The sequence below is a fragment of the Nanorana parkeri genome, unplaced genomic scaffold (genome assembly GCF_000935625.1).
Source record: "Nanorana parkeri isolate BGI_ZX_2015 unplaced genomic scaffold, ASM93562v1 scaffold144, whole genome shotgun sequence".
NCBI classification, from domain to species: domain Eukaryota; kingdom Metazoa; phylum Chordata; class Amphibia; order Anura; family Dicroglossidae; genus Nanorana; species Nanorana parkeri.
In genome coordinates, this window is record NW_017306412.1 from 2,526,404 (window position 1) to 2,598,492 (window position 72,089).

The 72,089-nt window shown below is 40.1% G+C and overlaps 1 protein-coding gene across 1 annotated transcript; it reads right to left on the reverse strand.

Annotated features, from left to right (window-relative positions):
• Positions 1–15,748: 15,748 nt before the first annotated feature.
• Positions 15,749–58,822, reverse strand: LOC108785134 (desmocollin-3-like). The gene is made up of 17 exons (XM_018554150.1): positions 58,661–58,822; positions 48,585–48,680; positions 41,429–41,513; positions 40,155–40,366; positions 36,539–36,655; positions 34,084–34,239; positions 32,115–32,259; positions 31,142–31,314; positions 29,232–29,366; positions 28,825–29,010; positions 27,925–28,184; positions 27,303–27,439; positions 25,057–25,284; positions 23,116–23,349; positions 18,437–18,558; positions 17,213–17,494; positions 15,749–15,972 (listed from the first exon to the last, which is right to left on the reverse strand). The coding sequence occupies exons 1-17, from the start codon at positions 58,820–58,822 to the stop codon at positions 15,772–15,774; spliced, it is 2,931 nt and encodes a 976-aa protein (XP_018409652.1). The 3' UTR covers positions 15,749–15,771.
• Positions 58,823–72,089: the final 13,267 nt, after the last annotated feature.

Consider the following 72,089-nt stretch of genomic DNA (forward strand, 5'->3'; position numbering starts at 1 on the left):
TCCAAGAGGGGTAGTCAATGTCCAATCCGGGTCGAGGCAGGCAGCGAAGGTTCAAAATAAGCCAGAGCTCAGGCCAGGTTTTTATAGCCAGGGGAGGTAGGACCACCCCCTGGTCACCGAGGCAACCATTAGGCCTCCCTCCCCGGGAACCAATGGCAGGCGAGGAAGATGGAAGGTGTGTACTAGGAACCTCCCCCAGCAAGGCTCACACCTGATAGCTAGATATGCTCCCGGGGATGCACGTGCAGCCTGCGTACTGCGCATGCGCACACGCCGCTTGACTCGCGCATGCGCACCTGCACCTCGGGTACCAGGTGTTCTACCGAGCTGAAGGGGAACCCGTGCCCTGCGCCGTGCCCGTGGTCCCCGAGTAGAGGTAACACCCCCTGCTTCCTGACAATATGAACCACAAAAATCTGACCCTATATATTGTCTACTATTTATCTTCACTTGTAGTGTAGATTATCTTGGGAAGGAAAGGTTTGCCTTTCTGAATTGTCACATGCTGATTATACAGCAAATGATTGGTCATAGGTTTCATAATTTCAAAGATTCTTTTGTTCAAAAATAAGTAATTACCTTAAGCTGAATCATAAGATTAAATCTTCCAACAGGAGCAATCATTCATTTCACTCAAATCATTTTTTAATCAAACCACCAACTTGTTATAACTTATTAATATCAGATATTCTTTCATCAAAATTATCATTATGTAAAACAATGTTATTATTGCCTTTATGGTCAGCATAATGCTGGCTATATCTGCAGCAATTAACAGTCAATTGATCATATATATCTGTCACTATAAAATGCTTGTTTAGTGCAGCAAACAAAAATATCACTTTGATCAAATTCAAATCAATTTTCAGCCAGGGATATCTGTTCATTTTATATTGATAGAATCACTTATTGATTGAATTAAGTTCTAAAAATTATCAGAATTTAAAATAACATATCAATAAAGAGGCCACACACATAACTTTTGTATTTTTCCATTAAAAGGTAACTTTTTGAAACCAAAATATGAAATAATTAGCTCTCTTCACGTGTAAATGAATAACCAAAATCCCAGTAAATTGCTGAAATCACAAGATTTTGCAATTATGTTCGCGAGAGCAGTAATGTGGCTTTCCCAGACAGAAGCAGGGAGGTACTGGTTACGTCACCTGTGCTTATGCAGATTAGCTGGTAGATGGACACAGATAGATCCATCTATTTTTAACTAAATGCAGGGCTATAGATTAGGTTTTTATGGGGTGGGTAGGGTAAATATTAGGGGCAGATGTATTATAAAGGGTGAAAGGTTCACTTTAAGTGTATGAGTAGTATGAAAAAAACTTTAAAGAGTCTGCATGATTAAGATACAGATTTATATGTTTTACTGGCCAAAAGTGACATAGAAAACCAAATAAAATTTAACTAAAATTTTTCTAAAAACAATTGGTGTAATATATGCCATTCTGAAGAGACATTAAGGGCTTTATCTATTACAAAGTAGTACATTTTTTTTTTTACAGAGAAATCATGTCTTGTGTGTAGACTATTGTGAATTAATGCTAAAAATCAGCTGCTAGACATTTTGATTAAGTTATAGCACCATCTTGTGGTAAATATTGACAATTGCTGTATTTTTTTCACCAATATTGCATACTGGATGAAATGTTGCTGTTCTCATTCCATGAAAGTACAGGATAAAAAAGTAAGAAATGGAAGGGGAGAATAAAAGCAAAGAAAAAAAAAGAAACTCTGGGTTTTTTGGCATTTGTCCTTAAATTTTACAACACATGTTAACATTCAACAACAAGCCAGAACGAATCATTATAATGCAAAGATGATATATCCAGTGTGAGTCTGTCTATAAAATATAGGGGTCTATTCATTCTGCTGCCGAGGGCAGCAGAGTGAATGACCGATCAGAAGTGAAGTGAGCCGAACACTGTTCGGCTATTCACTTCAGGCTGGTACGGCTGATTTCAGCCGTACATCGGCTGAAATCCGCCGTACATCGGCCTGCTTCGTGTGGCTTCGGTTTGGCCGAATATGCTCAGCATGTTCGGCCGACCCAAAGTGCAGAAGGAGTTTGACTCAGCCGATCCAACATCAATCACGGCTGGCTCTGCCCAGCTGTCAGAAGCAGGCTGTCGGCCAGCTTCGGCTTTCTGCACAGCTCAGCCGAGCTGATGCATATGCGATCGACTCGACTGAGCCGCTCGGCCATGATCGGGAGCTGTACGGGCTATTGTGAATAGCCCGTACAGCACCCCCTCGGTTCTTCTGAACCGAAGGGGTCCTGGGGCCGAAGCTAGCCGAAGGATCGGCCGAAGCTACGGCCAGATCCCTCGGCAGCTTCGTGAATAGACCCCATAGTCAGAGAGGTGATTACCACATTTATCTTCCCCATGTTAGGGGAATTATGTTTTATCTAAAGGTAAGGACATGTCTGATGCAGTAATTTCCCCAATGCATTACAATGCATATGTTAACGTTTCAATGCATTCTTAACATGCAGTAAAAGAGGTTTATAATAGGCTTTTTTTGATCAAGCTGTATGTATTGTGAAATAATTTATCCTCAAAAATCACTATATATAAAGACTCTTCAATTTGGGTTTGAATTGGTTTCTTACAGTTTACAGAGCCAGGTGTTTGTTTTCATTAGAAGGCTGGCAGCTGCTAAGATTCTGCTCTCCATAGGATTTAAAGGGGGAAGGAGTTATGATTTCAGTTCCCCTGTTGTGAACAAAGATGCATTTGCCAGCAATGCCTGTAGCTACAGAAGTTAATGAAGGCTTGTTTTAAAGTGTATTTATTGCATGTTCATAATATGCAGATACTTAAATGTGCAAAGTCTGGGCACGGGTATCTGCCTTGATACCTTGGTCTATCATATAAAAAGACCATTTACTGCACATTTTTGTAAATGTATTTAATGAAGTAACACAAGAAGCACCAGTGACTGGCAGTTTGCAGTAACCCATAGTATTAATTATATCTCTTTTGCTGGAATCAAACCAGGTAAAACCCAACTAATTACATAGAAATAGATATTCCATCAGATAGGCACCATAATAGCAACCTACAATTCATAGTTTTACTTCAACGTATCTGCTATTGTAGTTACACGCTTTGTCTTAATATGACTGTGCAGTCCAGTGGTCAATGGAGTATGACCACACTGCCCAGTGCAGGGAATCATTTAACAGACATGGTCTGAAACTCCCTCTTTCTTCCTCCGCATTACAAGCCTGTGTGAGAATACTTGTAAGAAAGAATGTGGTCATTACTCATCTATGGCAGTTAGGGATGAGAGAAACTGCCTGGGTTCAATTCACTGAGGGTTCAGTAAATCCTGGTTGAAATTAAGTGAATCCAAACTTAGCAGCCAATCACAATGAAATCAATGAAGTGTGACTTCTGTAAATTCTGACCCTTTGAGGGCTAACAGACAAACTATTGTAAAATGAGGCATGGGAAGCTGAGCACTGACATGGGGGCACATGTACCAATGCCAATAATTTAAAAGAATATATACCATACATCAGGGAGAGGGTATTTTCATGTGGCTTCAAGGGAGACATTAAAGTAAGACAAATACTTTAATTTATAGAGATCGCATTAAGAATTAAGGTTTCCATTGACAATCCAGCCATGTAAAATTGCAGCAGCAGGACATGTTTAATGAGGGAAAATGTATTGGAGATGCAAAGTACAGGCAGACATTTTATATTACAATATTTCAGATACTGTAGGTGATACAAAAGTGAAAAACTGTCCAGCAGCAAGCCAGTTTTAAAAAGCAAGATTGGGTCCAATTCTACTAGAGACAAAGAGCACAAGAAGGGCTTTTACAAAAATTAGGTTACTGCACAGAATTTGGCAGTGTAAAATTGGACAGTTCTAATCATGGATAATGTGATCACATTTTAGGTGATTTAGGTGCACACTGTTCTTGCACATATTTTTTTTTCTCTTTCAAACCAGAAAGCAGTTTAAAAAACAGATGGTCAGTAACAAGTGAATTCTGTGCTGTGAGCACAAACGTAAAAAGGGACCAATATATCCCCATAATAATTTAAAGCCCCAAAATACAACCCCTAAAACAAAACCTGACTTGTTGGGGGTTTCTTAACTTATTTTTAAATAATCCTTGCAGCAGAACCCCCTTTATTGGTTTTCTAAACCTGTTAGTCATGGTTCCCAGGTCATGCAGTACATTATTGTTTTTAAAAAAAATCACATGGGTGAATTTGTACATACATTTGCTAGGACTATGAATTTCAAACTGCAGGATTCATAGCCAACAAATGGTAGCGATGAATCCAACCCTTATTCCTAATGGCAGTACAGAGCGCTTGGGAGTGGGAGGGCAGGAAGCACATTTCACAAAGAGAAAATGCTCTTTTAAGGCATTTCTAAGTGAAAATCATTTAAAAATTCTAACCCTAAATACAGTGGTACAAGTCTATAAAAAGATAAAAGGTGTGACACTTCCATTGGGCTTTAACGATAATGTGTAACTGATTGCTATGGGTTACTAAACTTTGTATATCATCATTGTACTTCTAAAACCTAATCAAGTCCAGAAGAAATTTCACCAATTTCACATGGATTAAAATATTATTTTGACACAAGATGATGCTATGTCCTGCTGCACTTTACAGTTAGGGTTCATGCACACGGGTGCAAATACAAGTATATAGGCATACAGTGTAAGATACACATGTATTTGTGGTGCCCAGGAGCCCCAGTTGCTAAATTTTTCTGTCCATAGGACTGTTTTAACGGAAAAGGTTGTAGGTGGGTATTCCTGTGTAAATGCTGGTACTGGTGGGTATGTGCATGTAAAAACCAGTACTGCCATTTATGCGTGTGCAAATTCCCGAACTTGGAGGTTTCGCGTTTGGAACTTATGCTCGTGAACATGTAAATGGTGGTACCGACTTTTACATGCAATACCTGTGTAAATTTTCTGTAAATTTTCTGGACAGAAAAACACAGCAGCTGGGTCCCCGGGAACCGCAAACACAGGCATATTTTGTGCTGTATGCCTAGATGTCTGTATTTGCACCCATCTGCATAAGCCCTTAAAATGTATGTAAATACCAAACTATTTTTTATGTTTAGTAGGAGTGTGGAAGAGGTAGGCCCTCTGCTAAGGTTTTATTTCTGTCTGTGTTTCTACTGGGGAGATTTACCCCTCTATTTGTCATGTTGACCATAATCAGAAAGAAAGTCAGAAGAAAGTTAAGGTGACATTTTTCAGCGGGGACAATGTTCTGTCTAAGATGGGAATTCCTCTCATTTTGTGAAGATTTCTTTTCACTCCCTGTTAAGTCTCCAAGTTAGGAAGGAAAGGAAAATCTATCCAATGCAACACAGACAGCAAAAAAAAAAAAACTGATAGAGGTTTAACCCTTCTCTACCTTGCAAGTGACTTTTCATATAGTGCAAGGGAATTTCCCTAGTGAATAAGGTGGAGCTCTGCTGACTTCCATCATTGAATAATGCACAAGCAAAATACTGTTTTATTTTTATTTTGCTTGCACATGATTGGGTATTCTTTGCAAAGTGAATTTTCATCAAATTCATTAAGCTAAGGGAAATCCCCCTGTAAAGTGAAATATACGTTTCAATAGCCTTTGTCTTTAGTAAATCAATCTAATAGAGTTTAAGTCTTGTCAGTGCCCTGAAATAGATGACTCCACATCACAACATTTTACTACAGGTGGATGTGAGCATTAATTTCAGTGATTTAATTTGCTAAAATTGTTTAAATGTGCTGCCATCTGTCATATTTGTTGAAGAGGTGTATAATGTATGTTAGTATATTGACAGTGATAGCAGGTAATTAACACACACCAGTTTACAACACCAATTCCAAATAAAAGTTGAGACACTGTGTAAAATCTACATAAAAACAGAATGCAATAATTTGCAAATCTCATAAACCTATATTTCATTCAGAATAGAAATTAGAAAACATAGCAAATGTTTAAACCCTTGACAACCCATGATGGGATAATTCCGGCATGGGTCCTCAAGGGGATAAACAGACTCTGTTCACAGTTGTAGAGCCGGCGGCAAGCTTTACATTAGAAGCAAATCTGGCGACTGGCCGGTAAAGTGGCCTCCCCGCTTCCCCCCCATGCCCGACATCTCCGATGTATTTCCCAGGCTCCACTGCCCCTCCTGCGGGCCCACGACTGGCATGTCGGGTGTCGGTGGGAAGCTGGGGAGGAGATCAGCAATCTTCCATTCACTGATCTCCTCTCTGCACTATGGCACTGAGAACGACACTGATTACATCACTTTCAGTCCCATAGCTGTCATTGCTCGGCTCCTGGAGCCGAGCAATAAGCTATAAGATCTGCACTTCAGTAGCTTATTTAAAGGTGAAAGGTGATACTTTTTCTTTTGGACCCCCAGAATCACCTGAAAGAGGACCTGTCACTGCCAATATGCTATCACACGAGGTGCTTGTAAACCCCCCTATGTGATAGCAATTAAAGTTAAAAAAAAAACTCAGTCACTTTCAGTGTCTGATGACGAATTTCCCAACGAATCGCTCAATTCTGCAAGTGATTCTAATTGACTATCGCTGTTTTCTACCTGGTTTATTTTTTAATTGCGTGTTTCAAACTTTATCATACCTGGGATGTCTACTGGACTCTTGTGTGGACAGATTTAGGTGAGTTATTCCTAGGATTAACTAAGAATTACAAGCCTACAATATAAAACAACAAATTTCCATGGAAAACAATGTACCGCTTTGGGATGCTAAAATCCTGAATAATCATACCGCCATGGAGGTTAAAAATAATATTAAATAAAATGAATGTAAAAATGATGTAAAATTTTTTTTTTACAGTCCCTCGCCCCCGTGAGCATGCACATCTTTACGTAAACAAGCGTCAGGTGCGCCTGTGTATGAAAATGACGATCGAGTTACACATGTTGGGTATCAAAGCACACGCCAGAGTGAGAGCAATAATTCTAGGGCCGATATTCACATGTATCTCTAAACTGATGACCTGTAGGGGCTTTTAAAGTGTTAACTATGGACTTTTTGGGGTACTGAATTTTGTTGCAGTTTCATAGATGCACACAATTTTTTATTTAATGTTGGGTATCTATTTACTCGTTGTAACCTCATCTTATATTTTATAATAAAAGGGGGTTTATATTGCATTATAGGGCACTAAATTTAACTTAAAGGGATTCTAAACCCTCCGTTTTTTTGCCTATATCTACTGCTAGGAAGCAGTAGATATAGGCAAAAAGTTTTTTAAAGTTTTTTTAAAAAACAGCGGTTTAAACTTACCTTGTTTTTGCTGCGCGCTCCTGTCCGCGAAAACGAAACTGCTCGGGCGACCGCAAAGCATCTTGGGGTGGGCGCATGCGCAGTTCGGATTCTCAGCTGGGAGACGGGCAGAGACGCAAGGTAAGTCTATGGACGCGTGCACCCGCATGCAGACACCGCTGGATCGGTGCCTGCAAGCAGAGAGGAGTCAGCACTGGATCAGAGAGCCGCCGCACCGCTAGAGGGACAGATGAAAACATCAGGAAAGAAGAGGAAGATCGGATTAGGAGACATCATTTACGGTAAGAGTTGACATTGGGGGGAGGGAAAACAATATACTTTAATATCACTTTTAAGTGCATTTTTCACAAAAGTTTGGAGTTTGATAATAAGTTGCACTAATGTTGTGAAAAATAAAAATTTGCAACTGCCATCATTTTATTCTACAGGTCCTTGGCTTTCAGAAAATATATTTCGTTTGGGGGTTTGAAATAATTTTCTGGCCTAAAATGGGGATTATAACACGCAAGCAAAAAACGAAAAAAAGGTCTTGGTCCTTAAGGGGTTAAACTGAGAAAATATACAATTTTAAGAAGAAAATAAGGTCATTTTGAAATTGATGGCAGCAACACTTCTCATAAAAGTGGGGACAGTGCCATGTTTACCACGCTGTAGCACCCCCTCTTCTTTTAACAACACTCTGTAAATGTCTGGAAACTGAGGAGACCAGTTGCTTGAATTTTGGGAGAGCAATGTTGTCCCATTCTTGCCTGTCATAGGATTCTAACTGCTCGACAGTCCTGGGTCTTCTTTGCTGTATTTTTTGTTTTAAGATGTGCCAAATATTTTCAATTGGTGAAAGGTCTGGTCTGCAGGCAGTCCAGTCAAGCACCCGGACTCTTCTACTATGAAGCCATGCTGTTGTCATAGATGCAGTATGCGGTTTAGCATTGTCCTGCTGAAATATAAAAGGCCTTCCCTGAAAAAGACATCATCTGGATGGGAGCATATGATGCTCTAAAACCTGGATATATCTTTCAGCATTCATGTTGCTTTTCCATTTGTGCAAGCCCATCCCATACACAATAATGCACCTCCATACCATCAGAGATGCAGGCTTTTTTAGTAAGCACTAATAACAAGCCTGAAGGTCCCTCTCCTCTTTAGTCCACAGAATGAGGCGCCCATGGTTGCCAAATAGAATGTTAGATTTCGATTCGTCTGATCACAGAACAGTTTTCCACTTTGTCCATTTTAAATGAGCTTTGGCCCAAAGAAGATGGCAGCGTTTCTGGATTATGTTCAGATATGGCTTATTCTTTGCATGATCTAGCTTTAACTTGCATTTTTGAATGGCACAGCAAGCTGTGTCCACAGGCAGTGAATCATGACTGTTTTTAATGCAGTGCCGTCTGAGGACTCAAAGATCACAGGCATCCAATATTGCGTTTCGGCCTTGTCCCTAGCCCTCAGAGATTTCTCCAGATTCTCTGAATTTTTTGATGATAACATGTATTATGGATAGTGATATATTTAAAGTCTTTGCAATTTTACATTACATTATTCTGAAATTGTTCAACAATTTTTAAATCTTTTACCAGTTTGTAAGTGTTATGTAGAATGTTTGTATGCACAGAAGCATAGCATAGCATAGCATGTGCGTGTTGGGCTTCGTAAATCAGCCCCTCTGACTCTCTAAGATGCTTTTTTTATACTCAATCATGTTACTCACCTGTTGCCAATTAATCTAATCAGTTGCAAAATGTTCTTCCAGCTCTTTCTTGTCAGTACCACTTATTTTACCAACTTTTTTGAGAGGTGTTGCTGCCATCAATTTCAAAATGACTTAATTTTTTTTATAAATGGTAAATGTTCTCAGTTTAAACTTTTTATATGTTTTCTATTCTATATTGTGAATAAAATATGGGTTTAAGAGATTTACAGCCAATTGCATTCTGTTGTTATGTAGACTTTACAAAGCGTCCCAACTTTTTGGGAATTGGGGTTGTATTTAGGAGCGGTCGAGCTGAACCCAGCCTGTTCACGGTTTACTGAATGGCCAAACAAAATGGCAATTTCTGTCAGTACATCTGCACCAATCTTTAGCTGCTTTTTGTAACACAAACCATTCGAGAATCATGGGCAATGTCACTTTACAAATACAGGTGAAACTCGAATAATTAGAATATCGTGCAAAAGTAATGGCAGTAATTGCTGCAAAAGGGGCCCAAACCAAGTACTGAGTACATATGCATGCTTGTACTTTTCAGAGGTCCGATATTGTTCTATGTACAATCCTTGTTTTATTGATTGCATGTAATATTATAATTTTCTGAGATTGTGGATTTGTGGTTTTTGGGGTTTTCATGAGCTGTAAGCCATAATCATCACAATTATGACAAATCACGGCTTGAACTATCTTGCTTTGCATGTAATGAGTCTATCTCATATATTAGTTTCACCTTTTAAGTTGCATTAGTGAAATAAATGAACTTTGCATGATATTCTAATTAATCGAGTTTCACCTGTATATGGCCATGACCATATTTTTGTAATGTTTGCTCCTCTACAAATGGTCAAAAAATATAGCTGGCTAATGTCCACATATACCAGCCCGTGTTCCCCTAATGAAAGCAGGTCTACCAGTACCTAATTCCCCCCATGGTTTACAAAATTCTATACTCTCTGGCCAGGTAGCACAAGAGGATGACCAAGGGTAGAAAAAAAGTGTGTGTGGTAGAAAAATACAGATGACTGCAGAGAATGGCAAGACAGGTGCCTTGGCTGGAGAGTAACCAGAGGTATGTGGATCCTGGAGCAGGGCCAATGAGGTTTTAATCAGGCGCCAGTAGACACAGGGCCAGTAAAAGGCAAGGAGGGAGGAGAATTCTGCAGGTTTTGCTAAGCATCAGAAAGCCAAGAGTTAGCATCAGAGACACAACAGGGTTGCCAGGCAACAGAGCACCAAGACTGTTGAAACCAAATGGGAGTCAGGAGCCCAAGGTACGACCACATTGCCGATACATCAGGGTGCTAAGCTGCACAGTTGTTTGGGTCAGAAGATGTGCCAAAAGGTGGGCCAATTAGCACAGGACCGAACAAGGTAAATTTGTTTTTGCATTGGTATATATCCCCTATATCCAGCTACCCATAAGCAATTTTTAAGAATAGCTTGCCTTATAGCATTACAAAAGGAAATGGAAAAAAAAAACAACACAATTTATTTATAGATTTACATAAGGTTCCACTCTATGTTCAGGGTTTGTGGACTTCCCAATGGGTTCGCTGAACCTCCAGCAAATCAAACTTTGCTTGGTACGTTCATCTGTACATATGAATAATTTTTCTGGCAAACTTGTAATATCAGTACAAATATATTGTATTAGATAACCAATAGTTCCCAGTGAAGATGGTGTTCGTTTTATACTTATTTGTATTATTTTAAAATAAAACATATTTGTAGCAGGATGCTTTGACTTCATTTGTAATGTCGGAAATCTATCATCAAACAGTTGAATTCCAGCAGTATTGACTAGAGTAAATACATTTGAAGAGCATTATAAATTATTTTGTAGTTTTTTGAAGAATGGCATGATTTTGCTGTGGTGTTAGTAGTGGCCATTATAATAGCCAACAATTCCATGGATTTACACTGTTACATTAAAGCAAAAATCTAGTAAAACAGCTAAATACATAATAACAACATGTGAGTTACACATATTTTCCACTGCACAGCCAGATAGGTGACATATATAGTTCCTGATTAAGCAATTCAGCTTTCTAAACATGGGGCCACACTTGTGATTACATCTATTTACTACTGAGAGATCTAGCAACTTGTTGCCTTTGATTTCATAAGCAACACACTGATTTTAGTGTGTTGAAAGAGAGGTTACCTCCAACAATCGGATACATCACTGTGTAACAAAGAGATTTAATCACCAAAGTAAAGAACAGTTAGCAGGGAGCTAATCCGGCAAAAAGTAATGATCTTATTGACTGGCAGGAGTGTGTGTGTGCATCACAAGAATAAATGGACAAAATTACAAGGCTGCTTTTGTTCTCCATTGTCCTTGTGTGTGTTGTAAAGTAGCCATCGCTCCAAGCTCCTGATTATATTATCACTGTTATCCAGTAAAGATACATGTTTTACACCCTGATTTGTGTAAATGCCTATACTTTGAAGATTGCTATGCAATCCAGGACAAATATTTTAGATAAAGCACGACGCAGTTATTCATTATGGAGAAAAGGTGCTTCAAGGGGATATAATCACAATGTACAAATATATCATGATCATATAAACTGTAAGAATGTTTTATTCTAAGGTTCCTGAAGTTGCATGGACACAATTTAAAACTGGATGAAAAGAAGTTTAAACTTAAACTGTGAAAGGGTTTCTTAAGGCTGGGTTCACACCTAGGCGTATCGAATATGCGCGTTTGTCGTGCGTTTCGTGCCGCGCGTTTTTACTGCGATTCGCGGTAAAAAACGCACGCCAAACGCGCGTTTCTGAGGGCTACCTGGCTGCTGGGCAACTGTCATTGTCCTTAGTGGTGAGACAAGTTGTTTTACATGCTAGTTTGTGAGTGTGCCATGATGCCTTTCTACTGTTTTACAGAGCGTAAGAGCGCGCTGTAAAACGCCCCACAGCCAGTTAGCCCTCGGAAACGCGCATTTGGCGCGCGTTTTTTTACCGTGAATCGCAGTAAAAACGTGCGGCACGAAAAGGCACGACAAACGCGCATATTTGCTGTAAAACGCCCAGGTGTGAACCAGGCCTTACGGTTAGAGCAGTAAAAATGTGAAACTCTTCCCCAGGAAGTGGTATGAGCGGAAAGTGTTGATAAATTTATAAGACTTTAGATGTTCTCCTCAGTCAGCATTATATACAGGCTTTGGGAATTCGTAATTATTAGAAGAGTGTACTAGATAGGCCTTTGTTCATCTCAGTTTTCAACCTTATCAACTGTTACTATGTAACAATGAAAGATAGTAATGTCTTCTTGTCAACCTTTGCTCCATAGCCCGTAAGCAACCAGATAACTTTTAAAAGGGAGAAGGTAATGGTGTTAGTTACACAATTTTTGAGGGTCATTTTTGTACATTTTGATATTTTTAAGACCCTTCTCACCTCTGTGGCTCTACCAAAGCCTATATTACTCCTTATCTGACTCACTTTTATTTATTTTTTTAATTTAGATTAATTGTATAATTTGTATGGCCATTTTATTAAACCTCTGTGTATCAGCACTGTTTGGACTAGAGGAAGGGAATGTCCCAACTGCTTGGCCTGAAAAATAAAAATCACAGTTGATGGACTAATGTCTTTATTCAACCTCAAATACTATGTAACATATAATACTGCAGTGCTTGTTCAGATTGGTATAGTGATATTTGGTGAGCTCACACACAGTATGGTGGGCATAATTCATTACACATAGATTGCAAGCTCTTCTTCACAGCAGTAAGTCTTCAGGATGATACACTGTATGGCCAAAGTTTTGTGGACACCCTTCTGAATTATTGAATGCAGATGATTCCAGTGCAGTTTACAGTTTCTGAAACATCACACAACTACCTTTTAGACAATTGTGCACTACCAAATTTATGGCAACAGTTTGGGGTAGGCTCTTTTCTGTTCAGGTATGGCTGCCTTTCTACACATAACCAGGTCCATAAAGACATGTTTGATGAGTTCAGTGATAAGAAACTAGAGTGGCCTCCACAGTGCCCCGACCTCAACCCTACTGAATAACTTTGGAATAACTTTGAATGCTGATTGAAAGCCATTTCATCTATCAGTACCTGACCTCACAAATGCTTATTTTGCTAAATGGACAGAAGTTTCCACAGACACACTCCAAAATTTTGTGGAAAGCCTTTCCAGATGAGTGAAGACTGTTATAGCCTCAAGGAAGTGGATGGGGCAACTCTTAATGAATGCCCAACTCTATTTTAGAGTCCAACAAAATCATATAGGATGTGAAAGGTAGGTGTCCACAAACATTTAGCTACATAGTGTACAAATAGAACAGATGGAAAGTTGGCATAGAGACAAAGAGATGCTAAACCTTCCCTGTAAACATATTCTAAAACAGAAATGTGTAAATATGCTTCCCTAAGTAACCAATTTTCACTTCCACTGGTTTGGAAAATTACCACACATAATGCTTTAACAGATATAATATGACAGGATAAGGACAGGGACATTCCTTAGTTGTATATTGAAATGTGCCCTTGCCCCAAAAAGTGTGTCAAAGTCTCTGATTTCAAAAGGTATCTAGAGCTAATATGAACTGTGCACTCACCAATGTCTTCAATCTTATTTCTACACAAATAATGACAACCGCAGCTTTAAATATTTTACATTTTATTTAAAAATACTATAGAGCTGTACCCACTGAAGCACAGAAATTTGCCATTTCCAGATAATTGTTAACTCTATGTGATCATACAAAAATGTAATTGCTACAGTATTAAAGGAAACCTGTTAGCTTTGCTAACTGATCAGCATACTTGCTCCTAGTTAAAGATTCTCCAGAAATTGGAGCAAGGATAAGGGAGGTCAGTCCAGGAACTTGCACCTTTAAAAAACAAGTTCTCGGCTTCCACAGGACTTTAAGATAACTGAAATCAGATCACAGATATATGCTATCATGCAAAGAAACTACAGCTTTCAATTCAAGTATTCTTTGTAACCTACTGTTGCTAGAGCTTCAATATTTTCAGAACAACTGATGGCTTTTTAATTTAGTCTACAGAAATCCCTACATGTATCACGAGGCATAAGGAAGCACTAAAAAGGATCTGAAAATAGTTCATACATATTATACAGTATTATATTTGGCAGACAGATCTATGAAAAAAAGTTGTAATGCAAAAGCATAGTCTTACAAAAAAAATAAAAAAAATCTGTACATTTTATTTTAAGTGGTGTTTTATGTGCATCTACAAAAAGGTATCTTACACATGAACAGACTATTGTACACTTTCTGGCTTTAGATAATACAAGACATAACACAAATTGAGTACCTAACTATTTAGAACAAAGAACACACCACTTTTGGAATTCTATAAAAGGTACATATTTAAATAACATCAGTGCAATTTGCCATGGCATAGAAAAAACACAACATATTAATCAATCAATTATATATCTGTGTATGTCACTGGGAATGGACTAAATTAGTTCTTAAATAAATAGTATAAGTTACTTTAGAGTGGCATTGTCACAATGGGCTATATATGGCAATTCCTCATACTACCTTACCAATTAACTTTTGTAAGTTAGTGTTTGACCACATAGTTTCATTCAAATGGCGAATACACACCATACAAAGCCCTTCCCCAAAGAGTTATGGTTTGGACATGTGAATGCTGTACAGAAATAGGTTAAAACATAGCGATCTTAAACTAGATAGTCAAATTGTAGCCTAGCATGTGACAAAAAGAGTATTTTTGCAATAATTATTTTGTGAAAGTCATATTAATATTTTGCTTTTGTGTTGCAGCTGTATGTTGTAAGCATTTATGCTTGGGGGATGCCCAATGAAAAAAGTGCAGCATATCTCAATGTAAAAATGTAGAGTACTAACGTGTGAAGGCATAAAGAAACACAAAAAGTTGTATTTTTACCATGTGCTCTAAACAATGCAGCTTACTACAAAACACATAACCTTAAGTTTCTATTACAAGCTTTGCAGGGAAAAAAAAGAAGAAAAAAAAAGTATGGTACATATAAACTTCTATACTAAAGTAATACAGGACACTTCTTTACACCAACTGGACTTTGCACTATATCCATTACTGTATATAAATAATGATATTGCAAGAGCAATGTTTGAAAAATGTCAATTGAAATAAGTGCTAAAAACAGGTCACATTCCCCGCTTTTTATTGATGGCCAGATTCATAGAATGTTCAACTGGAATTTGATTTTTCCTACATTTAAATGTTTTTGATAAACCCAATATTTGATCCCGTGCCAAGATCACAAACATTTTTTACAAAAAATATACACAAAATGATATTAACATCTAGAAAATAATCCAACCCAAATAGTTATCTTTAAAACAAATGTGGGCATATTTATAGTTAATGATCTTAGAGTGGTCCTAAAATCCATTTCTCCATATTATTGTCCGATATTTTCTTCTATGGCACCAAAGCTTTTTGGTTCCATGAATATTGGCAAACTGACAACAACTGACAGGTTTGCATAAAACACTGACATTTGAGATTTTATAAGCAGCTGTTTGGAACACAGACTTGTTAGGTCTTAACGTAACAATTACGACTGGAGTTACCTTTCAAGTAAACCAATGTTAATATAAAAACCACTTTTTCTGGGATGCCTTTATGTGCTGTAGGCAATAATCAATTTTAAAAGTAACACATGAAACCCTGTTTATAATGAGATACTAAAGGAGACTGAGTACATATTGTTAAGACGGGCTGCTGAGGAACCACTCATTTCTTTGAACAAACTTCTGCTAATCTCTTGAATTTTGGTTCTAGATGATTCAAAAAGTCCATCCTATCTTCATCTCCTCGAAATTCACTGCAACAACCTACAGAACCAGCTGCTGATCCTCTTCCTTCATAATTGTATGGGACAACATAATCCTCACCATGTTTAATTTCCTCATTTTGTCCGCACAGGTATAGTTTCTGCAAGAAGGATAAATAAGGAAGGTTAAATAAACTCTTAAAATATTCCTATTGACATAGAACACCAGCAAAGGTAATCATGAGATCGCATCACTTCTACATACACAACTGATGCTATAAGATAAAAAACAGTGTTGTGATCACGTAGGAACAAGGCATGAACTATTAACATAGATTTTGGAGCAGTGAAAGTTTACATAATGAAATGCAGAAAACGGATCACTAATATTACTCTCAATAGAGGGGAAAAAACGTAGGCAATTATAGGTCAAATCACACAAAAAATTATACTTTCACCGCACAAGCATTAAACTGTCATCACCTGCTGGCTTTTTCTGGGATTTTACCATCATAGTTACCAGGTCTACTCTGTTCATCTCTGAAGTGTCATTCCTACAGTTGCATTCATCGTTATATAAAATAAATGAGAAATTCAACAGTGTATGCAACAGGTAGGATGTGAGCTTAGTGCAACCACACACTGTTAGCTTTTATTAGAATACTGTTAGAAACCATTAATTTCTTTAGAATCCTGTTAGAAACTATTAATTTCTTTCATCCACGCTAAGCAGCTTGGATAAAGGAGTCCCTATTGGTTGCTATTGTATTCCGCAGCCCCTACTTCCACAGCTGCTGAATAGATGAACAGTGTCTGCATCTGATTTGAATGCAGGCACTGTTCAGCCAATAATTTCCCATACAAATTGTTCAACAATCGAATTTTGTCGAAGCAGGTGGTGCCAAGAGGGTCACCCACAACTCAAATTTTGGGTGATTCTGCAGAAATCAGCTGAAAATTGAGTTGTGGGTGGTAAGCTTAAGGTACAGAGATAGCACTAAAGAAGAATTTAGGAACAAGTGTATGCAGTAAGCTTAGGGTACAGAGATATCACGAAGGAAGAATTTAGGAACAACAAGTGCATGTCAAGTCCTGCAGATAAGAAAAGATAGTGGGTTGTTTAGCCTGCCAGCAGCTATCCAAAATAAAACATCAGTTTTGAATGGATTGCCTTCAATGTCAATGCAATATTTTTGGAAAATGGACAGTTAAAGGCAATGTTTTTTATGCAAACAAAACATTTTTGTAATAGTCTATGTTTAGTTCCTTAAAAATACTTTGTTGGCCCTTCAGACAGAATATAATGATGTAAATTCATACCCTGCAATTAAAAATGCAATTCTTAAATTATTATTTAATGGAGATCGAGAATCAAGATCATCAATACAGAAGTGTGCTTACATCTCCAAGGTGACCGTTCATAAAAGTCTGCCATTCTGCGTAGGTTTGTCTGCTGGAGTCAAACCTTTGATGTCCTACTCCTCCTCCTCCTACTCCTCCTCCTCTTCCCAAAGTTCCCATTCCATCACCTGCATTTAGGTGGTGGTCTATCGTTTTTGAAGTATTGATCTGCTGATGTTTGATTTGAGTCATTTCCTGACCATTCTGATCATATGAACCAGAAAAAGTATTTCCACTTTTATTGCTGTTTATTATAGAAATCGGGACTTTAAAATTTGGATCCTAAGAGAGAAGAGAAAAAAAAATAGATAGGCAACCATTCTTTAGTTCATTTGCTTTTACCAGTTTATGGACAGGTATTAAATCTACAGAGAAGTAGCTGCACATCTACTTAATTACATTAATTACAGATGATTTTACAAGACAGTAGCACCAATTATTATTTCTGATAGTCAACAATTACTATTTCTGAAACCAGACCACACCAGAACCCTTAGTGAACATGTGTTGGGGTTCTGATGCATATTTTTTTTCTATTTATAACACCTTCCTGCCAGTGTAACACCTATACGTGCCACCTCGTTGGGTGGGTCCCAACGCCAGCTTTACGCAAATATGCATCAGCCAGCCTGCTGTTTTATGCTGATAGTGTGCACAGAAGAATGGTCCTCAGTACTTCCAGTCACTGTTTACGATTGTTAGCCAAGCTCTCGATTGTGTGACCAATGTTACAGCTAATAGCAGCAATTGCATGATCAATAAACCAATCTCAGCCTCCCAGTGTGGCTGGGACAGCTTGCTCTGGCTCTAGAGAAGAGGCAGAGCTAGCTATCAATCAGGCATTCAGGTGGATCCCAACAACATTGTCAGGATTCTACCTGGCTGTAGCATGGCTCTATGCTGTCAGCATATAGCAGGCAGTAGCCAGCCATATACTGACTTTGGGTCTATTAGTAAATGTACTCCTGTAACCCAAAAGAAAAGTAAAGCCAAAAAAGGTTCGTCTTTACTTCTCTTTTAAACTGGCTGCTGCAACTAATCTTTCTCCACTATCCCAAAAAAAAAAAGGGAGGATATATTTTGTAGCCAATGCATTAATAATTATAAAATTTGTGTTCATTAAATGCAATATTCATTCTGTTTAAAATCTAATTCTGCCAACCTGGCCTTCAGAAATAGAAGCTAAATGGCAAGTATGATAAACAGTGTAAGAGATGGGATTACCATGACATCTGCTCCAGGTGCTTCTGTATTTGCAACAATCAAGTTTTGCTGTGCTGCATCATCAACAAAACCCAGATTGCCCTTGCCCGCCGCAGCTCCACACAGGCATGCCAACAAAAGACCTGTCGACAAAGAAAGAAGAAAAATTAGTTTTGCACATCTTATCACCAGCACCTGCTATATTTTGTCTAAGTTTGAAGGCTGGCCGAAGGCTAGCCTGGATTTGTGGGAGGAGCCTGTGCCTTTAAAGACGGCACGGCTCACAGGGGATTTACGTCGGCGGGTCACGAACGTCCCCACCCGCCCATTCCCCTTGCTTTCATTCATTCCATTTACATTCAGAGTATGCCCTCTTTTTGGCATACTGACCTGAGAAGGCCAAGGCACACCACAGGCCATGGGGGGGAGGGGGGGGGGTGTCACTTACTTGATAAGGCTCGAACCACAAAATAAATTTAATGGGTTTAAAGGAAACCTACCATGTGAGAAACACCTAGGGACCAGCTGTCATTACAATGAGAGCTTAGCGAAGCCGGCGGTGATATCAAAGCCGGCTCCACTAAGCTCTCATAGTAATGACAGATCAGCATCCCCTGTTTACCTAGTAACCAGGGGACGCTGTTCTGTCATTACAATGAGAGCTTAGCAGAGCTGGGTTTGATATCACCGTCGGTTTCGCTAAGCTCTCATGACAGTTCAGCATCCTCTGGTTACTAGATAACCAGAGAAAGCTGAACTATTATTACACACTGATATCACAGCGGCTCTGCCGAGTTCTCATTGTAATGACAGATCTGGCGTCCCCTGGTTACCTGGTAAACAGAGAATGCTGATCTGTCATTGCAAGTGCCCGGAGCCAGCCGTGAGATGACGGGTGGCTCAGCCCAGCTGTCAGTAGCAGGCTTTCAGGCGGCCAATGACCGGCCGTTTGGCCAGCTTCAGATTTCACCTCGACCCAGAAGATGCCGAAGCATATGCCTTCGGCTCGACTGAGCCGCTCGGCCAACTTCGGGAGCTGTACGGGCTATAGTACAGTTCCCGAAGTTGAGGCCGAGGCTAGCCGAAGGATCAGCCGAAGCTACGGCTAGATCCTTCGGCAGCTTTGTGAATGACCATCCTAGTCTGCCATTGCTGACATTATTCTAAAAATGCTAGCTGTCCAAATGCGTAATGCTGAGCCTCTAACTTCAGTACTTTAACCTGGGACAAGTATGCAGGTCAAAAGTCCTGACTTCACTAGCTTCATAGTTTTTTTAGGTCAATAACACAAACGGGGATCTGCTTGACAGCAAGCAACGTAGATTGGTCCCGAAAATAACTTTAACCCCTTCATGACTGAGGCCCTTTTTTCAATTTTTGCACCCATGTTATATTCCACATTTTAGGCCTGAAAATGACGTAAAACCCCCCAACATTATATATTTTCTGAATGCCAAGACCCTATAGAATAAAATGGTGGTAGTTGAAAATTTTTATGTTGCGCAATATTAGCGCAACTCCTTATTAAACCCCAAAATTTAGTGACAAATTTAATTAAATGCCCCAAAACACAACAAATTACCCATTTTTTAAATGAAATATAAAAGATGAGGTTACAACGAGTAAAACGATACCCAACATGCCCAGGTTACAAATTGCGTGCATCCGTAAAACGGCGAAAAACCCCAGTACCCCAAAAAGTCCATAGAAGACGCTTTAAAAGCCCCCACAGGTCATCAATTTAGAGATACCCCAAAATACTGGCCCTAGAATTATTGCTCTCACTCCGGCGTGCGCGGCGATACCCAACATGTGTAGCGCGTTCGTCGTTTTCATACGTAGGCGCGTGTTTACGTGGCGACGCACGTGCTCGCGGGGGACTTTTACATTTTTTTATTATTATTATTAGATTTATTTGATTTGAATTTTAAAAACTGTTTTTTTTTTACTTTACCTTGACTGCTATCACATGGGGGGGCTTACAAGCCCCCCCATGTGATAGCACATGGTGGTGACAGGTACTCTTTAAGGTGATGCTGGGGGTCCAAAAGACCCCCAGTGTCACCTTTACACTGGAAATAAGCTATTGAAGTGCAGATAGCACATCAATAGCTTATAGCTGGGCTGCAGGAGCCCAGAACTGACAGCCCAGGGACCGGAAGTGATGCAATCTGCATCGCTCCCGGTCCCATAGAACGGGGAGGGAATCGATGAACGGAAGTTTGTCGACCTCCTCCCCACGGACACCAAGGACGCCGATCCCGGGCCCGTAGGAGGGGCAACGGAGCCCAGGAAGCACGGTGGCGGTGTCTGGCGGGGGGGCGGCCCCTCCTTCGGGACACAGAAGCAAACTGGCGACAGGTAAGTCACCAGAATCGATTCTGTTGTAAAGCCGACAGTCGGCTCTACAAGTTTAAACAGAGTCCCAGCGGCAAAAGTCGCTGGGAGTCTGTTTAAACAGCCCCGATGCTGGCAACGTACACTGTATGTTGTCAGTCACGAAGGGGTTAAGATTTGTTAATTTTCTTGATACACTTGCAGAATACCCTGATACTTGTAACAAATAAAAATGCTTGAGATAATTTCCCCAGTCAGTCATTCTTAATGGAAGCCATGAAGACTTGGGAAGCAGATGCCAACTCTTGCCTCTCCAACATCAACAAGATATCATATTAACATGCAAACAGATGTCACAATATCAGCTATATTAGCTATATGTTAAGTCTTTTATAACTGTCCATAACTTAGTGCCTTAAGTAATTCAATTAAATATTTTTGTGTTTTGTTCACCATCACTTCCTGTGCTACTGACAATAGTTTCAGCAGACAGGAAGTTGGGGAAGATCTGCAACAGTTAAAGATATTTAAAAAAATCTGACAGGGGTTCTAACCTTCCCCTACTTGGCTACCTGTGCTACTCTTGGAGAAACGTGTACAAACCAAAGGTCATAGGCAGAGATATGTTTGTACATTTTTAAACAATAAATAAGTTGTTAATCGTTGGATCAGAAAATATCTTGTAAATGGAGATGAGCTTAGGAGCAGGATCAGCATCTGTTGCTAAAAGCAGCAGTCAGACTTGGCTTAGATCAATGACAATTCTCTTTAATACTCTCAATTGCTGTCTTGTGAAATATTATTGCCAGGACAGGAAATGAGGGTAAATCTCTCCAACAGAACCCTAGATAGCATTAAAACCTGATGAGTTCCTGCCTTTCCCTACTCTGTTCAAAACTAAGAAAAACATTTTGGCTGGACATACAATATACTTTAGCTATGAACATAACAAGTAAATCAATGCTGCATAGACTATGATAAGGAGCTAGATAACGCTGGGTATAAATGGCCCAATAAGTAGGCATGCAAGAAGATTTTCCAGTTCTGGGAGTGAAACATGATCCTTTGGGAAAAATACAGCACCCATACCTCCTAACTGTCCCTCTTCTGGAACCAAATCCCCTTTTTCCCTTTTTATTCCTCAGCTGTTCCTTCTTTTGGTCTGGTGTACAGATATCTATGAAAATATCTTGTATGCCAGTATAAAGGAAAAGTAATGAAGAAAAAAAAAAACAATTCTGGGATTTACCAATCATTTTGGCATATACAGTGATATCTTGGTTTATGAGCATAATTTGTTCCGGAAGCATGCTTGTAATCCAAAGCGCTTGTATATCAAAGCGAATTTCCCCATAGGAAATAATGGAAATTCAGATGATTCGTTCCAGAACCCAAAAATATTCATATAAAAATGATTACAATGCTGTACTGTAATATAATACTGTACAAAATATAAAGAAAATAAACCAATTATCGGTACCTTCGTGGCTGGTGTGAGGGGACGAGAGAGAGGAGGATTATTGTGTAGGACGACTTTCACTATCACTAACGGAATCACTGCTATCCCTTGACTCAATGGAATCTTTTTCATTTCATGGAACCTTAACAAGGAATCTATTCAATGTGACATTGCATTGTCGTTAAAAAGACTCATCGCTCGCACTGCTACAGCCTTATTCGGGTGGTGCTTTTCTACAAAATTTTGCTCTTCTTGCAAGACATTGCTTGTATATCAAGGCAAAAATTTTCAGAAATGTTTGCTTGTCTTGCAAAACACTCTCAAACCAAGTTACTTGTAAACCAAGGTATTACTGTACATTCTTAATGGTCTGCATAACTGGGAGCATGGCAGGTGTGTATCTATTGTGTAAATACATTGTTCTGGAAGGTGTCCCTCTTTCTCATCTAAGAAAGTTGGGCGGTGTGTCCACCTGCAGCACACACTATGCTTTTGTTGACCGCATATTGCAGCAGGTCCCAGCACTGGACAGTGGAGGCTGATGAGATATCTGCCTGTCTGTGGGCAGCCTATGCACATTTCCTAGTACACTTAAAAGAAAAATTAAATAGAAACATTTCCCTATACTATCAATCTTATATTGTAAAGTGATACCAGTCCCCATAAGGAGACATTCATGAAAATTGGTCCATTTAATGAAATATATTTTTAAAATGTGTCTTGATGCACAATATATCAGATTACTGTGTTTGTGGAAATCAGATGTAATACTCAGACGGCTTGTGTCTCAATATAAAGAATCTGAAAATACATTTCAAAAGTACGTGGTGCAAGTTGATGGTCTTGATTCTAGCTTTTCATAATATTTGATGCTACATTAGAAGAGGAATTACAATATACTTACAGAGAAGTAACGCAAGCAGTAGTGCTGACAGAACCATTATAAGAATTGCCAGCCCTCCAAGTGCGGTATTTGAATTAGTACGTTGACTAGCGCAGTTCTGACCATCAGGGCAGTGACATATTGAAACTCTCACATTTTCATTTGAGACACGACCTAAATGATCCACTATCTGTACTGGAACTGTATATACTCCAGTTTCATGATTAGCAGCATCTTCAATTTTCATGGTATTATCTGTGGAGGCAGAAAAAGACATTTATTTAACTCAACAAAATAGTTATTAATAGATAAAATGAAAAGAACATTTGTAATGACATTAGGATAATAATCTAGGTATTGCTGAGTTCCTGCGTCACTTCATTTTTCATGCTCTGCTATAGCGACAAAAGCAAAATGAATAATTTTCAATACAGTTTAAAAGAAATTATCAGTAAAGTCTTGCGTGCAGTTTATATAAGTTCTTTGTCTCAGTTTATGTGTTTCATGAACAAAGTAAGATGTTTAGTGTGTGAAAAAAAGAGCTTTCTCCAGAAAGACATTTTAACACAGGGGCATATTTATAATGCAGCTAATTATTTGCCACTTATTTACTGTTGAGACACCAGCAGATCTTTCTCAACAATTACAGAGCGCATTCAAGAGCCACATTCACCCATGTGTTTGCCACACTTGGTCACATCTCTTTGCCATTCACACTTATCCAGCTTTCGCACTCTTCTATAGGAAATCCAGATTTTAACAGTGGTGCTGAATTACTAAAGGAGTAGAGCATGTTCACTTTGCAAAGTTAAAGTTTACTTAGCTTACTAAATAAGGTAAAGCTATGTTAAATTTTAATACAAATCACGTTCAAACAAAATGCATGAGTAAAAATTGATTTTTGCTTTCACTTCTTTGGATTACTGAAGTATACATAAATTCACCTTTTAACTAGGCTGGGTGACCATTTATTTTGCATAGTAAACACTCCTACTTAATCAACCCCAAAAGATCCAACATTGATTCATATGGAGGAAAAACTGAGCTCTACTTGCTAAATTTGATCAATATCTGATGCTCAATATTTTGGCTCTAAATCCTTAGTTACATTTGCTGACATTTGCCCTCTCCATCCACTGCAAATTAGTTATCTCAAAAGTGACAAACATATGCCTAAATGTTTGTGAAAAATAGTGAAAACTGAAAGAGACTTTCTTCTGCCCTGATGGGTCTCATTTTGTTCTCCCCTCTCTGCTAGTGCTCGGCTCTGTGCCTTCTCCAGATTCACAAAAAATAATCCCGACATTTATTGTAATCTTGAAAATGTAATCTGAATGATTGACTTATACCCCTGTCCCTTGACTCATAGGGGTTGATTTACTAACCTTATAAACACACCACGAACGTGTATACACCTCTGCAGTGTGTTCCCTCCCAGCATGATCTATGGGTGGAATCTAAACACCTTTGTAATGTGTACACACCCAGCAGGTGTGTTGTGCAAAGCCCTGAAGGAATTCCAAGGTGATGTTGGGTAAATTAGCTCTATGTTGTGTTGCTTGCGTTGATGAATGCAAGGAATGTAAATGCATGAGCTAACCATTTTTGTCTAAACTGTGAAGCAGCATTATATATGCATCATGTGCATGATTTTTCCATATATGGCATTTGTGGAAATATGCTTTTAGAGACTTTTTGGTTGATAAATACGTTTTGCTGTGTGAAAATCACACACACCTGGTGTGTGTGTGTGTTTAGGTTAGTAAATCACCCCCATGATGTTTATTTAAAAGACAAACACTCAAGCATGAGGTTTAAGATTCGGGAGAAAGGCAGAAATGTACATATGAGAAGCAGATTAATAAAAAGATAGGTCAGAATTTATCTAAGCACAAGTTGAGTATTGGATTTTTTTAAAGTGTTGGACAAAACTTTACAGTATTGGTCAAATTAGTCACATACCCTTGTCTTGGGTAAGGCGCCACTGGCTCTGAACCCTTGGATCTATGCTGCCATCTATTCGAAATCTGTATGGAAATTTGGTGGCACTTCCATCTCTGTCAACTGCTTCAATGATGTCATATGCTCTGCCATTTCTGCAAATGGTGGCATCGCTCCTTGCTAGATTCGGTTGATATTCATCAAGATCCGTCAGGTTTATCACAAGAGTACAGGTGCCAGTCATGCTAGCTGGTTAATGAAATAACAAAGAATGTGGCTGAAAGCTCTTTAATGTAGCTAATATATTTATTATATAACATATACATAATCAACATCTCCTCAAATTAAATTTCTGTTAGAAATACAGTTGTTTAAATTTAAAAATTTGCTTTGCTTGTCTTGGAGGGTTAAGGATAATATTTATAAAACAGTTAATCTGACATTCACTGCAGATGCATGTTTTTTGGAGTCGTTTTTTAACGACAGTGACTTATTCCCCACCAGTGCTTGTTTGGCTCATTGTTTTTTAAATATATTAGAATTACAATTTAGTATTAGTGTCAAGGTAAGTATTAAACCATAGGATAAGGGGAAAAGTGGGGTACAAATGTAGACATTATCTTAGAGTTTAGGCTAAATGCTAAGGGTTCAAGCAGCAAGTAGGGTAAAATCCAATTGGAGTCTACCACCTTTTTATTGCTTTATAGTCCTATACCATTGCATGCTATGACTTGTGACTGACGTTTGCTTGGAAATGCCTTAAAATACCCCTTTCTCTTTGTCAAAATGCTGCTTCTCTCCAGTGCTCTATGTTGGCATAGCTGAGTAACATGCACAACCTTTATCACAAGTTTCCTTAAGCAGACATGAATTGCAGAGGAGAGTGGTGTGTCAGACCAGATCTGTTACTTCATGCTGATTACTGAGGGCACTCAGTGTAATTCTGGTGACTACTGGACTGCACGGTCATATTTAAATATCCTACACAACTAGTCTAACAGGAAAGTAGAGTAAGATAACAAAATGGAGGTTGTTTGTACAATGTTGGTCTGACTGCATATCTACAGTACTTCTGTGACTTCAGGTGGGCTTGAAAAGGGTTGCTTGAAAGTTAAGGCTACTTAGGGTAGCTTCAGGATTTACACTCGGCCTTGGTGCCATGAACCCATTGCGTTATTTCAGTTATACTCCACAGTGATCTGCTTATATTTGGCAAAACCACAATTGTTTTTCTAAATGTGGTATCACTGTCCTAATTTGTCACGAAAATATGGAAAGTCTAAAGTTCATCATAATACTTGACCGAACCATGGTTACTAAAATTTCAAACATTTTTAATTTTAGAACATTTACAGTATATATATATATACACACACACACACAGTTCCACAATACGCAATACGCAATAATATTACATAATTGCTATCACACAGGAGATAACAATCCTCTGTGTGATAGCAAGGTAGATGGCTACTTCCTCTGGCGTTAATCAACATTAACAGGACGCCGGTGGATTCATACCTCGCGCCCTATATCTGACAGCTGGGGGGAGGAGTTGTTGCCTGCAGCGCCATGATTGGCCGGCGGCCGCACACTACGGTCCGCCGCCAGGACACCTTACACTGGCGCCCGCAACTTCCCCACAAGGTCACCGCTGCCGCCCCTCTGCACTCTGTGGCCTTGTGGGAAATTCGGGCCTGCACACTGAAACACACTTTGATATGAAACAAAATAATATCATATTCAAGAATCTAAACCTAAATGGTACCAACTATTGGTCATATTAAATAAATACATTAATTGTGGTTGGCTGCTCTGGAAAAAACTGTCACACGTCAGCTCAATAGATCGGGAAGTGAGCGAACACATACCGTTGTTCGCTCACTTCTCGATCATGTCCCTTCAGAGAGTCGTGACATCCTCCAGCACGGACTGGAGGAATGGACGGGGGAGGGGGCAGGTACAGCTGCCTCTGCCTCTAGGGCATGTCACTCATGCAGCTGGGTGGATCTCGAGAGTAATGTCGGGATCCATTCTGGCTGCGGAGCTCTCAGTATACCGCGAGCTGTAGCTCGCGATTTACTGAGCTTTGGGTCATGGGAGGACGCTAGTTTATGTCCTCCCATGACCCTTACAAAACCTATGGGGAAAAACACTTACCCCATAGTTCTCTTTTAAGTATTAGACATCTGTACTGACTGTGGCCTTGAATACAAACACACACATGCACACTTCAAATGCCAAAAAAAACTTAATTAAAACCTTACACGTATCAGTTGCCAAAAATGTTATATTATACTTTTTTGGAACATCTTTGGAGTCATAGTCCAAAACTTTGGCAGTAGAAATTCGACCATTATCAGCCACATTGACCCACCCCAGTGGATCTAACAACTTCTCGTATCTGTGGGAAAGATTTAGACACGTTAACCCATTGAAAACCATACATAGTTCCTCAACATGAGCCTGTGCTTTGCCCATCCACGGTAAAGCAACAAGTTCACTTAACTGCTGCCTTCCCCTGCTATTTTCTTTTATCTCCTCACCACCAGGAGTGAATAAAGAAAGCCCAGTGTAATCTACAGCTCATGACTTGGAGCTTAGAAAGGGCTAAGGACTATCTCAAACCCCATGTGACAAAATTGGGTTCCTAAATTGCTAACCATCAAGCACCATTGCGGCCATGTGGGAGGAAGGGGAATGACTCACATGTTTCCCACAGATAGAAGTGCTGAGTATATCTTTGCTACCAGAGGTCATGAGGGGGGGGGCAAAGAGAATGCAAGTATGTGTTCCTGGGGAGGGCAGCAGTTAAATGAAACTATTACTTTGTTCTGCAAAGCCATATCGTAAAGCAGCAGGTGTAATAAGCCATTTATATTCACATACCGTATGCCAGTAGAACTTTTAGTTTCAGGATCAATAGCCAGATATTCTGTAACGATTGTACCAATTGTCTTATTTTCTTGAAAATTCACTTCTTTAATACTAGGCTGACATTCAGGACCTTCATCAACATTTTTAACAATGATGTTGACTGGAACAGTAGAAGAACCACTGCTTTTTGTCCCAGATTGTGTTACCAGGCTTACTTCATTAGTTACTGAAACTTGTAGTAGAAAACTTTGGATTTCTTCATAGTTTATTCCCTAAAAACACATTTATACAAATTAATATTTGATTTCTAGGTGCCATACAATTGACCAAAAAGCCTTTAAAAAAAGTTGTTCACATTTACTTAAACAGTTAACATTTAATTCTAGAATAAATTTAGTTTTCTGCATGAAAAGAGCAGTCATTGCTCTTTCCATCGATTTTTTTTCATCACCACAGTGGATCATCAATTTGACCCCATGAACCATTAGAAAATCGGACTGACGTTCTAAAAAATGAACATAACTATAACTGCGTATACCCAGGGTTACTTATTAAAGATGCAAACTTTCAATATTCCTTAAATCCTTTTGTCAGGCTTGATGAAATGCATAAAGCCTGATGAAGGAATGGCGAAAGCTTGCATCTTGGATAAATTAAGTAAGCTAAAAAAGTGTATCACTTAAACTTCAAACTCCTAACAAAGGCTCTAACCCTTCTCGGCTCAGTTTGGCTGGAGATGGCTTTTAATGGCAGCATGAATTTTGAACAGTATAAATGGTTTTCCATATGATTTACAAATGCTGTTGAATTTCCTCACAGGTGACAGATTCCTTTACTTTGTCATTACAATTAGGAAAGGCAAATCCAAGGCAAGCATGCAAAACATGAAAACGAAATGGTAATGGCAATTACCTTTATAACGTGAAGCAGCCCTTCGTTTGTCTGTGGATCAGTAGTTATATTGAAAAAGTTCTTTTCGTTTCCTTGTGTGATTTTATACACAGCTCTCCAGTTTGAAGTGTTGTACATGTCATTGTCTGTTACGGGGATTCTTAGTATGAGCACTCCACTTTCATTTTCATTCACTTCAGCCTGATACTAAATGGTAGAAAGATTGATTATACTCAGTGAGCCATAACAATTTATATTCAACTACTGTTTTGTTTAAGCCATACAAAGGAACATCTAGCCCATGTGAACATATGTATGCTAGCATAGATTTATGACTGCTTGGAAACGTAATACATTTGCATGAACTGAATTCATCTTGACCAGTGCAAGTGTTTTAAAGTTTAAAGCAAGGAACACTGAAAACTTACTGATTGTTGTGTGAAGACTGGTGCAAAATCATTAATATCAAGGACCGTTATAGACATGGTGCCAGTTGAAGACAAACAACCTCTGTCGCCACCCATATCACGCACTTCAAGTAGAAGAGTGTACTGGTCCATTGTCTGTGGAGTTAAGCACATACATATACAGTTTACAGAAAATTCTGACTAAAACAGCACTTGATTAAAAATAGTGACAAGAAACACAAATAAAACGCATACTTTAAACATGCTCTTGAGAAGAGGCAATTAAAGGGGATATACCTTCTACAAATACATAAACGAGTGAACTTGGTGCAAAATTATTTCTTTAAGGTCACAGCAAAGGACAAGGTGGCATTCTTTGCTTCTGGAGGAAAAGGCCTCTTCACAGTAATAGCTATGACAAACTGGGATAGGCTACCTCAGGAACTCTTTAACATTTTAGTAGTTTAAAAAAACCCACCACAATGTTGATTCAGGGAATATCTAATTGCCTTAGGGGACCAAGAAGGTTTTTTTTTTTCCCCCTGTTGGAGCAAATTGATGCCTGCTTTTTAGAGTTGTTTTTTTTTTTTTGCTTTCCTATTGATCATCTGTGGGTAACTGTGGGCATAGAGTTCTGTTTATGGAGGTTTTTCTATTCCTTTGTTTTTCTCTATAGGTTGAAATCGCTGGACTTGTGTCTTTTTGAACCAAACTAAATATATGTAGTTGCCATTGTAACCTTTATTGAAATATTAGAACAACATTGTTTAAACACATCCATACCCTTAAAGATAAACTTATGTAAGATATACAGGGTTATTCACAAAGGAGTAAAGAGTTTGGTGAAGGCAGGAGAAGTGAACAATCTAGGCCAACATAACTGAACTCGAAAGTGAGCTGAATTGGAGAATGTTTCCAAATCAGCCATTTGTCCTAGATTATTCACTACTCCTGCCTTCTCCCTTTTGTAAATAGCCCTGATACAATATGAATGCTTAAAATGTAATCTGGTTATATAGTCGTTAAAAATGTATTTTTAAATGGCGCTAGATTAAGTATTTGAATTTATTTTGATATCAGCTTCCTGCAACTCTAGTACAGCAGCACACAGACTGGGAGAGTCAGCACAGAATTACAAATTTGGCAAGAAACACGTTTCTAATATCTGCTTGGCATGAAGTTCCGTTTTAACAGATACATTATTACATTGGACAGTTGCATAACAAATGTAGATATATTAAAAACCTATTCATAGAAGAGGGTATATTATTTATTACAGTTTGTATGAGATCTAAAAGGTCAAAAGGAGGGACCTAAAGATCTACTGCTGGGCAACCCTGTTTCACTGTCACATGCATTTACCAATTCCTAGAGTGCAACACTACACACAGAAGTTGATTTACTAAAGCAGTAAAGCATGTTCACTTTGCAAGGAATAACCAAACATGTGCAAGGAAAATGAAAACAAAAATAGGAATTTTACTTGCACATGACTGAATAAACCCTGCTTCCACATTCACTGAGCAAGCACTACAATCCACCATGTCTACCATGCATTCCACCACGCTTAAAATTTTTGATAAAACTTTACTTATAGTTTAATATACTTTTACATATGTTCAAACAGTAGAATATTTCAATATTTAATACAAATAAAAAAGTTTGCACTTGATATTCATGTAAAGGGGCACAATCAGTCTTAGTAGTTAAAGAAGGACTCCTGGAAAATATTGCACTGCAAGGGTTAAGTACTCATTTGTGTCTAGGTGCTAAAAAAAATGGTATGTGGGATACATTCCTATAGAGCTTAGCCAAAGATAGTAAGAATAATTAGCAGACCTGCTGGAATACATCTGAGTTTTAGCCTCAGTAAGTGTATTTTGTATGGAAGAACTCTAAAAATGATCTTGAACTATGGAAAAACACCTTACCTCTCTATCAAGCTTGTTTGACAATGAAGTTGTTGTGATTATGCCATACTCCGCATTCACGGCAAACATGATAGGTGATGGAGGAATTTGGTTAATAAGATAATATCTTAGCAGGGTGTGCCGAGATTTTGGCTCATCTCTGTCTGTGGCATTAACTCTTCCCACAACAGTACCTTCAAATAAGAACACATCACAATACATTAACAGAAGTCAAAATAAAAATAATACACGCATAACTGTACTTCATAACACAGCTCTGATGAAAATAACTAGACATTATCAAATACATTCATAATTTAAAATGAGTAACGGCACTGAATAATAAAAAAAAGTTACACTAAAGCAGAGGTAAACACCTTACTGTAGAATTAATTTAGGCCAATGTAGGATCAGGCAACATTACACAAGAAGGGGAAATTATGTCTTCCCTTTAACTTGCCTTGATACTTAACCTGACTTTAAAAGTAAAAATTACCTTAACATCTAATCCTTAAAACTAATCTAGCACTTAAAACCATAACTTAACCTCCTAGACTTACTTTTGTGACACTAAATGCTCTTAGTGCCACCCAAAGGCCATCCTTTGGTTTAAACTTAGGGCTAAGCTACCAAAGCATTTTCAATTGCTTAGTAGCACAAAACAAACTTCTTAATGGTAATCACATAATTTGCAGAATATAGCTTTTAATATGTTTACATTAGTCATCAGTAAAAAAAAAAAAAAAGCTTAATCTCATGCCACTACGATTAAAACTCTTTTTAGAATGCCTATAGAATAAAATTGCATTTATGAGACTTTTGATGTTGGGAGGCAACTGACACCATTTTGAATATACAGAGGGTCTTGTGTATAAAAAATGTCAGAAAGGGAAAAAAGTAAGACTTGCCCACAATAGACCACAAGATGTTTCGCTTTTATAACATTTTCAAATATGACACTAAAAATCTGATGACTACTAAAAAGTAAGCTTACCAGATTTACTGTGCTCCAACACTTCAGCACAAAACGTTGCTTCAGTAAACACTGGAGCATTATCATTATCATCTTCTATGACAACTGGTAACGTCAGAGGAGACTCAGGTGAAAATCCATCTACACTTGTTGCATAAACGATTAGCTGAATGTAAGATATAAAATTGGAAGGTTAGTAATTTTTTACAAAATACGTCACAGAAATAGATAACTTTGAAAGATAAGTACAGGTTTATGCAAGTTTCTAGGGAAGAAACAGTTAAAGTACATCTAAAGCCAAAACATTTTTATAAGTTTTAGAATGGTGAAGGGTTGGAACCTCTGTCAACTTTTTAGTGTTGTCCCGGCTGGAGACATTCATCTTCTCTGTTTGTCCTGGTGACAATATATTTATGGCAATATTTTTGCAAGCTCAATTGCTCTCCTTGATGTGATAAAGGAGACTAACCCCATTCAATTGTATATTGAGCTAATGAAGCATCCTAAGGGAGGAGAGTTAGTGGGGTACACTGTGCTATACTATTCAGAAAAGCCAAATATCAAGTGTATAGTACAATTGTCTGCCTTATACTGTACTGCTGTTCTGATCCATGCACCACTGGCCAACCATGCAGCTTGCAAGGAGACAAATGTATAATTAAGTAAAACTGACAGACACGGAAAGGGGGCAGTGACAGACAGTCATGGACATTGAACAGTGATGAGCGAGAGAGGTATAAGACCTAGAACTTCAATTCAATCTGCAGTTCTCCATCTCCTCTGCTCTACCTTGTACAAGTGGAAAGACACGGAGGAAAGATGGAGACTGACTGAGCTCAACCCGTTCACCAACTATTGCGGGGAGAGAGATCAAGGTAGTAGCTGACAGCTTGTGTTATAATTGACAGTGGCTCCAGATGAGTACCATCATACATAAAAAACACAAAAGCTCCCAACACAAGCCAACAACTACTACCTCTCCCTACAATAGCAAGCAAGCCGCTCTGGGCTCAGTTGCCTGAGAGTACTAGCTTTGAGGCTCTTGTATCCAGCGTGCCGTCATTCACAACACGAGTCAGCAGGTAGTACTGTAGTCTCTTACTCCAGATCAGCAGGCAGTAGTCAGTGGCGTCACAAGGGGGGTGCGGCTCGCACACGGGTGCCACCATTGGAGGGGTAACACCAAAATGACTGACAATCATTCTGGTGTCAACCCATATGAAAAGTTGCCCGACAGAGTCAGGAGATAGGAGGGGACCCAGCGACATACCTCATCCCGCCAGGTGAACGTCCCCTCCTCTCTCTGCCGGCGTCCATCACCAAGATGGCTGCCGGCAGTCGTCAATAAGATGACTGCACATGTGCGATGACATCACGGCAGGGTGTCACCCGATCTCCACTCCGTGTGTCACCCAGCCTCGGGACGCCCCTGGCAGTAGTAAACCTACTGTATTGGTGCAGGCTGCTGCTTCTATGAAAATGGGTGAGGGCTAGTGCTGTGCTGTAAGTCCTCATTGGGTATGCCCATATATTGGGCTTCAGCCTGAGGTGTAGCTACAGCACAGAAAAAAAAGATTAATGGCTCCATGTATTTGGTCCCCTGGGGGATACCCGAAGGATTTAAAATCTTTGTTGACAGTTTTTCTTTAAAAGCTAACTTCAGCCTTTTTTTTACTTTGGCGAGTAATAAAGAGTTAACATTTCTGTCAGGTTACTATTTTTCTTTGTAACCCTATTTGTCCTTGTAACATTCATACAAAAGAATGGGATAGGCAGATGTGGTTGTTACCAGGATTTAAAGACACGAATGGAAAACTCTAACTCTGCCACAGTCTATCCATAACAACATAAAAATGATTGGGCTGTAGTTGGGATTTAAATTGCAAAGTAAAATAACACAAATATTCAATTTAATAAAATATGAACAATAGTTGCCAGTAAATTTTGATAAATATTTTCATTCTGGAATACCAAGAGGAAATACGCCTACCGGATAGGAAGGGTATTCTTCCCGATCCACTATGCCATTGATGTACAGGTCTCCAGTTTTGGGATCAACCCAAAACAAACCCACAGGTGGTGAATCCACTCCTGGTCCTGAAATACTGTAAATAATGTCATACATCGCCTGAGTGTCAGATTGGACCTGTGGGGAAAAGAAAAAATACATATTATATAGAATTGTCTCAATTACTATTCCATCTAAAAGAAGAACTTGTGCTCATTTGTGTCTATCTGCTAAATTAATAAAGCTATACTCACCTGAAGCTCCAAGCCGGCCAGCTGCCACAGCACTCTCTCCAGCCTCCACCTAACTGCATCATTGTAATCTTCCTCAGCATCCTCACATCTATATACTGTGTATAGACGTGATGATTTATGGGACCTTAGACCGCTGCAGAGGAGGGGCAGAGACGTTGGAAAGACTGATCTAAGAAGAAGCCGACTCAGAGGTTTGAGCGAATATAACTTTTTTTTAACTTAGACACCACCAAGCACTTAACCCTTTCTGTGCCGGGGTATCCCCACTGCAAGGGTTAATTAAAAAATCCATGGTTCCTGTTTAATTGTGCAAGAATAGCTTGCTGCATACATTTTGGAAATTAAAAATTTAAAGTATGTAATGCTTTTGTCTGACCCTCCTCTTACCCCACATATGTTTACTTCAATAATCACTTTATTGATATTTCTCACTCAAATAGATAACAGAACATCGCAATATGGAAGTATGGTAGTCTACAGAAAATGCTTTGGTTCTATCAAACAAGAAAATCTTCTTCCTAAAAGTAGCAATGTGTATTACACTATATGGTAAAACGTTTGTGGAAACCAGACCATCCCCCATACTATTAGAGAGAAAAAAAGGTATAAGGGTTCATCTCCAAATTACCAAGTTCAGGTAATGCTAGTGAAGGGTACTGTTAATGTTACAGCATACAAAGATAAAGTAGTGTGCTTCCAACCTTGTGTCAACAGTTTGGGGAAAGCCTTTGAGGTTCTAGCATAACAGTGCACAAAGGCAAGTCCACAAAAGCATGGTATGATGAGTAGGATATGGAGGCACTCGAGCCAGGTAGATTCATCCAACAGTAGTACCTGACCTTACAAATTCTGATTTGGATAAAGAGGCACAAATTCCCATAGCCACATTTTTTAAAAGTTTGAAAACGGTTATAGTTGCAATGGAAGGCAGAGAGAGGGGACAACTCCATATTAATGCCCATGCTTTTGAAATGGGGTAACCACAAAAATTCATAATAATGTAAAAGTCAGGTATTTTCCGGGTAAAGATACATCATTTGAGAGAATCAGAGCATTTCCCAAATATCAAAAATGTAGCGGCAGTTCAAATTTGCAAGTATGGAAAGCTCTCATGCTACCCCAGCCCAAGTATCATGTGTTCAACAATATAGCATCACATATATAAAAAACAAAACAGTGCAGCGCTTCATTTACAAAAGTGAATAAAGCACAGAAAACAGTGTATCCCCCAATCTAACAATGTAATAAAAAAATATATGAAATATAAACAATATATACAAAAATATAAGAGTTCCACTCTATATCACAACGAATCTAAGTGATTGGAAACACAGTATATAAAGTCCCACTTTTATTATAAACTAGTCCGCACAGTTCAACAAACAAAGCGGGACTTTATAAACTGTGTTTCCAATCCAATATTTTTGTATATATTGTTTATATTACATATATTTGTATCACATATTTTTGGGCTTTATTCACTTTGTAAATGGAGCGCTGCACTATTTTGTTTTTATAGTTGGCATTATTGTGTGTTGTTTCACATTTTGAGTGTCAGCTGCTGGATAGGTTTGATAATAATTTAGTCTAGCATGGAAAAGATACATTTAGTATAACATTACATGGCATCACATGTATTTTTGGCTTATGCGGCTTTAAAACCCTCACCAACAACTGGGAAATAAATGACTGGCAGGGTTATTCACAGAAGGGTGAAGAGTTTGGAGAAGGCAGGAGTGAACAATCTCAGCCAAAATAGCCGATTTTGAAAAATTCTCCAATTCAGCTCACTTTCCAGTTTAGCTATGTTGTCCTAGATTGTTCACTTCTCCTGCCTTCTCCAAACCCTTCACCCTTTTGTGAATAACCCCGTGGGATACTAGATATAGTTTGAAAGAAGTAGATGTTTTTTAGGGAAATTAAAACATACAATTTTTGTTTATCTAAATAACTAAAGATATAACTTTTTATTTGGCATCACCTTTACAGAAAAGCATAATTGCCCTATTGCTTATTCAGAAAAGAATACACAAAATGCAGTGACAGCAACCTGTCAGAATTCATCTCTGGTTATTAAACTGGAATCTGACACTGAACCTCATCAGATCTCTTTTGCATTGTTTCACTGAATCAACCAGCTAATATACAAAAACTCTATGTATATATTGGGATCTGAGTCCTACCCGTTCAAGAAAACAAGGAAATTTCCCTCGGTAGTTCTCATTATGTATGATGGGCATAGGACTCCATCTCCTTTTTGTTCGTCTTAGCAATTCTCTGGTATATCTTCCTTTTACAGCCTAAAAATAATAAAATACAGGAAATAACATAAGTATTTACAAATATACCATATAAGTAACATATGTATTTACAAAGCATAATGATATTAGCCTGTGTTATTAGGTTTTATTAAGTATTCTAAATAGTCTACAGGAAAGTACTGTACTTGGTTAGAGCAAGGGTTCATGATGATGGGCGTGAATGGCATCAGTTTGAGATACTTCAGCGATCATTCAGAAATCGTTGACAGGTACATTTATCCTGCAGTTGACCTTATGATCTGAATTTGACTTGCTTCAAGTGGTTTTGCATTACTGGAAACCTGGTAACCAGGAACGCCATCTGTCATTCCTCCCCCGGACGCTCTTGGACTCTAATAGACTCCTGGCCTCCCGGGAAAGAAACACTTTCTCCCAGAAACGTTCACTCGATCGAGCAGAGTAAACCTTTCCCTGCTCGTTTTTTTTTTTCTTCTGACATTGGAGCCGTTTTGGCTGCTGTCAGAAGAAAATAAAAAGAGAAAATCACCATAGGAATGCATAGCTAGATTCCTATTGGCTATTTCAATTTGCAATAGCCAATAGCAAACTAGCTATTGCACCCGCCCACTGCTGCTGTCAATCAGCAGAGGGGGACCTGCAGTTCTCCATCAGGTCCCCCTCTGGTGATTGACAGCAGCAGAGGGCGGGTGCAGTAGGTAGTTTGCTATTGGCTATTGCAAATTGAAATAGCCAATAGGAATCTAGCTATGCATTCCTATGGAGTGTTCGTTTTGGTTTTTTTCTGACGGCAGCAGAACCGCCCAGCCAATAGAAAACAGTTGGGCGGAGCTAGCTGTCACTGCTAGTTCCGCACAATCGTTTTCTAATCTTTTTTTTTTCTATTTGTTTAACTATTTTTCTATTCTGCCCGGTACCACAGAGGGACTGGGCAGAACAGCCTAGCCAAATGCCGCTCAGCGGCATTCGGCTATTTTCTCACTGCTGTTCGGCATCTATGAGAATAGACCGAACAGCAGCGAGTAGCCTGCCGGAGGTTCGGCTTAGCCGATCCAGATGTTGGATCGGCTAAGTCGAACTCCTGCACTTCAGGTCGGCTGAACATGCGGAGCATGTTTGGCCGACCCGAAGCCACACGATGTACGGCTGAATACAGCCGATATACGGCTAGAATCAGCCGTACCAGCCTGAAGTGAATAGCCGAACAGCTCACTTCGCTTGGGGTTGGTTAGTCACTCGGCTGCCTACGGCAGCTTAGTGAATAGACCCCTATAACTATTACACACCAAGGAGCAGCATCCATTGTAAGTGATTTAATTAGGTGGCCTAGCAACGAAGTTGCAAGGACACCTCTGGTTATTGTGTTGATTATTATTATTATTATTATGCCGCTTTTTTCAAATGTCTGTAACAAGTGCACTGCTAGTCAAAAACTCATGAAACTTTGCACAATGGTACAGCCCTGTGCTCTGCAGAGCTTATTACAATATAAAGGTCATAGGTCACATGATGTGGCAGCCATCTTGGTTTTTGTAACAATTTTTGTGAACTATTCAGAAGCCTGCATCTCCAGAACCTCTGAAGCTGCAGATGTACATCTTGCTTTGTGAGCTTATGCTGTGATCTGCTGCCACATGTGTGCATTTTAGCGCTATTGGTCACATGGTTTGGCAGCCATTTTGGATTGTGCAATATTCTGCAAACAACTTAAACTCTGAAACCATATATCAGAAACCATATAACTCAAAACTTTGCACATATGTCAAGGGCGACCTCTTCTGCCAGGATTGTAGAAATAGGCCCGATCCCAAAATCAAAATGGCCGCTGCAAGCCAATGCTGTATAGATGATGTTATTATTGTGATGGCCTTTTTTTCAAAAGCCTGTAATAAGCGCACTGTTACTCACAAACTGATGCAACTTGGCCCAATGGTAGAGCTCTATGCTATGCCTAATAGTTTGCAACATAAAGGTCATAGGTCACATTGCCTGGCAGCCATCTTGTTTTAGGTGATTATATTCAGCTCAATATTCAAAAATCCATTTCTCAGAAACTGATAAAGCTACAGATGAACAAATTGCTGTGTATAGTCATGGTATGATCTGCATTCACAACTGATCATTACAGGTCAATTTTTTACATGGGTCGGCAGCCATATTGCATTGTGTCAAATTCGACAATATTTCTATTATTTTGATGCTCTTTTTTTCAAATGCTAATTATTGCCACACCGTTATGTAAAAACTCATCAAATTTGGAACAATGGTAGAGGACTGTGTTGTGTTTAATCCTTGGCAATATAAAGGTCATAGGTCACATGCTCTGGCTTCCTTCCTGGTTTAAGCAAACCTATTTCTGACAATTTTCAAACATCTGTTTTTTCCTAACCGCTAAGGCTACAGATATACAAATTGCTATATAAGGATGTTCAAAGCTCTGAAGTCATATATGTTAACTACAAGTCATGTGACCACATGGTTTGGCAGCCATTTTGGATTGTGCAATATTCTGCAAACAACTTAAACTCTGAAATTATTTATCAGAATAACTCAAAACTTTGCACATATGTCCATAGCTACCTCTTCTACCACGGTTGTAAAACCAGGCCCGATTCCAAAATCAATATGGCCGCCACAAGCCAGTCACTTTTAACATTGCATCAAATTGCATAAACGTGCATTTATTTTCCTATTGCAATAAACATGTTATACATATGATAACTCAATATCATAACTGCCAAATACAATATGGCGTTCCAAAGGTCACCAAGGTCAGCAGCCATTTTGAATTTGATTTTTTAAAATAATTTATTAAATCATGCCCTGCTATTTTTCTCTCTACCTACAATATCTTCTCACGTGCTATGACCGGCTCTACTGCTTGCATCTATATTTAGCATTTGAAATAGCTTAAAAACATTTTGATTTTAATATCACTTTAATGCGGGAGTAATAGTATAATAGTGAGCATGGGGATGACATCTGTGTGTGTGCTCTTGTTCCCTCACTGTCCACTCAGCATGCAGGGGTTTTTGATGCGACTACTGTTTTCCTTGCTATAGTTACATATAGTTATAGTTACTCAGGTTGAAAATGGACACAAGTCCATCGAGTTCAACCTATAGAGAAAAAAAAAAAAAGAAAAGCCTAAACAGAACACTATTACCCACTGTTGATCCAGTCGTATATTCCCTGGATCAACAATCTCTGATGCCTAATATACCTATAATAACTCAATATCCAGTAATATTCTGTGCATTTAGGAATACATCCAGATATTTTTTTAAACAATTTACCGAGCTAGCTAGAACCAGCTTCTGGGGGAGTCTAATCCACATTTTCACAGCTCTAACTGTCAAGAATCCTTTTCGTATGCAAAGGTTAAACCTCTTTTCCTCCAGACGCAAATAGTGCCCCCTTGTCCTTTGCAGTGACCTTAGGATGCATATATCCCTGCCATGTCTCCACAGACCAGTATCCAAAAGACAATGTCATAAAGCAATAAAAATGCGTCACTTACATTTGTTTCAGGTACAAGTGTTACTGGAATAATCTTTTCCTTTTTGGAATTTAGATTCCGGAGTATTATTCCAACTGAAACAGGGTGATTGGGCATCTTAACATGTTTTTTGGCATATAAGGCGTACGTGGAACCATCATGTTCAATTGCAAATTTAGAATTGCTTGTTCCAGCAACTGCATCGTTAGGGTGCAAGCAGTTATGGAGATTTACTATGGAGTAAAACAAAATGCATGGGGTTAAAATTCCTTAAAATGAAATAAAAGATCAAGAAAGGACATTTAAAAAGTTAAACATTTTATCAGATTTATAATGGCAGTGCATATAGGGTCCTTCTGGCTCAGAATTTCCGTGAAGTCCTCTAGATGTGAGTTTTTGTTCAGGGAATCCCAGAGCCTATGATTATGCGAGGCAGATTCTCCTAGCTCCACTCATCTTTGTCTCTTTGTAAATATTGTAATCATGTATGTTCTAGGACTCTCCTAGTACAGTGCAGTAAAAGCACTGCTAAGCAAGAAGTTGGGTAGCAAGAAAGTCTGGCAAGACACTGCAGTCCTGCCCAATGTATGCAGAAGTCATCTCCAATCCAGCTGTAGAATGTTACGAGAAACAAAAATGGTATCAGGGTAAAAACAAGTCAACTTGCTTATTTTGGTATTATTACACAGTGTGCAGAACTACATTACAGTTTGTGGATGATTTTACTTGTTGCCCAGCAATGTTCTTTAAAGTGCCTGGATTAAAGAGTCCATCTTGGCCTCCAGCAGTCCTACATTTTGTGACTTTCTGGAAAGGTATCAAACTGCAAGCAGAAGATATCTATACACATACACACAAATGTTCAGGTCTTATTTGCTAAAGAACATACAGCAAAGCTCTTCAGCATATCCATGTCTGCACTGGGGAATTGGGGACCTCCTCACATTGGTTCTAAGCTTCACATAAACAGTAGTCAATGGAAGTCCACTGAAGAATAGAAACATATGTCCCAAACCAAGGATGTTGCCAAAACTCGGGAAACTGTTTTTTGGGGGCGATTAACTAAATCAGTTTAATTTTCAATTCATTATTGGAAGATCCAATTAGATTAAATTGATGGTGAAATCTTGCAATCCCCATATACACATTCAAAAGGTAAACATTCCATTTCATGTACCTTTTTTGCTCTGCCACAACCATTTTAGGGTTCCTATCAAAACTGTGTGTAAAAATGTGACGTTTCCCAAGTAAACATCAAGCAATGTCTATTTAAGCAAAAGACAACATGAACTTACCAGTGCCAACCAAGGATCCAGTAAGAATATTATGAGGTACGGGAAGTTTTATCTTATGACAAGATTTTTCAGCTACAACCAATGGCTAAAAGAAGCAAAAAAAAATAACATTTACTTTAAAAAGCTTTCATACAAGTAAATTATAATAATCTTTATCTCACAAGTTAAAATCAGCATCCTTTTTAAATTAAAGTGACACTAAACTCAGGAGTTCCATCTTAACTATTAACAAAAATGTAGCTTATTTGTGTATCAGTCAGCTGCAGATCCTCAAATCATCTCTGAATTGGTGCTGACACTGTCCTTCCTTCTGGAGGGTGGCTACTGTTCCCCATGGTCCCTGTATGTGTTGTAAGTCACTGCTCCAAGCTCACTCCTGTGATGGACTGCAATCTCATGTTTAATTTACTAATTTGTATTGAGCTTGTAGTCCATAACGTGAACGAGCTTGGAGCGGTGGCTACTTTACAACACACACAGGGACCATGGGGAAGAAAAGTAGCCACCCTCCAGAAGGAAGTGTTACTTTAACATAGAGCCTGACATGTTCCAAAAATGGTTTAGAATTATAGCTTGCCAGTTTTGACTGTGATATGATATGTACCACAGACATTTTTTTTTACTGTTGTGTGTGTGTGCTCTTCATGACTTCATCCTCTACCAGCTACAAAATAAACACGGAATTCCATCTACAATTCCCTGCTTCCTCTCAAGAACAAGATGTTGCCTTATGACACAAAACTATTATTTGTATAGTAGATGCTTAAGAGCGTAATAACCCCCCTGATTATTTAAAATTTATAGGGTTTCAAGGACAAAATCTCCCTTCTGGACTCCTGTGCTCAGCATCCTTTTGTGCCACTCCTACTGCATTTTACTTATTGCAAAATATAACCACTGGTTATGGCTAGGCACTGGTATACAGGCTAGACTGGGGTAGATATGAGAATCCAGGTTCAGATATTGTGCCTCCTTTTACCACCTCTAACTGCACCACTGAGGGTATGAGAGAGAGTCAGCACTCAGTTTGAACATGTCAACAGGAATCGAAAAGCATGGGGATCACTTCATCAGTGTACCACATGTCCTTTATTGTCCAATCACAGGCTGCTACCTGTGGACCTGGACCAGGTTGCATTGGTTACCTGCAATGTATCCTGCAGGGAGGTAAAAGACTCGGCTGTGCTGTCTAACAGGATCACAAGAGTGGCTGAACAGATTTGCAATGCCCTTTGCTGGGTACACATTTTATTGATCAAGTCTGACCCTAATGAAAACAGCAGACTTGTGAGCTGAGTATAATGCACACATTCCTAAACCAGACCTTGCACTAATACAACAAGGTCCCAGCAGCCTCTTCCACCCTCAGCTCTGGTGGTCTAAGGTCTCATGAGTCATCACATCTAATACAGTGTATTAGACGTAAGGATGCCGATGGACATTCCATTGCGGAATGGTGGGGGAACAAGGCAGCAGGAACTGGTCTAGAAGCCAGGCTCAGGTGAGTATATTTTCTTTATTCAGTCTCCTAGACAAAAAGGAGCAGTTAACCCTTGCAGGGAGGGGGTAGCCCCACTGCAGCTTGCCAGGTGAAAATAAAGGAAAAAATGACTTTAAAAAGGGAAAACTAATGCAGCCACCACATTTAAGAAATGAGAAGCTGCAAAATATGACATGTTCTTGAATTTAGATGCACATTTGGATATATTTTTAAATTTTCATTCACCAAGGTGCACAAAATTGCATGACACATGGATTTGTGTACATTTACCAAACAATTCAATCGCTCTGCTTAACACAAGATGTTAGGTGTCCAATTTTTAAGAAAACCAAGCTAAGCTGCAGCATAGAGATGTGAGTGGGATGGCTACTTAAAATGCATTTTATAAAACCTGTCTGCTTTAATGCAGTAAAAAACACAACTGTAAATGGGCCCTTCTCCTGACAGTGGACAGTAAAGCCTCATTCATATGAAACTTTTGTGCCTGGAGGTGAATTTCTGGGGCAGGAATCAAAGGTAGTTCTGGACAGCTGCGTCCGCTCAGCGTGTAGAAAGAAATGACAGGCTGATAGGACCCGGTGCTCTACGCGTGTATTCGGATGTAATCGCACATGTAACAATTACCTGCTGTTAGATACAGATAATCGCCCCAGAGGTAGCTTGCCACAGGAATCCATCTCCAGCCATAAAGGCCTTATATGAATGAGGCCCAAGTTAGATCACATTCATTACAGACCAAGGAGGTAAAATAAATAAATAAAAAGAATAAGAATAATACATTTATATATTTCATTTCTTCCTCTTAAAAATTCTTAACAGATAGAAAAGAGTAATTACTCTGAGTTGTTTTAAATAATTAAATATTTCTGCCTGGTAAGACAAATTGTACACTGTAAAGCCTGCAATGCTCTCCAGAGTATTCACCGCATAGCACTTCACAGGACACTTGCGGACAGGAGAGCTGTTTCAAAGTCATGTGACAGGTTTCCTCCTCCTTCTAGTAGTTTTTTCTTTATCTAAAGAATGAATGGGACTTTACTTGCTTAACACAGCAGTTCTGTATAAATGTGCCCGAGGAGTTTTAGAAATGCAGTGGTATAGCTTGCTTTAGATCTTACCAATACTTTATAAATGGGCCCCTAAGGCCTTCTTTAAGCAGCAAAGGAGTGGTAAAAACAGGCAGTTGACCTGTATTTTAACCCTCTCCCCTCCAACTACCCACCTAAACCTAACATGGTAGCCGCTCGGGTTTATACACATGCCAAGGCAAATATTATACAGCATGTCACATTTGGCAGGCAGTGCTGCTTGCCAAACACAACGATTGCAGTCAATGGGACTGTGCTACAACCATATGCCAACCGCTTGCCACGCAGTTTTGGTGTGGTACTGCAATGCAAAATCTGCCTTGGGATCATTAAAAAAAAACAAAACACAGGCATTCAGGAGGTGACGCCATCGCCTCCTGAAGGCCGGAAAAAACGGCTATCAACCGTCCTAGCCTAAGTGTCCTAAACTTAACACTAACTAAAATAAGGTCCGTTCATCCATGAGTAATGTTATATTCTTCCTTGTCACTTTGATATGCTAAGTTTTTGGTGCAGCTGACTGACACAGCTACTGAACGACTGTCACAAAAGCTTTTACTTCAGACACAATTAATGTAAATTACCAAAGTGTCTGAAAGAAGAATTGCCTTTCATTGATGAAACTGTTTGCTATAGACCACAGACTGTGTGAGATAAACTTTCCTCATATCCTTATAGCTTGCCTGGCAAGTAAAGCTCTCCTATTTCCCCTTACAATGAACCTGCGTTGATCTTTGCCGATTAATGCAGCTCAACGGATATGGTGTGAGAAAGGCCCTACTCTTGCCCACTCTATGCATATGTACAGCAGAGGCCTCCCCAGGCCGGGTGTCACCCACTGGGACATCATCAAGGAAGTGGGTGACGTAATTACGCACTCATGACATCATTATGCAAGTGCATAATGTTGTCACGTGCAGTTAACTGCCAGTGGCCATCTCAGTGGTGGATGCTGGCAGAGAAAGGAAGGGACGTCCATCCAGCAAGAAAAGGTATGCCCTCCGCTCTCGTGCAGCTGTCAGGCTCTCGGTGCCCGAATTTCAGTGGTGGTTGCAGCAAAATTACTGCCAGCCATTTTGGTGTCACCCCCTCTGATGGTGTCACCCGGTGCAGGTTGCACCCCCCGCACTCCCTTGTGATGCCACTGATATACAGCAGAAAATGTTGAAACTGAAGCATATAAAGACTATGTTATAATGTTTGTACCATACTGCTAGAGGCAGAAAATGTAGTGAAATAAAACAGGCAATTGACTTTATTGTATTTCCAACCAATCATTACGTAAGGGAGTGTGGTCACTACACGTGACACTAATCACACTAGACATACTAGTGCAAAGTAATGTACATACAACAGGTGCAGCTTCTATATAGAAGGTAAAGGGTTCCCTTATACATGAACCTGCTACAAGTGACAATGAACACAGTTTGTGTTATCAACAGGACAAAAGAGAAGCATAAATGTGCAAAACATATGTGTTTCAGCAGCTATAACAACAAAAAAACACATGCTAGCTATGAGGGCTCTTTAACACCAGCACTCTTATGCAATATTACAAACACATCACAAAATAATATAAACTTTCTTTCATTTGAAAGAGAAAACCTGAAAACCAAGTGTATGCTACTAGAAACAAAGCTGGCCAAACAGATACACATATGGACAAACGTTTGTGGACACTTGACCATTACCCCTATGTGTCTGTGTTGCCTATTCAGCCACGGCTACTGCCATCAGGTACTGTTCTTGGATGAGAAGACCCGGCTCAGGCTCATAATAATAATTCCAAATATTATCCCATCAGTGTTTAAAGGGGTTGAGGACAGGGCTCTGTGCAGGCCACTCATAACCCCACCCCCCCCCCGACACACCTAACTCATCATACCACATCTCTATAAACCTGGCTTTGTGCACAGGGGCAAAGTCTTTCTGGAAGAGAGAAGGGCCTTCCCCAAACTGTTGGCACAAGGTTTGCACACAACAGTCTAAATTGTCTTTGTACTGTATACTGTAGCATTGATAATACCCTTCTGTGGAAGCACATGAACTCAATAATGTAGAGGAGTGTCCACATACTTTTGACCTCATAGTGTAGCTGCTATAGTCAGGTCTATGGTCTCATAGTGTAGAACAAATGGGTTTCTTCTAGCCTGGGTACTATAAGATCCAGTGTGCCATGCCAGCCACTGTAGTATTGGGTAGAGTAAGCAGAAACAACAACAAGCAAAGCTAATATTCACATTTTATTCTTAGAGGAAACTCTAATAGAAGCACTACAAATGGCTGCAAATGCTGGGCTATGTTTCAGATAATGCTGGCTGCCTGGTTTGTTTTGCTAATCGCTGGACTTAAATTGGAAGTACAATCCACTTTGCTCAACTCCATTCCTGTGATAAGACCGTGCTCTCCCTTATTACCAGCATTTCTATGATTGCATGGTCTTATTTATCCCGCCACCAAGGAATGTCAACAATGTACACTGAGCTGCACATGCATGATCGGTACAATCTTTAGAAACTAGGTAGCAGGCAGGCAAAACACTTATTGTAGAACAGACATCCAGAGACTCTTCTTTCTGCAAGCAAAAGATTGTTTGTCAAAGCTAAAGTTCCACTTCAAATACTCTTTTGGGCACACAGGATCCTGAATTCCATAGTAGTTTGTCTCCCACCCCACTCCTAAACTCTCCCCTAGAGGGCTACCTCGGATTTATTAGTGGCTAGCTCACCACAAAACGTCTCATATCCTGCAAAACTGCATCAAATCTCCGACTATAAAAAGAATGTCCATTTAAATTTGAAACATTAGACAAAACCCTTTATTATTTTAACTAAAATGCTAAAAAATACACTTCACTGTACAAAAGTAAAGAATATCAAAATTATTATTATTAATAATAAAAAATAACCGAAGGGTTGACTAGGAGAATCTAGAAAGATTTCCTGATTACCAGCTTTGCTGATTTATACTGTATTACAAATGTAACAATGGGAAAATATCTCACTAGCAAACTTTGCAGACATCATACAAACTATCAGTGTTATTCACAAAAGGGTGAAGAGGTTGGAGAAGGCAGGAGACATGAACAATCTAGGCCAAAATAGCTGATTTGGAAAAAATTATCCAATTCAGCTCACTTTCCAGCTTAGCTATGTTGTCCTAGCTTGTTCCCTTCTCCAAACTCTTCACCCCTTTGTGAATAATCCTGTTTATAGTGATTACTCTTCGAATCTACACCTCTCTTAAAACTGTGGCACTGTGAGCAGAAGTAATGCCGTATTTCCAGTAACGATGTAGCCACTGTAGGCCTGAATAAAAGCAGAGGCAGAACCTTTTCCAGCACTGACATAATCATACCTGTGACCACTAAAAATCTACCTGTATAAGACCTGATCAAAGTGAAACTAATGAAAGAACATCCACAAGTATAAACCGACAAGTATAAGCAGACAATAATTGATTAGAGCAAAGGCCCCATAGTAAAAACACTGCACAAATATGCAAATTACAAAATAATTCCATGTTTCTGTTCAGCGGAACTAAACATCTCACAAAAGACGTACATAAAGATCACCATACTTGAAATTAAAGTTGTGACAGTCAAATGAATCGCCAATTGACAATAAATGAATCCATAACAGACCAATTTTAATGTCTACCTGACAAAACAAAACAAACCTGATGAGCACTACGCTGGGACCTTTAGGTTTCATAACATAAGGTTATTTTTGGAGGTGTTGTGACAAACTAAAAGGCACTGTTAGTACATGTCAGCCTAGAGCATTTTATCTTTATATTAAACCGCAGCTGGTTAGAAATATTAGTGGAAAAGCCCGACAACTCCAGACTTGCTCAGTTATCAGCTTCTCGTGATCTGTAATTCTTTGACTTTTTGGAACAAGCTGTCATATAAACTGAAAATATCGCTGATGTAAGAAAAACCACCATCAAATCATATATCATAGATAACAGCAAAGCTGATGCCCATGTAAAAGAGTCTACCCACTGTCAAAAAAAAATAAAAAATTTAAGTACACCTCTGATCAGAAGAATGCTTTGATGAAGGGCAAACATTATTTCTGTGAACAATGGATTATTCTTCTGTTCTGTTTTCCCTGGTTAGCCACTAGGCTGCAGGTAATACCTTCCATATAACTTAATCGAGGAGTGGCCAACTCGATCTTCTACCAGTCTCTAGAAGTGTATTTCTAGAAGTGTGATTTCAGAAAAAGAAAAATAAGTGTATGTGTGTGTAATGTATGTGTGTGTATATATATCTATATATATATATAATCACACACACACATGCATACATACATACATACATACAAATCTAAAATATATATTGTATACACACATACACACACAAATATATATATTGTATACAAACATACACGCATACCTTTTTCTTATATACAAGAGTAACAATAACTACTGTAGTTTCAGATTGTTACACTAACAAGTATAAATATGTTTTTTGCAACACTGACTGAAAGTAAGTAAACAAAATTAAACTTGAGTAATAATAGTGTCGATTTTTCTTCTGTGGGTAAGACAAAGCACTCACCAGGAGCAGTGCCAGGTAAAACCAGCAGCACATAGTGCCAGATCCTCTGGGTGACCCCATAAGAAGGACTTTCCAATAGACCCCAGAACCCGATCGCTGTGTAGAGATCCAGGAAAGTAGGTGGCTCTTCTTAGCAGGTTGTTTACCCAAGCGGCGGTGATCCCAGGTATACACGATCACAATAGCCCAGCAGAAAGCAGCCTGTCCCCTCCGACTCGGCCGGCTTGTGTGTGTGGATGGTGAGCTGAGCTCCAGCAGTCAGCTCGGTGTGCCGTGTTCCTTTTCTTCCCTGCGATCACTTCGCACCTGTGTCTCCCCCAGGAAGGTGGGATTTGACAGTAGGTGTGACTGGGAGGGACACAAAGACACTTTTTATTGAAGCTCTGCTCCTCCTTTCTTCATCTGACTGTAGGGCGAGTCATAGGTAGAAGGCAGGGCAAAGTCCTGTGTACAGACAGAGGGAATGTCTGCCCATGAATCATCTATATGTGTGTGATAGAAAGAAGCTGAGAACACAGAGCTGGGAGGAGGGCTGGCTGCATTCATTTCTTCACTCAGAGATAAGCCATTCATGGAGAGGGGACTTCCTACAACTTACTTTTCAGGCCTTGTACATTAGGAGTTAATGTCTATCTAAAGCCAAAACTTTTTTCATTTTGGATACAGAAGAGGGTTAAAGTAGTTTAAAACTGTCAAACTTTTTTCAATATTGAATCCAGATCAAACCAATATACATTGCCCAGCATTGTAGTTCTGTATATGTCTGCCCACACACTTCAGTCATTTGGGGGGATTCTTTAAAAAAATGGAGCCGTTTTCTTATAGCAACCAATCAGCTTCTCTCTTCAGTTTGTTCAGGTAAGCTTTGAAAATGAGAGAGAAAAGCTAATAGGTTGCCATGGGCAACTGCTCCAGATTCTGTCTTTTCCAATATTTAGGAATCTCTCCTCCCCTCCCCCTCCATTATGGTTCCAAACAGCTACAACTCTCTCAGCTCAGCAATGCTATGGTGTGCATGGACCCTCTACAACCAGCTTCTCCTTCCTTCACCTAGCATTCCATTGACTAAAACAGAAATCTCAAGCCTGGGTTTTGCCTGAAAAAACACACAAAAATTCACAAAAAAAAGTAATCACTTCCTGTCCTGTAGACTCAACAGGAAGCGAGAGGATATCTTTCCAAAGTGAATGAAAAATCCCATCTTAGCTATCACAGGAACAAGTGTCCCCACTGGAAGATTTTTCTTCTATTCCTGTTCTAGGGGCAGCTCATTCCGACTGCAATCAGCCCGCACGTACAGCTCCGTGCTGCGTGCACGGCTGTATCGGGCAGCTCCCGGGAAGGACGGGTGCTGCATGTGATTAGTACACTGCCCCCGTCCTTCTCCATGGGACTACGCGGCCGTACGCCCCCCTATGCTCACCTCAAGTGCAGGTCCGTAGGGGTGCGTGTTTCCTGGCTCGGACGCAGACAGGATCCATCCTGTCAGCATACGAGTATGCTCACCCGCATGGACGTGCAGGGTGGGTCAGTGTAGGGGGGCGTACGGCCGCGTAGTCCCATAGAGAAGGACGGGGGCTGTGTACTAATCACACGCAGCACCTGTCCTTCCCTGGAGCTGCTCGATACGGCCGTGCACGCAGCACGGAACTGTACGTGCGGGCTGATTCCAGTGTGAATGAGCCCTTAACCTGTTGCAGTAGGGTGAGGGTGCTCTCCGCACACCTTTCAGCAATCCCGGCCAGTACACAGGGATGGTGCTTGCAGTAACTCCATGGATGGCACCGTGCAAAACGAACATTTGACGAAAAAGGTCACTAACACTCAAAAAGGTTTAAAAATGAATAAGTCCTTTTTATTGGACCATGGTCCAATAAAAAGGACTTATTCATTTTTAAAACTTTTTGAGTGCTGGTGACCTTTTTCGTCAACTGAGCCCTTAACCTCACTAATTGGTGATCAGGACAATGAGAGACAGAGTGAATCTCCTTAACAAGACACAGACAACAACAAAAATATAAAAGGGATTCTAACCCCTCATCACTCTATCCAAATCGCAGGGTTATAGAGAAGGCAGGAGAAGGGAACAATCTAGGGCAACATAGCTGAACTGGAAAGTGAGCTGAAGTGGAGAATGTTTCCAAATCAGCTATTTTGTCCTAGATTGTTCACTTCTCCTGCCTTCTCCAAACTCTTCACTCTTTTGTGAATAACCCCCTATAAAAAGCTTTGCCTTTAGTCATACTGTAAAGCTTGTCAATGCTTATATAGCTTTTACAAGGGAAACCTTAACATAACGTTTTGTCAGTGTTTTTCAAGCTTCTCTGACACCAGAGCAGAACTGTCCATGTGTGTACTAGAACACGAAATAGTTCTGGAATACATACTGATGCCACTTTTATTTTAGCCTTTTCAACGCTCATCCACTTGAGTCAATATTTATGATTCATAATAATAAATAATAATTAATAAATAATAATTAATAATGTGATCATCCATGTGTCTACACACGAATGACTATGTGCGCGTAGCTTATGAAAACATCTGCTGCAACCTTTTTTTGGCTCCTGATTGCGAGTCCTGCTGGGTTCACACCACTTTTATTGCGTTTAGCGCGCATTGATGAGCACTAAATGCACTTAAATTGTGCATTGACATGCTTTTGTTAGCGCACCGTGTTGCATTAACGTGCATTTATTTTCAGAACATATTTGATTTTTCTTTCCCCAGCATGCACTGCAGAGCACTGTGATGTGTTGTAATACATGCAGCATGGTCTCCCAGTGCTGCTGCGTTGGTGTAAACTGGACCTATTTGCAAAAATGGATATAAGTAAATACATTGTAAACATTTAAGATACGCTTATTCAGTGTTTTCTGTGATATTCCCAGTATGCCCGAAAAGAGAGGTTTGCTTTGATGTCAGAAAAGCTTTAGGGCCAAGTCACACTTGTGCGTTGATGCAATGTGCAGTAAAATATGCATTACCACATGTCCCCACAATGCATTGCAACGCACCTGCTCTATGTGCATTGTGTATAGATGTTACCAGCACTCCAAATATGACAAAATACGTCAAAGTTTTAGTGAACCTTCATTTTTATTTTTGAAGTCACTCAAAGTGGAATGTGATTCCACTTTGAGTGACTTCAAAAATAAAAATGAAGGTTCACTAAAACTTTGACGTATTTTGTCATATTTGGAGTGCTGGTGACATCTATACACAACGTTTCTACTTCATACGGCGCCATCCGTAGTCACTGTGAGCACCCATGTTTTCATATGGGAAGTCCGGTAAGGTGTGCTACACGTCCTTGGACATTTGCTCTATGTGCATGGCACGTAAATGGCACCCCACAAACTGTCTATATATCTATTGCCCATCTGTTAGAGCTCTTAGGCTCCATTTACACATGCTTTCCTTTTTTACACTTTAGAAAAACATCTGGAGTGTGTCTGTGTTGCCCATTCATAAAAAAAAAAGCATTTGTGAGGTCAGGAACTGATCTTGGATGAGAAGACCTGGCGCACAATTCGCATTCCAATATTATTCCATCTGTGTTTAAAAGGGTTGGGATCAAAGCTCTCTGCAGGACACTCGCACTTCCCCACACCTTGTCATTCCATATCACTATGGACCTGGCTTTGTGCACAGGGGCATAGTCCTGCTGGAATAGAGAGGGGCCTTCCCCAAACTGTTGGCACAAGGTTGGCACACAACTGTCTAAATTGTCTTTGTACTGTATACTGTAGCATTACCAGTAACCTTTACTGGAAACACCTGAACTCAATCATTTAGAGGGGTGTCCGCAAACTTTGGGCCTTATAGAGTAGCTGTGATAGTTAGCTCTCCTCAAACATATAGCCTTGTAGTGTATAAGCCAATGGCTTTCTTCCAGCCTGGGGACTATAAGACCCAGTGTGCCCTGCCAGCCCCGATAGTAGTAGTTAGAGCAGTGTTTCTCAAAATGTGCAACCTCGGGACCCACATTTGTCCTTGGTCATTAAGTCGTGACCCAAGTCGCACTGCAATGGAACACACGGCATTGCGGTACTACGCGTTCCGGTGCAGGCAATCGAACTGTGGGTGGGAGGTGCATTTGGGGTACCATTCAAATGAATGGCAGCGCAACACACCTCCCGCCCCAGAACGCACAGTGGATGCGATTGCATGGTGCAGTGCATTAATCACACGAGACTATGCAATTAATACACTATACTAGAGTGAACGGGCCCTCCAAAACACTGACAGACACACACAACCACAGACACATTCTAGCACACATATACTGTACACACTCCAAAAAAATTATTTATTTATTTTAACCTCCCTGGCGGTATGATTATTATGGATTTTAGCATCCCAAAGTGGTACATTGTTTTTCATGGAAATTTGTTGTTTTATATTGTTTGCCTGTAATTCATAGTAAATCATGGGAATAACTCACCTAAATCTGTCCAAACAAGAGTCCAGTAGACATCCCAGGTATGATAAAGTTTGAAACACGAAATTAAAAAATGATAATATAATAAATTATAAATAATTATAAAAAAATATAACATAATAATTTAAAAAATGGTCCAGTAAATGGGAATTCTGGGGGTGCTGCCTGATCTGTACCACAGTCAATAGAGTACCAAGTTCGCACATCACTGAGTTTGGTCGCAGAATCGTCGCTGTTGTCACTTTCAGTGTCTGATGACGAATTTCCCAACAAATCACTATCAATCACTTCTGCAAGTGATTCTAATTTACTATCGCTGTTTTCTACCTGGTCTAAAATAGCTTTTGACCTAAGGGGACACGTTTTGTATGCCATGGACGTTTACAAGTTTTCAGGCAGAAAGAACAGTAAAAGTGCTGGCAGGGCACTGGACAAAGCTCTAGGGTTAATCCAGGAACCTCTACAGGGCATGAGAGGGAGCTGTAAGCAATGCACCTATGGATGGAGCTCCCTATTGGCCAGAGCTCCAGCCCACCCCACCTCAAGCTGACACTCAGCGCAGGACAGCATGTTTTGAATGCTGCTTGGTGCGAGAACTGACTGTGTTGCGCTAGGAAGAGACTGAGAAGCCTCTTACCTGGAAAAGTGGAAGGCACGCAGCGACCCACTAAACATGGAGTCCCGACCCACCTTTGGGTCACGACCCACCAGTTGAGAACCAAGGAGTTAGAGTGAACAGAAACGACTACCAGCAAAACTAATATTTACATGTTCCTCTGGTCTTTCAGACTCTTAAAAGAAACCTTTACAGAAGGAATAGAAATGGCTGGGAGTGCTGACCTATGTTTTTGAAAATGCTAGTTGCCTAGCTTGTTTTGCCAATCCTTAGACTTAAACTGGAACTACAGTCCACTTTGCTCACCTCCACTCCAGTGATAAGACAACCTCGCTCTCCCAATGCACCTGATTTATGTGCATGGCATATAAACCGCACCCCACACTCTGTCCTTATATCCAGTGCCCATATGTAAGAGCTCTTAGACTCCATTTACAGGTAAGCATGAGTGTAGCAAGGTGATTCAGAGGTTTTTTTGCTTGTATTTCAATTATTTGTACGCGCAATGTGTAGTAAAGGAGCAGAATCATGAGGTTTTGGCCCCATAGACTTTTAAATGGGAAGGCCTTAAACACATGTTTATTTATTGGCCACAACTGTTCAAAACAGCTCCATAGATTTCTCTGAGGCCATCTCCTTTCATCTCTGGCCTGAGGAGACAGCACCATTGAAGTCTATGGAGCTGTAATGGCCAGGCCCAGCCAGGAGAGCGAGACTCGTGGTGCTGGATTTAAACTAACACTGAAGGCAGCGGCATCAGATTGAGGATAGTATGAATCTGTGGAGGTGGAGGGTAGGTTAAATTAGGTCAGGGAAAAGGGGCAAAAAGGATATGTGCACTTTGCCATACAGTACAATATCCTTTAATGACTTAAAGGAGAAGTTATGAGGTGAGTGCATTTCACTCAGCCTCATAATCTGAGCCGACCTGTGACAATGAAACTGTCACAGGTCGGCTCAGTAGATCGGGAAGTGAGTGAACACATACCAGCGCTCGCTCACTTCTTGATCTATCCCCGCCGGTGAGCCGTAACAGGGGAGTGATTGTATTTCCCCCTGCCCGATCCTCCAGCGCTGACTGGCGGAACGGACGAGGGAGGGGGCGGGTACAGCTGGCTCTACCTCTAGATAGGCAAAGCCAGCTGTCACTCACGCAGCTGGATGGATCCAGACATAATTGTCGGAATCCGTTTCAGCAGCGGCGTCTCAGTATACCGCGAGCTGCAGCTTGCGGTATACTGAGCTTTGGGTAAAGGGAGGGCGCTAGTTTGTTTCCTCACGTTAACCTTCGGAGAACTATGGGGAAAAGCCCACCCCCATAGTTCTCCTTTAACTTGGCCAATAAAGTGTATCATTTAAACTCCAAACTTTCTATATTATTTAATGGCTTACACAGTAAGACTCTGCTATGTTAGAAAGCACAAGGCCCCATTTTGTAGTTTGGGTTGCAGAAATGCTGGAATCGTCTTTTCATTGAGAAATTAAATATAGTGTTTTGCAAATGAAGAGGTAAGTCAGGGATTCAAATCACAGCCACAACACATGATAAACAATCAATGTAAGAACAGAAACAAGCTTATTTAAAAGAAACCTCACACTTTGTCCGGAAAGGGCAAATATTAGACCCCTCTCACAGATACTTACCTATATCTCACTCCCGCACCACTTCATTTGCCAGCTGGCATACATGAGGATACCTGTGGATGGGTAGCATGGGATCCTTTCCACTTTCACCCATGATGTAGTGCTGGTCCAGTTTGCTCCAACAGGGAAAACATTCCTTCCTGATCCCCTTTACACTATTATGTTTGCCAAATCTGGCAGAGCTTCCAACTCCTCTCCGCTCTATCTAAAACCTAAAAAAGTAATGGTCTGGGGAATGGCTTTACCTAGGCCACATGTGCTATGCTGTAAGGCCACAGTTTGGGCCTAGGCTCGCACTGGCTTGCTGAAGGTTGTTTCCAGGAGGGAGTGGAGCTGTTCCTGGGAAGGAGCACCAAGGAGGAACTTTGGCTGTTGGAGGTGCCTGAAAAACTATAGATTGGCTTGGACCTCACAGGGAGTCTAGCGTCTCACCCAGGCAGTTTGTGCTATGTCTGCTAACCAGCTGAAGTTCTGTCATGCACAGTGCTGACGCGTTTGCCTTAAAGGCTGTCTGCACTGGGAGGTGGTCAGTGAGTCTGGGGTCTGTACTGTCCTAGCTGTCTGTAGCCCTTAATCATTCCTCCCGTGTGACTTGCTGAAGAAATGAAATCTTTAAAACCTTTTAAAGTGACTGGCACCCAACTTTACATTGCATCCCACAACCGGCTGTGGACTTTCACCCTGAGGTGGAATGTCAGCCCACCCTGCCTCCTTGGGTCTGTAACTAACTATCTGGAGTTCAGCTTTAAAGAAGAAGTATCACTTTAATAATAAATCTTTGCAGAATACTTCAGGAGACCTAGTGCATAGAACACTGATCCATGTCTTGGTTGCTGAGTTAGCGTGGTCAACAGTGCACCCTCCGATGAGTGCCATCATTCAAAAAAACACAAGTCCACAACATAAGCCGGCAGTTAATATTCTAGTCCCTCTGTCCAGAATAGCAGGCAAGCAGGTTTGGGCTCAGAGTACTAGATGCCAGCTTATGGGCTTGTGTTTTCATGAATGATGCTGCTTCTCTTCAGCGCGCCATCATTAACATCACAAGCAGTTCATACTGTAGTCTCCTTCCCCAGATTAACAGGTAGCAGTAACCCTTTTACAAATACTTTTTGAAGAAGAAGTTGGAGAGTATATTGGTGCAGACTGCTGCTGCTGCCGCCATCATGTGTGAATAAATAGTTCTTATTTAAAGCCCAACTCCACTCGAACTTTTGTCTTTGTTTTAGACAGAGTGAAGAAGGTTTGTTCTAAATTAAATGAAGTGTTTATAGTTGTCTTTGCTCACATTAGTGAGCTTACACCTTACATCTTATCCTGAATACAGGATGTCATAGGAACAGAAAGTAATGGAAGATCTTTGAAAGGAGGCGGGAGAGAGAGAGAGAGAGAGAGAGAGAGAGAGAGAGAGAGCAACACTGAACTTTTTTTTATTGGTGAGTTTATTGCCATGTGTCTTCTTGTCCTGGTAACACACACTCATTTCTTGTCCTGATGTCACCAGTGAAGGGGAAAGCCTCCCAATAGTATCCCAGATATCAATAACAATCTGGCAAAGGTTCTAGATTTTTCACAAGCTTTCTAAAACAAATAAAATAACGTCTGAAAGCAGTTAGATGAACATCAGAAATCAGTGATAATTGTGAGTTACTGCTAAATCTCAAAGTTAGAAAATACACTGGGTTGGAGGAGGTGTATTTGCTAAGTGCTGACAAATGATTCTAGAGAGAGATAGATACTGATAGTAAAAAACGAATGATACCTGGCTGAAGGTACCAGGATTGAACAAATTAAAAGCAAACCTCAACTAGCACAGAGGGAACACAACCCACCAATCTACTGCTTGTTTCACACACACACACACACACACACACACACACACACACACACACACACACACACATATATATCACTATTATGCATACAATACCAAAAAGGTTTTCAGCTCTTTTGAAAACAGGGTACTATTGTTCATTTATGTGTTACTTCATTCTCATTAGTTGTTGGCACTATGCAGTTTAAAATGAAAATTAACAACCACAATAACGTTCCCTCAGTGTCTTCAGGCACCGAACATTGGGGGAGGTTGGATTTCTATCATTCTACTTTGCTATCTGTGTAAAAATGAAGTAGAGAGAAAACTGAGACTAGTAAATGAATGACATTGCTGCTTCAAATTGACTACCTCGATCAGGACAAGATTAAATCATAGGTGGGCCTAGGGAAAAGACCCTATTTTGTGCCCCATCACTATTGTAAAACAGCCTTTTAGATGTTTTTAGAGGAAATTATGACATCTCCTTTAACACTATAAATGGTCAGGTGATTTAAGTTTTGACATAGCCATGTAAATATTGGTTATCCTATTTCACATTAAAGGATATTTAGACTAAAGGTAACTACAGACAATAGACGATATGGTTAGATCATTGACTTTTTATATGTTTGTAGACTCTTCCACCATCCTGACTGATGATCACTGGCTGAAACGGGCTAAGGTTGATCAGTCTGCTAATTCCATCCCCGAGACAGGCCAAATACATGGCAGTGCAAAGAGCATCTGCAATGTGCAAAAGGAAGTACCAACTGCAAACAATCAGAGTTTGTCCCTTAGGCAAAGGACTGCAGTGATCTGAAAGCTAACTGCTTGCTATCTGATTCTGCACTGTACAGCTGTTTCTTGCATTAACTGAAGAAGCTAGATAGTGCCAAGCAACATTTTTTCTTTATCAAAATGTGTCCTACAAGAAATAATCATAGAGCTGTGTAGTTATTAATCATGTTATAGTATTCAGCTATTCATGTGGTGCAGTACTATTACTCATAACTACAAATACACATAACTACAATGTCATTAGTTGACTCTTCAGTGACACAGCTGCTAGCTAATTCTATAATGCAATTTAGAGGATTTTATATGAAAATAAGTAAGAATATTCTAATGACAGATTACAGCCACAAGGCTTCATTGGACAATGGTAAATATCACAATAGAAATGTCTTGCTAACTTTCAGCTATCCAGTAAAAATGGATAAATAATCAATGATAAATTAACATATCACACTACATATTGATGTTAATGTATTTATAGAATTTTGAAATCAAGCATAGAATCTGCACTTTTGTATTTCATAGCAGGTTTTTCATTTCAATAGCTACAATTATCCCCCATTCACAATTGAGCGTTTTCAGCCAATTTTTAAGCATTTTTCAGTACATTTTTGAACTAATTTTTATGTGTTTTCAAGCTTCAGGTGTTTTTGTTTTGGTCAATGAAAGCAGTATCATCTGTGACATCATATGTCAGCATTGTTCTTGTGTCTCCTTCTTGGTTCTTCTGTGTGTAGTTGTGGTGTCTTGTGTTACCAGACCTCCCAATCTGGGAAAACTGCATGTCCAATTTCTTCCCGAGCCCTCTGCTGTTTACCACGGTTCTTGTAAAGGGCATCACTGGGGTCATAGAGGTTTTTGTGGGATCTCACCAGGCAGTTGAATATATCTGCTTTTTTAAAGGACACTCCTGAATTCTCCATTTTGTTCACATGCATGGGGTTGCTTAAAGGAGGAGACCGGTTATTAGGCGCAAACATTTACAAAACAAATGTTTAAAAAATGCTAATTTTTATTCCTTCTCATTGAAGTCTATGGGGCCAAAAACATGCAATTCTGCTCCAAAAAAAGCTTATGTACTTTTTCGAGCAAGTGGGAGCATGGCACTCAGATGTGAACTGAGACCATTGGATATAATGGGAATTGTCATGTTTAATGTTCTTGCTCTTTGGGAAATGCACAACAAATCACTCAGATGTGAATGGCAGCTTCTTTACTTATGCCTGTCATTTATTTGTTTCATATGTCATTTAGAGTAGATTAATAATGTTCAAGATAGAGAATGGCGTAGTCGTAGTGGATGCTTTTGAATGGATCAGGTAGGATTTCCTATTAAAACAAACATCCCAATCACATCCCAATTCATGACACAAGTACAAATCAGGTACAATATCAGGTGCAGTCAGCAAGAGATAAGGCAATACACAAAAAGTCTGCTTTACGTCAAACTTGGTAAGACACGATACTTGCTCAACTGAACCTTGGAAAGACAAGGATCAAGAAGAAAAATAGGAACAGAAGAGAGCAAGACGACAGCTGGAAAGGAAAGATCAAGGAATAGGGACAGAGAAGGTTGTGTGTGTGTGTGGGGCGGGGGGGATAGGGGGTATACATGTGCGGGAGCCCATACAATCCATGACAGTATTACATTCATTTGAAAGGCAATAACTTCAAGTTCTGAGAACACATGTGAGGCTGCACCTTTCATGTAGTTGAGATGAGCTGCAATAGCCAGGAGTGCCGGACGAATAGACATTCAGCGAATCAAATTTAAGTATTGGGGGGTGGCTCTGAAGGCAGTTCAGGGAGAACATAAGGTTTCAAAAAGGTTTGTGCGGTCCTGTCTAGCAAGGGTAAGTTCCTCCATAAGATATAAGTAGTCCACTTTATGCAGCCATTCTGTCATTGATGGTATTTCAGGGTAGTTCCAGTGTTTTGGGATGAGTAACTTTGCTGCATTTAGTAAGTGTGGCATCAGGGATTTCTTGTATGTTCCAGGTGGCATGTCTGACAGGTGTAGTACACAAGTCCACGGGTCATTAGGGGTTGGTTGACCGGCTATATAATTAATGAGATGAGTGACTTGATGCCAGAAGGGTTTGAGCTTTGGGCAGAACCACCAGATGTGACCATGGGTGCCTTTGTGCCTATTGCATGTAGACGGTCTGGTGTATAGTACCAGCGTGCAAGCAATTTGAATGAGGATTCCACTACATGAGTGCTGATGGAGGATGAATAGTGGAGACTGAGTATATGTTTGAGACCATGTGTTGGAGGGGAGGTGTGAGACAAAAGGACTTCTAGAGGGCATAGGTAATTGAGTATTCGTAAGGGCTTGGGGAGAGAAGAGATGAAATGATGCATTTGGCGATATCGCCAAAAGTCAAGAGGTCTAGTGCCAAACCTGTTTTGTAGTTGTTGTAGACTAAGCAGACCATTGTCCTGTAGGACCTCATGTAGTTTATGAGTTGTAGTTGCAGACCAAAAACGAAAACTAGCATCCGAGTGACCAGGAGGAAAGAATGGATGACCCAATAGGGGTAATAGTGGAGAGTTATAGGAGCCACTTAATTGAGGATAGAGTTTAGTCCAAATGTTTAGAATGGACCGAGTCAGAGGGGAGGTGGTACCCCGAAGCTCCCTGTATGCCGGTGGGATCCATCATATTGTTGATAAGGATTGAGCAGATAGGGAAGATTCTACATCAAACCACCATTTACCCTCCATCTGATAGGTACAGTCCAAAACTCTATTAATGGCAACAGCATAATAGTATAAAGTGAAGTCTGGAAGGGCCAGGCCTCCATCTCGATTGCTCCTAATAAAAATCTGGCGGTAGATCCTGGCCCTGGAACGATTCCAAAAACAAACATAATAATCACTTTACGCAGGGTCCTAAGGTATTAAGCTGTCAGGGGGATAGGGATTGTTTGCAGCATGTACAGTACCCTCGGCAGTATATTCATTTTGATGGCGTTGATCCTGCTCGTCAAAGTGAGGAAGGGTCGGTCATTAATCCACCTAGATATGGTAGGTCAAGTTTTATATTATTCAGTAGAGGAATATGGTTACAATACACGGGAGGGAGTGGTGGAGGTGTTGGCATTCAGAAGGAAAGGCAGTGAGGTTCAATAGCTCAGATTTATGGAGATTAATTTTAAAGTTAGATACTAGGCCGAATTGTTCGAATTCCTTAAGAAGGTTCGGGAAAGTTATTCTGGGCTGTCGAACGAAAAAGAGGATGTCATCGGCATAGGCCGCTATTTTATGTTCATAACCTTGCACTTCAATTCCCCTGATGTTCACGTTTTTTCTGATAGAGATGAGTAGAGGTTCCAGGGGTAGGGTGAATAGGAGAGGTGATAAGGGACATCCCTGACGGGTGCCGTTGTAGAGTTCAAAGGTGGGGGATAAAGTGCCGTTTACCTTAATTTGTGCAGTGGGGTGACAGTAGATGGACTTGACTGAGTGCAACATTCTAGGGCCTAGCTCAATGTGCTCAAGCGTGGTGGCCAAGTAGTCCCAGTCGACTCTGTGAAGCGCTTTTTCAGCGTCGGTGGAGAGGAGAATAGTCGATAGAGGCAAGGTTGAAGTGTGATGGATCAGCGTCAATGCCCATTGCGTGTTATCTCTGGCCTCCCTACACGGCATGAATCCAGCCTGGTCAGGTGATATAAGTTGGGGTAGCAATGGTGCCAATCGGTTGGCCAAGACCTTAGCATATCATTTAATGTCCACGTTTAGCAGAGATATGGACCTATAACTGCCACAAACAGACGGATCCTTATTGGCTTTAGGGAAGAATGAGATGTGGGCGTGTAATGTGGCTGGGGCTGGGGGAGCACCTGTGGGGAACGTGTTAATGTATTTTGCAGAGATGGGGAATGAGGAGAGGCTGGAAAGTTTTGTAATATTTGAGCGTGAACCCATCTGGCCCAGGGCTCTTACCTGTCGGAGAAGAGGCTATAGCCTCTCCTCAGAGAGTGTAAAATGTGGTTAAGGAACGGAATCTGGGTTTGGCTTGGACCATATACATTTGCCAGGGTATATACGTGCTGCCCCATCTACCCTCATAGGAACATGAATCTCCCGGCAGAGTCAGTTTTCATATCAAGGAGTTTAAATGTGAGACGTCTGTGGAATCCGATGGCTACACCACTGCGCTTACTGGATAGCGAGGTACTGTAGTACCAAGTAGGATATTGACGGGAGTTAGCAACATCTTAACGTAGTACATCCTGGCACAAATCAGAATGAGATAACTTTTCAGGGGTCTTCAGCACTCAGCCAGGTGTAAAGGCACACTAACAAGGGCTTGGCAGAAGAAACAAAGAAAAAGTAAAACAAACAGCGCCCGTTTAGGTATTGCGCCGAGCAGGGGGCGTTGAGGCGCCAACGGCCTTCCACGGTGGATCAGGCAGCAGAGTTAGGGTAGGCAGCATATCACCCCATCCAGGCAGCTGCGGGGAAGTGTTATGGAGAGTCTTACAAAAGCCCACCAGGTCTTCAGGGAAGCGTAGGACTGACGTCCTGCCTTGTCTTCGCAGGCAATCAGACAGGCCGGGAAGCCCCATCAATATTGGATGTTGTTGGCGCGGAGGAGGTCCAGCAACGCATGCAGAGCCCTGCGCCGGAGGAGAGTTTCCCTGGCCAAGTCAATAAAGATTTGTATGGGAGCTCCGTTGAAGTCTGTGTATGGGGTCTCCGAGCCCGGCCGATCGGTCGCTAGGTACTTTTTAATACCGGCGGACAGGGTGTTTAGAGGCTTCCTGGCGTGCAGTCTTCTTACCCATGATGCGGGCGAAGAGCAGAGGGTTCGCCTGATTATGGGATGTCGAAAAAGTGGGCAACAAGGTCGGAGCTCCAGCTAAGCATGTCTAGCCGCCGCCATGTCCTGGACACGCCCCTGTTCCATTTTGACTCTGATTTATCAGTTTCAATACATTTAAGTCCTTTTGTAAGTACCCATGAAAAAAAACCATAATGAATCTAAACCTGAGAACAAAAGTGTAATATATTGCAGCTTACCACTCCTTAGTTATGATGCTTGCATTGGTTTTCTTTATTCAGTTTTTTTTTACCTGGTAATCCCGCCAGTAACACACTTCTTGTTAAAGGTTACCAATGTTCACTCACTGTATTGTATCTATATAGGAGATGGGTTATCATTCAAGCAAATGTTTTAGGACAATAGAACACCTCCCCTCCCCTCAACATCATAACATAGGGGGTAAATGTTCTGTATTTCACAGAGAACTGGGAAGAATGTAACTGATAACTTCCTGTGCTTTCTGCCTCCGCTGCACTGTTATCAGCTTACAAGATTTCTAGAAGAATCATTAAGTGCACTTTTTGCACGTATCGAACAAATATAACAAAAATGCAATCAACTGTATATTTAATAGACCAAAAGGTAGCAAATAAGAGAAGTTCATTGCTAGGGTTTATATATAATATACTTTGAATCCCAGCTCCATGTAAAAATATCCTTGCAGTGAGGCTAACCCTGCACTGCAAGGGTTAACTGCTAGGTAATGTCTATGGAGGATGTGTAAAGGTTTTTTACTTACCTGATCCCGGTTCTCCTGGCATTCGGTGCTCACATCTTTCCCCTCCGCTCTGGCTCGTGGACTGTACCTCAGCATCCTCATGTATAATGCAGGGCTACGGACTCTGCATTAGACGTGAGGATATTAGCAGGCCTTCGACCACTTGAATAGAGGGGGGAAGAGGCTGCGTGAATCAGTCCTGGAGCCTGCAGGAGCAGAAATGAGGTATGTAAAATGATATACACAGCTGCCCTAGACATTAATGAGCAGTTAACCCTTGGTACGGGAGTAGCCCCGTTGCAGGAGTAGTTTTTTTGTGTGTTATTTTGAGAAGGGCTTTAAGCCTAACCTATAACCCGGAGGTAGATTTTGTCAGCTTTTGCATTGGACATCAAAGTAGACCCATCACTGCCTCAGAGGATAAACCAACTACTGCTTACTATATTACTAGCTGAATGTCCAGTATGTCACCTCATCATTAAAATAAAATCAGTAACAAGCATATAATTATGCCATTTGCTAGTCCTATCTGCAGAAGAATTCATGAATCACGGTTTATAGTGTGGAGTTAAAGGTAATTTACATAGTTGCTATATTACAGATCAACACCACGTGTTGTGTGAATATTTCAACTATTATGATGCTCTATAGACTGAAAGATAAAGATTGTGTCATGAAGTATAGGTATCGAATGAAGGTGCAATACCCTGCAGCTGTATATATTATTGCATGAACTGGTTGTAGAGAGAAGGGTTAAAGAGGAACTTCAACCCCCCCTTTGATTTTTAATTCCCACAGGAAATGTATGAATTTTGAAGTGACAATAAACTCAGGAGTTAAATCTTAAAAATGCATTCAAGTGCCTTAACTATTAACAAAACTGTATCTTATTTGTGTGTCACTCAGCTGTAGATCCTCAAATCATCTCTGAATTGGTGCAGACGCTGTCCTTCCTTCAGAGGGTGGCTACCTTTGTTCCTCATGGTCCCTGTGTGTGTTGTAAAGAAGCCACCGCTCCAAGCTCACTCCCAGGATGGACTACAATCTCATGTTTAGTTTACTAATTTGTATTGTGTTTGTAGCCCATCACAGGAGGGAGTTTGGAGTGCTGGTTACTTTACAAGACACGCAGGGACTATAGGGGACAAAAGTAGCAAACCTCCAGAGGGAAGGAGAGCATGAATTCAGATGATTTGAGGATCTACAGCCAAGTGATATACAAATAAGCTACATTGTATGTGTGTCCACATTTACACTTTCACTTTTTTTGTGAGTAGGGGTATTATGTACCCCTTTCTCATTAATGTGGGGGGGTATTTGTGGGTCCCCTTTTTTCTTAAGGAGGGCTTCCAAGTTCCGATTAGCGCCCTGCCCTCAGACCCCCACAACCACCGGACCAGGGTTGTGGAGAAGAGCCCTCATCAACATGGGGACAAGACGCTTTGCCAGGGGGGTCCCACCTGGCTATGTTGAGGGCATGTGGCCTGGTATGGTTCAGGATAGGAGGGGCTGTATTTGTGTATCACTCATCTGCAGATCTTCAAATCATCTCTGAATTCATGCTGACACTGTCCTTCCTTCTTAAGGGTGTCTACTTTTGTTCTCCATGGTCCCTGTGTGTGTTGTAGAGTAGCCACCACTCCAAGCTCACTTCCAGGATGGACTACAATCTCATGTTTAGTTTACTAATTTGTATTGAGATTGTAGACCAACACTGGAGTGATTTGGCTGTAGATCCTCAAATCACCTCTGAATTAATGCAGACACTGTCCTTTCTTCTAGCGCGTGACTTTTGCCACCACTTAATGCTCACTTCAGTTATGGACAACAATCTCAATACAAATTAGTAAACTAAACATGAGATTGAGTGAGTTTGGAGTAGTGACTACTTTACAATACACACAGGGACCATGGGGAACAAAAATAGCCTCCCCCTCCAGAAGGAAGGAAAGTATCTGCACCAATTCAGAGATGATTTGAGGATCTACAGCCAAATTATATACAAATAAGCTTAATTTTTGTTAAAAGTTAGGTTACTTGAATGCATTTTTAAGATTTAACTTCTGAGTTTAGTGCCACTTCAAGGTACAGGGAACATGGTCACTCCACATGCTGTAAATTGTGGAGTTGTCATTTACGTGTTTCATACACATACTGCTCTCTATATATTTAGGGTCTTATCATTCGGTGATTGACCATTTCTATTCCTGGGTGGTGATATTTGTTGTGATGCTGCAAGCTCAGCAATTAAAGTTGCTTCATACGTGGTTTATCAATTCTGTGAGTGATCTTGCACCATTGGACAATAAGTACTATCCTTGTCGCACTCCTTACCGATATATCCCTTGTAGTGGGGGGTGCTCGCAGTGACCGCGGATGGCGCCGCAAATGTCAGCAAGTGTAGAAATTTCACCAGCACACCAATCCTTTTAAGATAGCAAAAGCTTCATTTATTGAAGTTTTTGTCATATGACCAAACAAGCGTTGTTCTGTGTGTCTGGAAGTCATGAGGGTGATTTATGTTTGTCACTTCAAGTGCTGCAATCTTCAGTTTATGGTCACTTCATGTAATGTGCCCCCTACTGCGCCCCCCTGTGCTCTGATGTTACAGTTAATTTATCAATAAAACAAAAAAATCAGCCTTTTATTGCCATATTGAATTTGCCCATATGTGTCCATAAATATTATAGGGTACTATTTACCAAATAATAAAAGTACTGGTATGGAAATTCAGGTTTGAATTGGGTCCCCAACAAGAAAAAAAAAACAATAATTGAAGCGAAATGTGTATCATTTAGGTTTACGAATTGTTACCTAGTGCGTAATTTCCCTTAAAATTTTGGAACTATGGAAAATATATGCAAATAAATGTACTCGCCCTTTACCAACACCTCAACTCTATAATTAAGCCCCTTCCAGGGTGAAACACACTGGAGGAGGAAGGGCAGGGTCTGGTGGACAGCATTATTTGTAATGCATGGGTTCCAATGAAATAAAGTTTAATAAAAATGAGAAGAAAGGATTTGGTGGTGGTGCAGCTTCTTTTACTTTTGGTTTGTGAAGAAGAGCCGAGAACGGCTACTCTTTAGCTTTGGCACTCGCTTCTGTAAATCTTATTGGCATGTCAGCACCTTTGGGTTATAACTCATTTAAAGTTGTCTTGGACAGCATATAATCTAAATATGAAACCTGACCCTGAAAGTTATAATAAAAACCCTAGTACCATTTTCATCATGAGATTGTTTAAAGCCAAAGTCCAAATAATTGTTTTATTTTTATATTGGACAAACTAGGGAAGCAATATAACTCATATATAACTCCTGTCACATTTTGCTGTCTAAATCCCCATGGTGAAGATTTCCTGTAATTTCATATGTTGGTGACAGGGAGACAGAGAGAGCCAGGAAGGGAAGGAAAACTTTGCTGCTGGAGTGACAGACAGCAATAAAAGCCAGACAGAAGCTGGGTGGAAATGAGTTGTTATTATATAAGGTCAAAAATGCATAGTATTAATTAGAACAATAAAGTTTGAAATGACTGCAGAGTTGGTCATAAGGCAGTATTAAACAATTGGTGTTTTAATGAATTCAAAACCCCACCGGAGCCTGCATAAAGAAGCAGCCCATGATTCAGGTAATAGGTTGGGGGGTGAGGTGGTTGAAAGTTAAGGGCTGCAGAATAGCACCATGTTCAGTGTTACACCCTAAATATGGGTGTAACATGGAGTGTGGTATTAAATGTGGAATGGCTCTTAAACATACTGAGGGCCGTAATTTTTGGAGGGGACCCACACTTGCTGGAAGTGTCGGATGTCCTGTGTGTGCTCCAGCTTCCACTGTCAGCTCCATCCCCCCACATACACTTCACTTGTGCTTCAGTAATATGTGACAACTATGAGCTTGGAGCTGCCCAGAAATGTGAATGCTGCTGAGAACAATTTAAGAAACTCCTGCTGCCAGCTCCCATGTGCGTGAATCCTGCAACCACCCTTGTGACCCATGAGTCAACACAAGAATGGTTGCAGAACTCACACTCAGGGGAGCCAGCAGAAGGGCTTATCCAATGTTCTCAGCCAGCTCCCAGCCCAGTGTTGTGTCATATTACTGAAGATGACAGGGAATACACACAGGCAACTTACAGGAATGGGGTAGGTGGGCAGAGAGGAAAGTGGAAGCTGGAACAGACATAGATCAGAAACTGAAAAATGTACAGACATTACTATATTACATCAAAAGGATATTTTGAAAAATGTTGTTGCAGACTGGAAGTAGGTATTATTATCTACTACTGCAAGTGTTAAAAATTAAAAGCAGTTGTCTTCCATCATTTATTGAAAAAATAGACTGTTTCTGTATATTGTGACATCAGAAATGTGTTTGCGCTTGTGAAGTTATGGAAAGGTGCAATGGAAGACACATATACATTAATCAAAGCATCCACCATTTACAGATACAGTTTTACAGATAGCTTCTGATTAGTTATTATTTAATGAAAATAAGCAAAATTCTTAATATAGGATTAAGTCCATTAGGAGTTTAGTCCCCTCAGCCACCTAGTTTAAATACAATTTCACAGCAACAAAACAGGCTGAGAGGAAAACAACCACAGCACCTGTCAGAAAAACCTATTCATATAAAAGAGGACATCCCTTTAAAGGGATTTAAAACGCTGTAAGCCTGCAAAAAAAACCCAGGGTGGAACTTGTTCCCCTTGTTTTTTTTACAAACCTTATATTGGGACAGTGTCCTTGGGTGTGTGCATGGATGAGTAGTTCATTCTGGCAGGCTTAGCTAGACACTTAATAAGGGTGTGAAGAGGGCCTATGAGTGCTTCAGGTAAAATATCTGCTAAAATGCAATGTGAATATCACACACATTTGTATATCAGAACTCCTCTACTAGCAATCATTCTCTGGAAATATTTTACCATTATATAGTTATGGAGCATTGGATTACAATTATCGGTGCATAGTAAGAGTGAGAGTGTTGTTTATGGAACACTATTGTATAAATATATGCAATACCTGGCCTAGTTTTTTCTATGTGGGTCTATGTGCTTTGGCAAAGAACATACAGTAAATGTACAATTTTCTTTGTATAGCTCAGATCACATACTGTAACTGTTATTAACCATAACTTCTAAATTATACTTTGGAGCCATGTTAAAGGAGAACTCACCTCATAGTTCTAAGCCAACCTGTGACAATGAGACTGTCACAGGTCGGCTCAGTAGATCCGGAGGTGAGGGAAAACATACCGGGTTCCCTCACCTCTCGATCCCCGCTTCGATCTGCCAGCGCTGACTGGCGGAACGGACGGGGGAGGGGGCGGGTACAGCTGGCTCTGCCTCTAGGTAGGCAGAGCCAGCTGTCACTCACGCAGCTGGGCGGATCCCGTCATCTAAGTCGGGATCCGCTCCAGGTACGGCGTCTCAGTATACCGCGAGCTGTAGCTCGCGGTATACTGAGCTTAGGGTAACGGGAGGACGCTAGTTTGTGTCCTCCCGTTACCCTAAGGAGAACTATGGGGAAAAACACTGACCCCATAGTTCTCCTTTAACAGATTTTCTGGGATGGAAATTAACTTCTCTGAAAATAGTGAGCCAAGATGGTAGGAAATATACACATTGTACCATATAATGCCAACTGGGTAAAATGACTTAGTTTGTATTTGTTATTTTGTCAAATTTATCAACAACCATTCTTTGTATTTGCAATTCATAATAATTAAATCCAGTCAGTAAACACTACATTACACATATTTTGCAAAATATTGTTGATCCAGAAGTTCAGAATCACAGAAGTATAACTTGCAAGCCTAGAGGAATTGCTTTTAAGCATTTTTTAATAGAGAAGGGAGGGCCATGGAACAGGGAGCAGGAGGCTGTTGCTGACTTAGCAGGAGGAACAAGCTTATAAGGTATTGTTTTTTTAACCTGTTTGATCATTAGATCTTCCTAACAGCAGCCAAACAGCAGGGTCAAAAGTATTCCACTGCCATAAGGCTGTTGGACTATTCAGCCAAAAACAGCCAGATTGGGCATCTGTGTATGGGTAGCGTTAAGGAGCTCTTTGCTGGTGAGAACTGCTGTATTTGTTGTAAAGAAAAAATTAGACAGGTGATCTACTCATATGGCATATATTATATGCTACTCAGATAGCTCCATTAACCTGACCAATGATCAAATGTAAAAGTAAAATGAAGAATGTGGAACACAATAGATGACCTACATTGTGCTTACATTTTTATCAATTCATAAGTAAATTATAAGAACAAATGCCAAAAGGGCAGGACATCCTAAACACCCCCCAGCATTTTGGTTTAGCGTGTTTTTTGTGACCATACACCCTGTTTATTAGGTTCATTTGTATAATTTTCATCGCTTCTTTACACACCCTTATTATTAAGTGTTAACATGACCCTGCCCAGTGTGAGTAGCTCACACACCTTTAGATGCAGGCACAACTTAAAGCTTGGCAGAGGTAGCAGCAGGTCACACCCTCTGATCTCCAAAGCCTCTGTAAAGGTTTATTAGAGTTTGCAAATCTTTATTACCAAAAAAGCAAGACATCAAAGCTAAAACAAATACACTAAGGGAAAATGGCATTGGCAAATATGAGGGCCATTGTAAACTACAATCATAGAAAGGATAAAGAAGTAAAACTTTACTCGTATATTTAGATTGACTCAATGTATGCGTCAACTAGCGTCAATGTATGTGTCAACAATAGCTGCTGATTATATTTGTACTGATGTGTATATATTTTCCTGGAAAAATCTTACAGAAATAACAGCCCGTAGCATTTCACCTTGAGTTAAGTGACATCATTACAACATGTACTGTACTCCCGCTTCAGCATTTCTTCAGGTCTGAGAAGTAGACTGCCTCAGGAATTAAGGCTTGTGTCAGCATTGTGACTGTCTGACAGAAGGCAGTTGCTGCTGTGTGATTCACCTTAAGCAGTTTTGCTGAGTTTGCTTATGTGTATAGTGAATCTATGGATACACAAAGGAGGCTTGCCTAACATAGGTGTGCACATTCAGAGCTTCGAAACCTCTCAAATCTGATCCCAATTACTCAGTGTCTGCATTTGAGAACTCCTGACAAAATGATTGGGGATGGTGCGTCGGAAGATTTATTGTGGAACCACTAGGAGAACAAGTGAACCTCCCTTACCCACGTCAAATACAACTCTAGCCAAAACTTGTGGAAAAAACAGAACCTGTGTCAGGATTTATTAAAGGCAAACTGCAGCCAAACATTTTAGTTTATGATTGAAGAGATGTAGCTTCTCTTCCTTTCATATATATAGCAAAAAAAAAAAAAATGGCTGGAGCATGTCGCAGATGGGCCGATGTGGTTTTGGTAGGCATTACTCAATATCAACAGAATATCAATAGTGAGGGGTTCTTGATATAGTAGTATTTATTAATGGCTAGAACACCAAGGGTCCTCCAGCCATGGATTTGTTGCTACATATATGAAACGATACATACTATCCTGATGTCCAAGCATAGACCTCTAGGATTGGGCCCCCTGGAGCACGCAGAGTAACCACCCACACCCTGCATGGAGACAGAGCAATACTCCACAAGTGCATCCTACAGGTGCAATAGCCAATATTCCATGATCACTTGCAACCTACACAATGTAATTCCATTTTTCTAATTAATCTCCTACATTTTTAATATTGCTAATTTAAACTATTGCATCATAGGTGCTCTTTTGCCTTCTGCCCTTTTATTTTTCCATGTGGATGTTCATTTTCTTTTTTTCCATTGTGGTTTCCCGCCAAGAACATCACTAATTATACATATATCTTCTCTTACAGTTCTCTCTGAAACCCATCAACAGGGCAGAAAGTAACGGGAAATCTAATGGGGATGTGAACAACAAAAATATCCTGACAGACGGACCTCTGATCCGTCTGTTTTTCTGGACCCGGCCGGAGTCGAGAGTGCCCGGATGTAAACGGACACCCATCCATTTACACACAGCTGCCCATAGCCTTGCATTGGGCATCTGATCAGACTGTAAGCAGCCTGCCCACTCTATTTGTACATTTTTAAACTAGTAAAACAAATGGGGACATATATCAATTCTGTTGGATTATGAAGTATTGCTAAACAGGAGCAGTAAGACAAATTGTGACATTTATTACAAGGTTATGTCACAATTTGTCTTACTGCTCCTGTTTAGCAATACTTCATAATCCAACAGAATTGATATATGTCCCCATTTGTTTTACTAGTTTAAAAATGTACAAATAGAGTGGGCAGGCTGCTTACAGTCATGAATTATTTACTTAATTGCCCTAAAGTATCACTGAGACAGAATCAAACCTGACCTTGACCATTTCCTAATTATGCGTCTGTTTAGAGTGAAAATCACTTGCACCTTCAAAAAAGAATCTGTCTCAGAACTTCGCAAAGTGCACACTTGACTGCCTGGTAATTCATATTCAGAAATGTCTGTGTGTCAGGTTTACATTCCTGTAAACCTGACACACAGACATTTCTGAAGGAGAGGTAGCCTGATTTGTGACTTATGTCACTAATTTCCTTGATAAATGTGTTTTATAGATTTGCATGAGATCTATACACATACATATTTGGCACAACACAGTAAGATATGGGGGTAA

Excerpts from the sequence above, each read along its gene's own strand:
- LOC108785134 (XM_018554150.1), bottom strand. The coding sequence starts at position 58,822 with ATGGAGAATTCAGGAGTGTCCTTTAAAAAAGCAGATATATTCAACTGC. Across the intron at positions 28,185-28,824 it reads GGCTGCTTCACGTTATAAAG|GGAATAAACTATGAAGAAAT; the intron begins GTAATTGCCATT and ends ATGTGTTTTTAG. Across the intron at positions 23,350-25,056 it reads GCGCCTTACCCAAGACAAGG|ATAATACCATGAAAATTGAA; the intron begins GTATGTGACTAA and ends CTGCCTCCACAG.